The sequence below is a fragment of the Aotus nancymaae genome, unplaced genomic scaffold (genome assembly GCF_030222135.1).
Source record: "Aotus nancymaae isolate 86718 unplaced genomic scaffold, 86718_ANA_hifiasm-v0.15.2.pri h1tg000004l, whole genome shotgun sequence".
Taxonomy (NCBI): Eukaryota; Metazoa; Chordata; class Mammalia; order Primates; family Aotidae; genus Aotus; species Aotus nancymaae.
In genome coordinates this window covers 41,296,763-41,368,851 of record NW_026988415.1, presented here as the reverse complement: position 1 = coordinate 41,368,851, position 72,089 = coordinate 41,296,763, and positions in this window count along the sequence as shown.

Below are 72,089 nucleotides of genomic sequence, written 5' to 3'. Positions count from 1 at the left end.
ATCCTTTTGTGCTTGTTAAGGTGGTGACCTGGGTCCATGGAATGAGTGGACATGGAATATATGCAGCAAAACAGAAGTGGGCTTACCATCAACGTATTCTATTTGCACCTTCTGAGGCATCAAATCCCAGAAAGAGCTATCAGTGTGCCATCTAGGAATACAAAGACTGCAGATAATCATGAGGTAGATTCCTTTGGGTGGGGGGCTTACAGGGAAGATTTCCACATAAATGCCACATTAACTATATCAGACTACTACCAGTAGTCCCTGGGGACTGTAAATACGTCCTCATAGAAAGAAATACTTACTGTGGACTAGGCTTTGCATACTTGATGGTAAATATAAATTCTGAAAATACTATAAAGGATTGGAACAGAAGATACTGTACCAATTTAGAGCACCAAGTTACAATTCTTCAGACCAATAATCATACTGTGACTTGATTGAGAATTGGAATGACAAATTAAAACATTTGTTGAGTATAGTGAGTGGAGATAAAGTATGAAAGGCAAATTTACAAACTTTCATGAGTGTGTGCTTGCTTTCAACATGAGAAGTAGGGGACAAAGGATATGCCCATACTAGGTAGATTTCTCTGTTTTTCTGGGGATTTGGGAAAGAGGCAATAAGGGAGGATGCTAGTGCAACTACATAATGCATCTGCACACAAACCCGCCTGTTGTGTTCCTAGTTGTTTCAGTGGTCCCAAGATTAGGGCTGCAACTATAGGTGTCAGAGGTACAGATGATCCCAAAAGCAAAACACTGTAACTATACCTTTACACGCTTATGTCAGTGATTATAAGGCCCTGAAAGAATAATTTATGCCTTTATGTCATCTGGCAAAATTGAGGTTGGCAGTGAATGCAGCTGTATTGCCTATACGATCCAGAAAGCCTACTGGTTGTATCCTTACGTAACCCTACCCTATTTGAATGGAAAATGACTTGAGTTTCTCCTCACATAGGCACTTTTGAAAACTGTTGCGGGTAGGCACTTATAGAGTGGTATTGGTACCAATGATTTGAACCAAATCAATGGTAAATCTTAACATCCCTTTGAAAGATAGAAAACTTTTGGTAACTCTCAATGACAAATAGAAAGAAGGAGCAATAGTAGTTGAGGGTAAGGGAATGAATAAATGATCTATGGAATAAAAAATATTTAATATTACATTGGTGACCTAAAGAACCTCAGAGTAAGAAAATGCTATTTTCTTTTAGCAATTCTACCCTGCTGCTCAAAAGAGTGAAGTCATGTATTTGCCAATACCACACCTACTTTTTGAACCAGACAAGGTCAAAGCCTGCAAATCTGAGTTGCATTGTTATGGGAGACATTTTGGTGACACAATATGATGAACTGGTCCTATGACTAATGACTAAGTGGAACTGTAGAGATGTGCCAGTATATTTTGACTCATTTTTCAGGTCATATCTACTGCAAAGTATATCACTTACCAAGAAACTTCTAGGAACAACTCCCTATCAGGACATTGCTCCATGTAGTGTTACAGCTCCTGGCAGACTAATTACTGTGCAACCATAAACCTTGATAATAAAATCATCAAAACCCTTGATAATAAAATCATGAGAAAGTTTCCTGGTTATAATGACTGAAAAGTAGCAGTAGCATGCCCAATATGCCATAGTGTGCTGTGTGCTAATATTTATTATTGTTGTTTTTGTGGATGAAAAGCTATTGAACAAAATGGAAAAAGAAACATGGATTTCTGATGGGAATAAAGCAGTGGCATCAAATGAAAAGTTTGAGTTCTTCCATGGAATGGCCCCAACATGAACAAATAACATTAGATCGAGGGGAGAAAGAAGTCATTGAATTAGCATAAATATAGAAAAGTGTATGTTTTATTTATAGGATACATTGCTTGTTTCATTAGATATAGCCCTTTCTGATACTGTCTCTTCTAACTGTTAGACATATTCATACTAGTGCTATTGCTTTATCTATTGTACAAATGCTATGCTAAATGTAGATGCACAAGAAAATGTGATAATTTTGCTGTAAGATATCCTAGGCCAAAGGCCAGGGGAGCCAACTGGGCAGGAAGGTGTTACGTCCACTTACCTGGTTTCCTCAAACACAAGACATTCTAAAGAAAGCACTATTTTCAAAACTAGTCCTTGACATACTCCTTGGAGATAATGTCTGTACATTGGAAAATTCTACCTCAAAAAGGGTTTGTTTTGTTTAGGTTTTTCTTTAGTTTTTTTTTTTTTTTTTTTTTTGTATTCCTGAAGCCTTGGGTCTTGGTGTACCACTTAGACAAGATACATTTTTCATGCATGGCGAGTGCCTGTTTTTGCCTCTAAGAGTGAACAAGAGGCTGGGTCTAAATTGGTGAGGTCATATAAGCCTTGCATATCTATGTGACAGATCACCCCAAAAAACTGGATGTCAACTCTCAGAGGAGCTTTCTAAGTTGGTAACATGTCATCTGTGTTGCCATATGTTGTTGCTTGGGGATTTAAGTGTGTCCCTGGGAAAATTCTCTGGGTGGGGACCCCTGGAAGCTAGAGCCTGGTTCCTCTTAGACTTCACCTCTTCACCTGACTTAACTTTTCCCATTGCATATTTAAAGCTATCTGAACCGAAATTTCACTGTAATAAACTGTAACTGAGATCATAAGAGCTTTTTAAGTTCCATGAGTACTTAGAGAAAATCGGTGAGCCAGAGGGGGATTTTAGGCACCCCTGACATGCATTGTGTATTTAAACATACACCACGTGCTAGAAGATCAAGATCAATATATTTGGTTATTTGTGAAAGTGCCAAAACTCTGAGAAATAAGAGATAATTTACCATAGATGGGTGTTGTTCATTATCATGTACTAATGGTCAAATAAAACACTTTGCTGAGGGGGGAGTGGGAGAAAGAGAGGTAGCAGGAAAAGGGAACAGGGTAAAACCCAGGAAGAAAGAGAGAGAAAGAGAAGAGTGAGATTTCTGAGGGTACAGAAAATGAAATTTCCAAAAGTTTGCGTGCAACCTGGAAATAGAGGATATATTGAGAAGGGGCCACTGAATGGTGTCAAAGAACATTTCAACATTTTTATGTAAGGATTTTTTCTATTACTTAAAAGAAAAATGTATCTTTATGTAAAAGGAACTGAAATTGATACTTTTAGAGACCTCAAAATGTATGCCATCAGCGTGATTTTATGATCTACGACATACAGAAATACAAACAATAAAGTATTTTGAAATCTGGTATAATTATTTTTTAATAAAGACTCTTTAGTCATGGGGAGTGTTATAAAAAACGGTATCTGTGATTGCAACTTAAGTATTGTCCAGAAGAAAGACTCTTTCCTCATACGTTCCCTTGACTCTGTGTTCTGAATAAAGTCATCACAATTTCAGCTTCTAACACGTCATCCACTTCATTCACGTCGTAATAACAATGTGAGTCAAAAGTGAGCCTTTTCAATCCTGTTGGACGTTGATATTTTCATGATAAATTTAATGTGTCATGGAAAATATTTCTTCATCTTTGACTCAAAAGTTCCACGGGAGTTTCTCTGTTGTCTGGTGCTACAATGACTTATGGCTAAAAGTAGGGATGATTCATCAGTGTGGGCAATGGACTGTACCATCTGTGCATCAGTGTCTGCTATGAGGAACTACCTTGACAGACACGGTGTTAGTAGAATTGGGTATGGGTCATTGTTGGCCAACAGAGGCAAACGTCAGAGCCTCCTTCACACAGAAAGTGTCCTGAGACACTTAGCGAAGAGCTACTGACACAGATTTCTGATGCCTTCTCCGCATCCTTGAGTTTGTGGATCAGCTGTGGGCACTCAGTATGGGAGGTGTTTTTTTTTTTTTTGGCGGGGGGGTTGTGGGATTTGGCATCCCTTCACAACCAAGCATGCCGTATGTCTGTTCCAAACAAATCCCTACAGTGAATCTGAGGAGGAATCTGACCCTATTAACAACCCAAAGCTTCCTCCATTATCTATGGCTTGAGAAGCTTGAGCCAGGTAATACCTAGTACTTAAATGTAGTCATAGTCAGCATGTTCTTTATGTTGTTTGTTCACTTATTGCTCAGACTAGTATAGTTTGGAGTGACTGACAGCTCAAGTATCAATCCAACTCTGAGAATAAATGCACATATTTTACTCCCTACGATACTAGTCGCATGCAGGAAACATAACATTTTCTTTTCTTTTATGACAACTGTCTATCTTACGGTGTCCTAGGAGGTAGATCAGGTATTATTACAAGCAGGAAAGGTTAGGTTCTGAATCAACTGTATTCTTATGCAAAGCCCATCATGACGGTGTTTTTGTGTGCGTTTGTGTTTGTGTGGGGGCTGAGGCATTTATTGGAGAAAGAGGATGTTTGATCTTTCCTTCTGTGTGGGAGGTGCTGGCAGCTCTTGCTGAGTGTAATCTGATGAGGATGACTCACCAGTCAGTGTTTTCCCTTTTTTGGTTCTGTGAGCTAAGATGATAGGACTCCTGTGCTAGATGGGCTTCATGATATCTGTTTTCATTAAACAGAGTTCTCTGAACTTTTCTGCGCAAGCATCCTTGTTTAAGAAAGATTGTTTCCTAGAACGTTAAAGATGTATCATAAATCATTAAATATCTCCACGGAATAGCCATCACTGTAGTACTTTAGGGAACGAACACACACACACACACACACACACACACACACACACTTGAAATTATAAAATAGGAGTTGGCAATTTTTTTTTCAGTGAAGCCACAGGTATTAGAAGTCTTGGACTTTGAGGGCCATAAGATGTTTGTTGGAATTACTCAACGCTGCCATTATATCATGAAAGCAGCTGCAGATACCAAGATAAAAAAAAAATTAGGGTAATTATGGTCCAATAAGATGTATCTAAGAAAAAAAAAAAAAGATGCATCAGGCCAGATGCAGCCCTCAGGCTGTAGTGTGCTGACCCGTGACATAAAACATTGGATGTTTAAATGTTTGGAAAAATGTCATGCTCTCTTTCTGGGTCCCAATACGTCATCATTTGTTGATGGCTGGTGTAGCTGAGTAGCTGAACATCCCTTTGGAAACCTGCTCTCTAAAAGTAAAGTTGTGTCTTTCTATGGCGTTTCCTGTACTTGTGACAGAAACTAGTAAACGCTTTTTATGTCTGTTTGGGTGCCTGATAGTAAATATTGTTGATGATGGGGCTGGTAACTCATTCTATCTATCAATAATGCTTTGGAAGAGATGTACAGTCTCTTGGGAACTTATTGCTGACTTCCTCCTATGAAATACGCCTTAAGAAGCAGCAGATGGTAGATCAGGGATATCTGAATGTCTCGCTTCAACATTTCTTAGAGTGTGCATCGATGCCCTTGCCACATCCCTGGCAACATCGTTTGTCCTTGATCACCCAGCTCCCTACTGGGTCTGGTCACTTGGACCTTTGGGCATTATCAGCTTTGATAAGGCTACCTGGAAACAGGAGTTCTAGGAGAGAAGGAAGCACATTGCAACTCCCTTTGTGCCTCCTCTTTCGAGCATTGCTACCCTAAGGAATGCCCTTCACACAGCAGTGCCATGCAGTTTCCTTTCAGAGAAGGAAGAAAGAGATTCCATTTTCTTCTAACTTTAGGGACATTGGACAACAAGCCCACTCAGGTCGCTCAACGGACTACCCTGCTGGCGACCTCTCTCTGCTCAAATCTGAGTCCCAGCTCTGAGGAAGCCTCCACTAAGGTCTTAATGCTCAGCACTTGCCAAACAGCTACCCTTTCTCAGATGTAAGTGCATGGGTTTGTGGGGTGATTCCTCTTTGCCCCGTTAAAATGCACCCTGATCTGAGGTACCCTCTTTGCTAAGCATCTGGTTCCCAGCAATTTCATTCCCTCCTGCCTCATTATGAGTTCCCACAACCTTCAGACCTTCCTTTGTTTTGCCCTACTCTGGGGATGGGAATTCCTTCCAGCACTCCCAATCTCTGTACCATGTCTCTTCTCCTTATGGCTGTGTACATATCCCAAGCCTGTTTAACCAATTCCCTCCAGGCAATCCATATTTTTGAAAACCTGGTGTTTTCTCTAGACTGAATCCTGCCTTTGACCTTCCTGGTGTACATGCCTTTCTGACTGGATCCTGCCTTTGCTTTTTGCACCTACTTCTTGTATCTGATGTTGGTCTCTCCCGTATTTTCTTTTCCAGTATCACTTCTCCAATCTGTCTCCTTAGCCTCCTAGAAATCTAACAGTTACAGATCTCTTTGAAGTTTCATTGTGTCTGGTCTTTTCTGTATTTTTTCTATTATTTCACCTATACAGGCATTTTATTACTTCTTCTTTCACTGTGTCTAATGTCAATGTATTCTTGATTTCAGCAATTGGTATGGACTCTCTAGAGTTACCCCTTTGATGTGATAAAATTTCTTTGTTGTTCTTTCAGAAATGTTTTCTCAGTGAATACACATTTGAATCCATCTGAAATACCTCTGCAAGTTGTTTCCAAAGCTTCCCCTAGAATTTTAATTTGACTACTATTATTATAGCTCTACTTGTATTTTTTGCCTTCATTTAGGCCCAATATATCTTTTTATGTCTTCTTTTGGTTTCAGGATGTTTAGGTGCATTTGTAAAATAGCTGCCCACACATCTTCTGAAACATTACAGTGTACTGGAATAGTAAAGTTGAATGTCGTCACTCATTACTGGCCATGATCGTGTTGTGGTGGTGCTTTTTGTTTGCTTGTATGTTTTCTGTTTCCACATGAATTCCACTTCATCGGCTTTGGTAATGGCACTTAGAACAGTCCCCACCACGTTCCCCTGCAAAATGTTTACATATCTTTCTGTTCCAAGTAAAAAGAAGTACATAAAATTGTGTTCCAAGTTGAGTGGAGTTTCACATAAGTTAGCCAATACTGTATTGAGTATATGGTCTGAAAGCTGATATTGTTCCCCAATATTTTCTTTCTATGTTAATACTTTTCATTCTACCTTGTTATTTCTTAATAGCATTTAACTAAACTAGAAATAAGATGCAATATTCCTTAACCTGACAAGGAACATCTAAGGAAAACCTGCAGTTAGCATTAGACTTAGTGAAGACAGACTGAAACATTTTGTCTAACATCAAGAACAAGACAAGAGTATGGACTCAACACTTTAAAGTCAGTTGTTGATCATAGAAAAACTACTTTAACCATTTCAAATAATAATTTGAGTTACTGATGTTAGTCTCCATAGAACAAAATATATGTGCATTACAAAGAATATAGATCATTTAAGTTGGAATAGACAGGAAACTCTGGTGGTGTTGTCAGTTTTCCTCAAGTGAATTTCTCTGTCCCTTATCGACTGGAAAAGTAGATTAATCAAAGAAAGAGGTTTACCTATATAGCTAAAGATCATTTCTGGAGGACCCACTAGCCAATGATCAGCATTCCACTGAAAGCACCCCAGCTTATCTCTTGTTCCTATTGCCAATTCTTTGATATGTTTTGTAGACATGCTCATTTTAACACTTGCCATTATCTAATAAAACTCCTGACCTAGAGTTCTTTTTTTTCCTCCATGTAGAATTGTTTAAAGTCACCACTTAGCAAAGGGGTTATTTGTATGTAACTTTTAAATTAATTTATTGATAAAACATGGAACTCACCTGACTGTAAACCTAATTTATTTTATAAGCATTTCATTTTTTATCCAAAGAGCAATGTGGCACAATTCAGTGTCATAATGATATCTTAGAAAATATAAAGTATTTATTTGGGAAGATCATTGCTTGATCATCATTAATAGACTGTGAATTTAGAATGTGGATAATTCCCAGTAGTAATAGTTACTCTTTGTTAACTGGATTGTGAATTCCAAACTTGCAGGTTTAGATTTATTTTTCAAGGATAAATTGAAGTATTGGATAATGGTGTAAACCCAAGTTTCTCTGAGAAATCAATATTGATCAAAACTAGTTGGGTGATGTCCAGTATCCAAAAATCATCAGATTATTCTAAAGGTAAATATGAATCTAGCAATAGAGGACATATTGGGAAGGAGCCAAAGAATAAAGTGACAGGGAAGCTTAATGGCTTTTGTTGAAGATATTTTCTTATTATTTATCTAAATAATATATTCCTTTCTTTATAACAACAACTCCAATTATTTTTAGGAGGTTGTTAAAACATGCCCTATCAATGTGATTCATGCTCAAATGTAGACAGTGAGAATTCTGAGAGCTGGGGAAACTGTGCTACTAACTTGTTTTAGAAGGTTATTCATGGGATTTGCTTGCAAGATGGACCAATAGGAACAGCTAAGACATGTGATCTCTGTTTCCAAATGAGGCACCTGATTCACCTCACTGAGACTGGTTAGACAGTGGGTGAAGCCCAAGGAGGGCAAGCCAAAGCAGGGTGGGATGTTGCCTCACCTGGGCAGCACAAGGGGCTGGAGAACTCCCTCTCCTAACTAAGGGAAGCCATCATGGACTTTTCTCAGCACTCTGGCACACTGGCTCAGATGCTGTGCTTTTTCCAGTCTTCACAACTGGCAGACTAGGAGCTTCCCTCCAGTGCCTACAACATCAGCGCCCTGGGGTTCCAGCACAAAACTGGGCAGCTGTTTGGGAAGACATCAAACTAGCTGTAGCAGTTATTTTTTTTTCATAACCCAGTGGCTCCTAGAAAGCCAGTGAGACAGAACATCTTATTCTCCTGAAAAAGGGGGCCCAGCCAGGGAGTCAAGTGATCAGGCTTGACAGGTCCCACTCCCATGAAGACCAACAAGCTAAGATCCACTGGCTTGAAATTCTCGCAGCCAGCACAGAATCTGACCTCGACCTGGGACGTTTGAGCTCCATGCAGGGAGGGGAGTCCACTATTGCTGAGGCTTGGGTAGGTGGTTTTAACCTTGCCTATGTAAACAAAGTCACTGAGAAGTTTACACATCAACTGGATGGTGCCCATGGCAGCTCAGCAAGGCTACTGAAGGCAAACTGTGTCCCTAGACTTCCTCCTTGCTAGGCAGGGCATCTCTGAAAAAAGGTGGCAGCCCATCAGGGACTTATAAATAAAGCCCCTACCTTCCTGGGACAGAGCACCTGGGAAAAGGGGCAGTTGTGGGTACAGCTTCAGCAGACTTAAACATCCCTGCCCGGCAGCTCTGAAGGGAGCAATGGATCTACAAGCACAGCGCTTGAGTTCTGATAAAGGACAGACTGCCTCCTCCAGCGGCTGCCTGATCCCCATGTATCCTGACTGGGAGACACCTCCCAGCAAGGGCTGACAGACACCTCATACATAAGAGCTCTGGCTGGCATCTTAAAGGTACCCTTCTGGGACAAAGCTACCAGAGGAAGGAACAAGCAGCAATCTTTGCTGTTCTGCAGCCTCCACTGGTGATTTCCAGGCAAGCAGGATCTGGAGCAGACCTCCAGCAAACTCCAGCAGACCTGCAGCAGAGGGACCTGCTTGTTAGAAGGAAAACTAACAAATAGAAATAGTTTCAACATCAACAGAAAGGACATCCTCTCAGAGACCCCATCCTAAGGTCACCAGCTTCAAAGATCAAAGTAGATAAATCCATGAAGCTAGGGAAAAAAAAGTGCAAAAAGGCCAAAAACTCCAAAAACCAGAATGCCTCTTCTCCTCCAAAGGATCACAACTCCTCACCAGCAAGGGAACAAAACTGAATGGAGAATGAGTTTGATGAATTGACAGAGGCAGGTTTCAGAAGATGTGTAATAATAAACTTCTCCGAGCTAAAGGAGCATGTTCTAACCCAATGCAAGGAAACTAAGAACCTTGAAAAAAGGTTAAATGAAATGCTAATGAGAATTAACAGCATAGAGAAGAAAATAAATGACTTGATAGAGTTGACAAACACAGCATGAGAACTTCATGAAGCATATACAAGTTTCAATAGCTGAATTGATCAAGTGGAAGAAAGGATTTCAGAGATTGAAGATCAACTCAATGAAATAAAGTGAGAAGGCAAGATTAGAGACAAAAGAGTGAAAAGAAATTAACAAAGCCTCCAAGAAATACGGGATTATGTGAAAAGACCAAATCTACATTTGATCGGTGTAACTGAGAGTGACAGGGATAATGGAACCAAGTTGGAAAATACTCTTCAGGATATTTTCCAGAACTTCCCCAACCTAGCAAGGCAGGCCAACATTCAAATTCAGGAAATACAGAGAACACCACAAAGATACTCCTCGACAAAAGCAACCCCACGACCCATGATCATCATTCACCAGGGTTGAAATGAAGAAAATAATTCTAAGGGCAGCCAGAGAGAAAGGTCGAGTTACCCACAAAGGGAAGCCAAACAGCTTCATAGCAGATCTCTTGGTAGAAACCCTACAAGCCAGAAGATAGTGGGGGTCAATATTCAACATCCTTAAGGAAAAAATTTTCACCCAGGATTTCATATCCAGCCAAACTAAGCTGCATAAACAAAGGAGAAATAAAATCCTTTATGGAAAAGCAAATGCTGAGAGATTTTGTCACCACTAGGCCTGCCTTACAAGAGCTCCTGAAGGAAGCACTAAACATGGAAAGCAACAACTGGTACCAGACACTGCAAAAGCATTCCAAATTGTAAAGACCATCGACACTACAAAGAAACTGCATCAACTAATGGGCAAAACAGCCAGCTAGTATTAAAATGGCAGGATCAAATTCACACATAACAACATTAACCTTAAATGGAAAGGGGCTAAATACCCCAATTAAAAGACATAGACTGGCAGATTGGATAAAGAGTCAAGACCCATTGATGTGCTGTATTCAGGAGATCCATCTCACATACAAAGACACACATAGGCTCAAATCAAAGAGATGGAGGAAGATTTACCAAGCAAATAAAATGCAAAAAAAAGCAGGGGTCACAATCCTAGTCTCTGATAAAACAGACTTTAAACCAACAAAGATCAAAAGAGACAAAGAAGGGCATTACATATGGTAAAGGGATCAATGCAACAAGAAGAGCTAACTATCCTAAATATATATGCATCTAGTACTGGAGCACCCATATACCTAAAGCAAGTTCTTAATGACTGACAAAGAGACTTAGACTCCCACACAATAATAATGGGAGACTTTAACACCCCACTTTCAATATTAGACAGAACAGCAAGACAAAAAATTAACAAGGATATCCAGGACTTGAACTCAGATCTAGACCAAGCATGCCTAATAGACATCTACAGTACTCTCCATCCTAAATTCACAAAATATACATTCTTCTCAGCACCACATTGCACTTATTCTAAAGTTGACCACATAATTAGAAGTAAAACACTCCTCAGCAATGCAAAAGAACAGAAATCATGACAAAGAGTCTCTCGGACCACAGTGCAATCAAATCAGATCTCAGGATTAAGAAAATCATTCAAAACCACACAACTACATGGAAACTGAACAACCAGCTCCTGAATGCCTACTAGATAAATAATGAAATGAAGACAGAAATAAAGATGTTCTTTGAAACCAATGAGAACATAGACACAATGTACCAGAATCTCTGGGACACGTTTAAAGCAGTGTGTAGAGGGAAATTTATAGCACTAAATGCCCACAAGAGAAATGAGGAAATATCTAAAATTGACACCCTAACGTAATGATTAAAATAACTAGAGGACTAAGATCAAACAAATTCAAAGCTAACAGAAGGCCAGAACTAAAGGAGATAGAGACACAAAAATCCCTTCAAAAAGGTCAATGAATCCAGGAGATGGTTTTTTGAAATGATCAACAAAATAGATAGACTGCTAGCCAGACTAATAAAGAAGAAAAGAGAGAAGAATCAAACAAGTGTAACAAAAAATGATAAAGGCAATATCACCACCGATCCCACAGAAATACAAACTACCATCAGGAAGAGGAGCTGGTACCATACCTTCTGAAACTAACTCAAACAATAGAAAAAGAGAGAATCCTCCCTAACTTATTTTATGAGACCAACATCATCCTTATACCAAAACCTGACAGAGACCCAACTAAAAAGGAAAATTTCAGGCCAATATCCATGATGAACATTGATGCCAAAATCCTCAATAAAATACTGGCAAACCAAATCCAACAGCACATCAAAAAGCTTATCCATCATGATCAAGTCGGTTTCATCCCTGGATGCAAGGCTGGTTCAACATACACAAATCTATAAACATAATCCATCACATAAACATAACCAAAGATAAAAACCTCATGATTATTTCAATAGAAGGAGAGAAGACATTCAACAAAATGCAACAGCCCTTTTTGCTAAAAACCCTCAACAAACTAGGTATCAATGGAACATATCTCAAAATAATAAGAGCTATTTATTACAAACCCACAGCCAATATTATACTGAATGGGCAAAAACTGGAAGCATTCCCTTTGAAATCTGACACAAGACAAAGGTGCCCTCTCTCACCACTCATATTCAACATAGTATTGGAAGTTCTGGCCAGGAAAATCAGGCAAGAAAAAGAAATAAAAGGTATTCAATTAGGAAAAGAGGAAATCAAATTGTCTCTATTTGTAGATGGCATGATTGTATATTTAGAAGACCCCATTGTCTCAGCCCAAAATCTCTTTAAGATGATCAGCACTTCAGCGAAATCACAGGATACAAAAGTAGTGTGAAAAAAATCACAAGCAATCCTATACACCAATAAGAGACAGACAGCCAAATCATGAGAGAACTGCCATTCACAATTGCTACAAAGAGAATAAAATACCTAGGAATACAACTAACAAGGGATGTGAAGGACCTCTTCAAGGAGAACGACAAACCACTGCTCAAGGAAATAAGAGAGTACACAAACAGATGGAAAAACATTCTGTGCTCATGGTTAGGAAGAATCAATGTCATGAAAATGGCCATACTTCCCAAAGTAATTTATAGATTCAATGCTGTTTCCATCTAGCTACCATTGACTTTCTTCACAGAATTGGAAAAAAGACTACCTTCAAGTTTATACATGGAACCAAACAAGAGCCTGCATAGCCAAGACAATCCTCAACAACAACAACAACAAAAGCTGGAAGCATCATGCTACCTGATTTCAACCTATACCACAAGGCTACAGTAATCAAAACAGCATGGTACTGGTACTGAAACAGAGATATAGACCAATGGAACAGAACAGAGGCCTCAGAAATAATGCCACACATCTACAACTATTTGATCTTTAACCAGACAAAAAGAAGCAATGGGGAAAGCATTCCCTATTTAATAAATGGTGTCGAGTAAACTGGCTAGCCATATGCAGAAAGCTGAAACTGGATCCCTTCCTTATACCTTATACAGAAATTAACTCCAGATGGATTAAAAATTTTAACATAAGACCTGACACCATAAAAATTCTAGAAGAAAACCTAGGCAATACCATTCAGGACATAGGCATGGTCAAGGACTTCATGACTAAAACACCAAAAGCAATGGCAACAAAAGCCAAAATAGACAAATGGGACCTAAGTAAACTTAAGAGCTTCTGCACAGCAAAAGAAACTATTATTAGAGTGAACCAGCAACCAACAGAGTGGGAAAAAATTTTTGCAATCTACCCATCAGAAAAAGGTCTAATTTCCAGAATCTACAAGGAATTTAAACAAATTTACAAGAAAAAAAAAACCCCATTAAAAAGTGAGCAAAGGATATGAACAGACACTTCTCAAAAGAAGACATTTATGCAGCCAACAAACATGAAAAAAAGCTCATAATCACTGGTCATTAGAGAAATGCAAATCAAAATCTCATTGAGATACCATCTCACACCAGTTAGAATGGTGATCATTAAAAAATCTGGAGACAACAGATGCTGGAGAGGATGTGGAGAAATAGGAACGCTTTTACACTGTTGCTGGGAGTGTAAATTAATCCAACCATTGTGGAAGACAGTGTGGTCATTCCTCAAGGTTCTAAAACCAGAAATACCATTTGACCCAGCAATCCCATTACTGGGTATATGCCCAAAGGATTCTAAATCACTCTATTATAAGGACACATGCACACGTATGTTTACTGTAGCACTGTTCACAATAGCAAAGTCTTGGAACCAAGCCAAATGCTCATGAATGATAGACTGGATAAAGAAAATGTGGCACATATACACCACGGAATATTATGCAGCCACAAAAAACAATGAGTTCATGTCCTTTGCAGGAACTTGGATGAAGCTAAAAACCATCATTCTCAGCAAACTGACACAAGAACAGAAAATGAAACACCACATGTTCTCACTCATAAGTGGGTTTTGAACAATGAGAACACATGAACACAGGAAGGGGAACATGACACACTGGGGCCTGTTGGGGTGGGCGGCTAGGGGAGGAATAACAGGGGGTTGGGGGATAGGGGAGGGGTAGTATTAGGAAAAATACCTAATGCAGATGAGGGAGTGATGGATGCAGCACATCACCATGGCATGGGTATACTTATGTAAGAAATCGGCACACTCTGCACATGTACCACAGAACTTTTAAAGTATAATAATAATGCTAAAAATGGTTATTTATATGATTCATAAAGTATATGTATAGGCAGAATAAAAAACTAGAAAACTAGACGTGCATATTCACACTGAACCTTTAAACCAATTCTTAGAATTTTCAAGGAGGATTCCTATGATATGGAGAAAGAAGAGATGAAAACAGTATTGTCCTTGTGTAACACAGCACACTCTTTTGAGGTGAACACATGCAGACATACAAGCTAGCCTTTTCATTTGCTGATGATGGACTCTCCGTGGGCTGTACAGTCTTGCCTGTGAATTTTGTTGCTGGTGGCCTACGTGTCGTTGGTATGCTTTCCTGTCAGTGCCACTGTGCAGAACACAAGCTCTGGTCAGCCAGTGGCATTCATCTATAGTCCTGTGACTCCTCAGAAGGAATGTTTTGAAAAGGATGCTTGTGATACAGCATGGACACAAAACAGACATACATAGATTCATCTATGCAATGGGATGATTGAGATAGAATGCTATGTAATGGTATGGAATGATGTTAAGTTGCATAAGAAAAGTACATTCAAGAGTGGTATGCATTGAAGGACATAATGTCTGGGAAAAGTGAGGGATACAGTAGACTAGAGGTCCACCTTCTGAATTTTTGTCACCTGACAATGCAGACTGCATTTCTCATGCTGACCCATTACTGTGTTATGCTTTTTGGACAGAAACGGTGCAGGAAAGAGTTGAAGATTTGGAAGTCAGTTCATGAGACTGTATGAAGCCAACTTAAGACCTGAATTCTACAAGAATAGTTGTTCTTAAATGTTTTGTTGGGAAGACCCTCAAAAGCTTTTGTTTATGTAACTTATTTATGCTGACATTTGAAAATTAGAAAATAATACTATGCCATTTTAAATATATTTATTCATTAAAATAACAATGTTCAACCTATTTCATACTTAAATTTAAAAATACTTGCTTTATGAAAAATAACCATATTTTCTAAAACAAAATATTCCATTTTCTTTTGTGATATTACTGTTTTCCTTGACCTAAATGCAGACTATAGGACAGAGAGGTTTAGCAGCACGTTGAGAGTTACAGAGCTGGTGAATGTCAGAGCTAAGACTCAAACCTGCATCTGTCTTCCTGAAAGTGTCCCTGAATTAAAAGGATTGACCATAAAAACATCCCACAATTTGTGTTTCTTGAGAAATTCGATAGGTTAGATTGCGGATTTTCTTGGCCCTAAGAACCTGTGGAATCATTCCTTTCAGGTATTTTGCACACAGATATATAATCCAACCTGGTCTTTTTCTTGCAGTATCCATACAGAGTGGGATGACTTTGTTTTGCTCTAGTTCTCAGGTCCGGTGATGTTCTGGAGCTGGCTCAGACCAGTACATGAGAGCTGATTCTCTGCATCACTTGTCAACTTTGTGTTCAGTGACATTATCTTGATGGTTAAAAATAATAGGCCACAGTTGGAGTTCTTAAACCAGGGAAACCAAGAAACAGTGGAAATCAGAACTGCATGCCTCCCTAACTGAGGACCTGTTTTCTGCATGTTACTGGCCAAGACTGGGAACACAGTCACAGCCTCTAGGCGAATTTTAGGAGAAAGTGACACATCATAGTGCAGCTCTGCCTCCTCAATGTGAATGGTTGTGCATGACAGAACCTGTGTATACTTGAATGTCCTGATGATGACTTTGTGTGGTCCTCACCAACCTGACTGAATTTTTAAAAATCTTAACATGGTTGTAAGGGAACTACCTCAAAGCATATTATCCACTAACAGTGTGGTTTCAGCATTACTTGGACAGAACAAAATTTCAAATATGAGATACTCAGCTTTATCTTCCTGTTGCCCTAGGGCACGGGATGCTTTTTGGAAGTTGTTTCCCTTCTCAGTAACCATTTTGTCCTTGCAACAGTTCGAATACACAGTTGTCAAAATGTAGGCTCAGCTTCTTTTTGCCCTAATAAAACCTGAGTTTCTGGTTTGCCTTCCACTGACATCTGGATGCTTTGTCTTGATATATTTTCTCCTTCATAGGTTATTTTAGAGACCAAGAATCGACATGCTACCTCCTGCACTAATATACCCAGCCCCTACAAATGTACCTAGCCTTTTGTATTCTGGAAGGCTGAAAGGCGATGTGCAACAGGAATTGGAACTTGAGTCTGTCTCTAACAGGAGAACCAAGCTTCTTAATCCCCTTTTACTTCTTCCCTAATCCCTTGTATAAAAACCTCCCTTTCTCCAAATGCCTATTTCATGAAAAACTTTGGGTATTATTGCTGATATTTCATTCATTCATTTATTCATTGGATTGGCCATGGGGAATAACTGAGCTCAGTATCAGTGCTCTACTTCTGATGATGTAGGTGTATTTTCTGGTTTCCTGAGAAAGCTAACGTCAAGGAAAATGCTTTGCTGACATTCTGGTTTCCATGACAACTGGGATATGCCATTTTATCCTGTAGGCAGAAACATTTAACAAGGGCATTTATATGCTGGAAGGATGGACTACCAGAAAAAAAGACATGGCCTAGTAGGTGTCTCCTATCACTGTGTGTGTGTGTGTGTGTGTGTGTGTGTGTGTGTGTATTTTGGGAGATTGAGGTTTTCCTTTAGCTATTAGGGGCAATAAGCCCTTTTGTTCTATTGAAGTCTCAAAGTTCCTACCGAAGGGAGTCTGAGGTTAAGAGTCACCTGTCATCCTTTCTGTGTTTCTGTGTCCTAAGATGACAGTGTGTGAGAGCATTATCATCTGAGTTCTTTAAAGCAGAAGTCTCCAAGTATTTCTGGTCTGACACCTCAGCTTAACAAAGGTTGTAGCTTGTACACCAGTTAAGATGTTCTTTATTCATATTATATCTACTTATAGCAAAAGAAATTATGTGTATATTATAGGAGAGAAAATTTGACATCAGCATATCATGAGACAAAATGAGTAGGATTGGGCACTTAAATGTGAATTTGTGGAACGTTAGGGTTCCACATCTTGAGTAACTGACACTCTAATTAAGACAGGCTTTCTCTTTGAAAGACAAATTTCCTGTCATCCTGTGACTAATTAAAATCTCCCCATTTATCATATAAATATAAGGTACAAGCTCATTACAAAAGTCAAGTTCTGATTTTTGTTTCACATTTTAGGAAGTAGATGTTGCTAATGTTATACTTATTTCTGTATTATGTTTCAAGAGAAATGTACTGCATCTAAAATACTTACTGTTGCATTCTTTGTTGGTATATGTGCTTTCAAAGAAGCGGGTGCTAGGTAAAGGATATATAAGTCTCTAGGCTCCAAATCCTATACTGTGCTCTATGATGCTGGGACTTTATGATCCCCATTTTGCTTTTACCAACCTGCTCCCTGTTGGGATCTACTATTTGGGCTCACCAGAGGGAGAGAGAAAGTGGGCAGGAAGAAGAAGCAGGATGTACATTCCTCTCTGTTCTTGTTTCTCTCAGTGTCATCCCAGTGAAGGCTCTAGACAAAAAAAAAGGCCATGTGATCTCAGTGGTGGCAGGTCATTCATAATATAGATTTTACCCAAACTCCAAGGACTCTCTACATATGACCCTCTCAGAGAGACCAGCACTAGCACACTGGCAAACTTTCTCTCCTCCGAGTTCTGGGTCTCAGCCTTGAGGGTGGCCTCATCCAAGATCTTGATGCTCTGGCGTGAGCAGAGATCAGGTCACCATTATCATGGGTAAGTGTCCCATGTTTTAGGGGTCTCTTCTGTGACCTTTAGAAACTACTAGCTAGGCAGCCTCCATTCCTCAGAAACCTGTGCCCCAGCTCTGTGAATCTCCTCATCCAAGATTATTGGTTTTAAAAATTAGAATATCTTCTCTAGGTTTCGTCCAGACCTAAAAGTGCTTGCTCCTTTCTACCATTGTCTTCTTTTTGTTACCTCATTGCTCCCTATTTGCCTCTTTCAGCCTCCAAATAATACCACCAAGTTCTTTCTGATTTAAAGAATGAGGACCCTGACTGTTAAACATGTTTGTTTTTCTCTCTTCTCTTTTAGAGTTTCCCTTTGACTTTAGTCCCTAGGAGTTTTACTATAGTGAGAGTAGGTGTGTGTATGTGTTGGAGTGTGTGTTTTGTGAACACAAAAAAGCAAGTATAGTAAAATGGTACCATAAAGAAGAGCATGTAAAAAATATATTTGAAAAGATCTTACACTGATATTTTATACTGATTGAAGAAAATATTCATTACAAAATTGTCTCTCTGTGTATGAGTGTTATACTTGGGGGAATTTTTAGCACATCTTGAATATTGTATTTGATATTTTTCATTATTTTATTCCTTTCATTATGTTACTCTTCAGTCTGTCTCCCGCGACTACAATTGCATATCTCTTATGTGGCTAGGTATATAAACTTTAATAATGATTATTTTCTTTGATCAATATAAAATATCAGTCTAAGAACTTTCAAAAGTATTTTCCTTACAATCTCTTCTTTACGGAACCATTTTGCTATGGTCGTTTTGTTCACTTACATCAAACATTTCATGTCATATCTCTTTAGAGTCTCTATAAAGTAATACTTAGGTGTACATGTATGTGTAAATGCAGGCTTTGTGCATTTTTATTATATCTTTTACAATATGATGGGGAAAATCAAGCACATGTTCACTATCCACTTCCATCCTTGTTCCACTCATGTTTCATGTGTATCCATGTCATCAGATTTCTGTTTATTGTTCAAGACATTGTCTCATTTTTATCTTAAGTTAAGCATCAGAGCATTATGCTCCATGTGTATGCATGTTTTACATAACCTGCGTAATTTTTACTGCATTAGTCTCTAATCTGATTATTTTAACCTAATTATTTTCCTATGTCAGTGCATTTAGATCTGCATCGCCCTTTGTAATAGATAAAGAACACATAATTGTTGGCTTAGACAAGAGATTTTCAGTTTGTCTCATGGACAATTTAATTGTTGTCTGTTATGATTAACTACCATGTTATGACTTATTTTGTGAACACAGGCAACTCGTTATTTTTGTCAGGGCAATCAGTAGGTCCTGAAAGACACACATTGTTAGCTTATCTGGATGTTAGTTATTACAGAGGTCTGCCTTCAGAAAAGGAAGTTACTCTTGACCTTTTAACTCAAAACACTATGTGTGATATTATTACAGTTACAGGTGATATCGCGCATCTCTTCTGTGGTAGGATAACAGAGACTGAAGGGTTAAAAGAGTACCTTTAAAAGAAAGTTGGCCTCCTGGATTGGAGAAACAATCTGAGTTTGTACAGGAATGGGCTTTAAAAGGGAAAATATTCACTTTCATCTTAAAATCTTACCTAAAGATAAACCATGTTTTACAGTTCTTTTTCTGAAGTATTCATGTTTTTCCTTTTCTAAGTACGAGATTGTCCTCAAAGATTTACCTGAGGAATAGGTTCTGTAACTGGATGTTTAGAGAAATATTGGGACTCAGGGCTTCAACACTGAAAATCTGGTAAATTTGGTGTGTGTATGTATATTATGGTCCCAGGATATAATTTGGAAAGTGAGAAGTCTGATTTTTTATTCCTAAGTAAAAAAAACTGAGGACAATTTCATGAGTTATCAGTTTGTAATAGTTGCCATTTAAATATTACGTACAAAAGCAATTTTCCTCTAATTAGGTGTAACTCCTCTGAAGAAATATATGAAACCAGAGAACAACAAAAGAGAAAAAAATTAAAAGATATAAGTTCTTACCCAATTGTTTTAAAAATTCACCGTCAATTCCCATTTTTAGACTGCATTCTAGCCTGGGCAATAAAGCAATACTCCCGTTCTCTCTCCCTCTTTCTCTTCCTTTTTCTTCTTCTTCTTCATTCTTTTTTCTTTCTCTCTTTCTTTCTTCCTTTTTTCTTTTCAAAAAAAAAAATTCACCGTTAACCCAATGAAATTCTTAAAGCCTCTTTATAAAGTATGTGTGAAAATTTATGTTAAAATTAACGTGGAGATGAAAAGGTGCAATAATAGGTGAGAATGTATTCTCTTTTTAAAAACAATTTTATAGTTGTGTTTTTTTTATAGTGAAGGGAACTTCCAACACATATTTTATGAAAATACCTTTTTGGATGCTTTAAAATCAAAAGGCTGGAGCTTACAAGAACCTATACTAAATAGATAGTGATTGTAGGGAAGGGGTATTGGAATAAAAATGAGAGAAAATGAATTACTGCCTCTGGGTAATAGTGTGGTGGGGTTTATATCAAGAAAAGTACCCTAATTTTGGAAGGATTTCTTGCCTAGAATTGTGCTCTTTTTCCACCAGAAGTGATTTAAACCCTCACTTGGGAAAGAAGTTAACAAAATAGAGCTTCCAAAATAATTCCTCCAAAATACAGGGCTCTTTACTAGGCAAACAAAATTTATTTCCAACTAATTATCTTCCATTAAAAAGCAAATGTCATAGAACATAAGTTAAATGGGGAATTCAAAAATTGAACTACTCAATTTGAAATATTTATTTCTTGACCATCTAAAATTGACTACAATATGAATTTCAGAGTTGCCAATTATGGTATGTCCCTTTTATTTTAATATTATTCTTTTGACACTTTTTAGAAGTGCATTGTTCAATTTTAAACCAAGATATTGGATACACTTTTATACCAATGGCCTTCTGAAAAGTTGAGTTTATTTTAAAAGTTAGCATGGTGTTGTTGAACGTTCTATTAGTATGGCATTAGTACTGGTGCACAAAAGAGGATGGATATTTATATATCTTTATTTCTCACTGTATCTGTGTGTCCATATCTGTTTATCTGTCTCTCTAGAGGAAGAGAAGAGAGGTATTTCTCCTAGTACAAAATATAAAAAGAAAAGTATCTGCAAGATTATATATAAGAAACAAAAGCACATAGAGTGGGAACAGCTTAACATTTTTATTTAACATACTTTCCTTCTGTTTCTCTCATGTTTGTATTGGTTTTGTAATTTTAAAAAAACACCTTAATTGATATTTTGGTTACATATTGAGAATACTCTGGTAAAGGATTTCACACATAAAAAAAGATGCAAGCAAATGTGAATATGAACAAATACAAATGTACAATTTAAAATGCCTTTTGGATGTCTTGTATAACATATGTACAGCTAAATAAAAATTCTGGAGTATGTGAACTCACATCTTTATAATAGACATTCGTGGGTGATTGGAATACTTGTGCTTAATATATTTCTTTGGTTTGAATTTTAAACACTTCACATTTCCCAGAGGTTTTAGGTAACGACTAATAGTGAAGCTGAAAATAATGTTAATACTGGAAACAGAAACATTTACAGATATGTGTACAGGCAGTGATCATGGGATATATGCATCAATATCAGGACTCTTGTGAATGTGGTATGTGTATGTGTGTTAGAGTGCAGGGGGGGAGGTAATTGTTTGGGCGATGATAAATCTGGTTTTGCAGGAAAGGCTTACAAATCATGCTGAGGAAAGAGTGAAGTGACTGAGTCACCAGTTAAGTGTTATTATTAAATAACAAGGTAGAGTGAAAGGCATTAATATAGAAAGAAAATATTAGAGGGAAATATCAGGTTTCAGACCAATACACTCAATACAGTATTATCCAACTTATGTGAAACTCCTGTCAACTGGGAACACCATTTTATGTAGTTTTTCCTTGGAACAGAAAGACACGTGAACATTAGGAAAAAAGAAATCTGTCCTAAGTGCCATTTCTAAGCCAATGAAATGGAATTCATGTGAAAACAGAAAGAAAGAAAAAAAACTAAAGCAAGATCATAGCCAGTAATGAGTGATTACTTTCAACTTTACTATTCCAATGCACTGCAATGTTTCAAAAGATGTGTGGGCAGCTATTTTACAAATGCAAACTAAACAAAGCATCCTAAAATACAAGGAATCATCAAAAGATATATTGAGCTTAAAGAAGGCAAAAAATACAAATGGAGCTATAATAATAGCAGGCAAATTAAATTCGAAGGAAAGCTTTGGAAACAACTTGCAGAGATATTTCATATGGATCCAAATTTGTATTCACTGAAAAAAAACATTTCTGAAAGAACAGCAAAGAGATTTTATCACATCAAAGGGGTAATTCTAGAAACCCCATCCCAATTGCTAAAATCAAGAATCTATTGACATTAGACACAGTTAAAGAAGAAATAAAAAAATAATAGAGATAATGCAGAAAATAACACAGGACACATTGTCATATCAACTAGATATGTAACCGTTAGATTTCTAGGAGGCTAAGGAGACAAATTGGAAAGGAGTGACATTTGAAGAGAAAATGTGGGCGATATCAACAGTAGACGAAAGAAGTAGTCACTGAAAGCAAAGGCAGGATTGACAAGGTTTGGCTCTGTGTCCCCACCCAAATGTAATCTTGTAGCTCCCATAATTTCCACCTGTTGTGGGAGGGTCCGGGTGGGAAATGACTGATTATGGGGAGGGTCCTTTCCCATGCTGTTCTCCTGATAGTGAATGTGTCTCACGAGGTCTGGTGGTTTTAAAAACGGGAGTTTCTCTGCACAAGCTCTCTCTTTGCCTGCTGCCATCCACATATGATGGGACTTGCTTCTCCTTGCCTTTCATTAGGATTGTGAGACCTCCCTAACCCTGTGGAAGTGTAAGTTCAATGAACTTCTTTCTTTTGTAAATTATCCAGTATCAGGCATGTATTTATCAGCAGCTTAAAAACAGACTAATATAAGAATCCAGTCAGAAAGGCATGTACACCAGGAAGGTCAAAGGCAGGATTCAGTCTAGAGAAAACACCAGGTTTTCAAAAATATGGATTGCCTGGAGGGAATTGGTTAAACAGGCTTGGGATATGTACACAGCCATAAGGAGAAGAGACATGGTACAGAGATTGGGAGTGCTGGAAGGAATTCCCATCCCCAGAGTAGGGCAAAACAAAGGAAGGTCTGAAGGTTGTGGGAACTCATAATGAGGTAGGAGGGAATGAAATTGCTGGGAACCAGATGCTTGGCAAAGAGGGTACCTCAGATCAGGGTGCATTTTAACGGGGCAAAGAGGAATCACCCCACAAACCCATGCACTTACATCTGAGAAAGGGTAGCTGTTTGGCAAGTGCTGAGCATTAAGACCTTAGTGGAGGCTTCCTCAGAGCTGGGACTCAGATTTGAGCAGAGAGAGGTCGCCAGCAGGGTAGTCCGTTGAGCGACCTGAGTGGGCTTGTTGTCCAATGTCCCTAAAGTTAGAAGAAAATGGAATCTCTTTCTTCCTTCTCTGAAAGGAAACTGCATGGCACTGCTGTGTGAAGGGCATTCCTTAGGGTAGCAATGCTCGAAAGAGGAGGCACAAAGGGAGTTGCAATGTGCTTCCTTCTCTCCTAGAACTCCTGTTTCCAGGTAGCCTTATCAAAGCTGATAATGCCCAAAGGTCCAAGTGACCAGACCCAGTAGGGAGCTGGGTGATCAAGGACAAACGATGTTGCCAGGGATGTGGCAAGGGCATCGATGCACACTCTAAGAAATGTTGAAGCGAGACATTCAGATATCCCTGATCTACCATCTGCTGCTTCTTAAGGCGTATTTCATAGGAGGAAGTCAGCAATAAGTTCCCAAGAGACTGTACATCTCTTCCAAAGCATTATTGATAGATAGAATGAGTTACCAGCCCCATCATCAACAATATTTACTATCAGGCACCCAAACAGACATAAAAAGCGTTTACTAGTTTCTGTCACAAGTACAGGAAACGCCATAGAAAGACACAACTTTACTTTTAGAGAGCAGGTTTCCAAAGGGATGTTCAGCTACTCAGCTACACCAGCCATCAACAAATGATGACGTATTGGGACCCAGAAAGAGAGCATGACATTTTTCCAAACATTTAAACATCCAATGTTTTATGTCACGGGTCAGCACACTACAGCCTGAGGGCTGCATCTGGCCTGATGCATCTTTTTTTTTTTTTCTTAGATACATCTTATTGGACCATAATTACCCTAATTTTTTTTTTATCTTGGTATCTGCAGCTGCTTTCATGATATAATGGCAGCGTTGAGTAATTCCAACAAACATTTTATGGCCCTCAAAGTCCAAGACTTCTAATACCTGTGGCTTCACTGAAAAAAAATTGCCAACTCCTATTTTATAATTTCAAGTGTGTGTGTGTGTGTGTGTGTGTGTGTGTGTGTGTGTGTGTTCGTTCCCTAAAGTACTACAGTGATGGCTATTCCGTGGAGATATTTAATGATTTATGATACATCTTTAAAGTTCTAGGAAACAATCTTTCTTAAACAAGGATGCTTGCGCAGAAAAGTTCAGAGAACTCTGTTTAATGAAAACAGATATCATGAAGCCCATCTAGCACAGGAGTCCTATCATCTTAGCTCACAGAACCAAAAACGGGAAAACACTGACTGGTGAGTCATCCTCATCAGATTACACTCAGCAAGAGCTGCCAGCACCTCCCACACAGAAGGAAAGATCAAACATCCTCTTTCTCCAATAAATGCCTCAGCCCCCACACAAACACAAATGCACACAAAAACACCGTCATGATGGGCTTTGCATAAGAATACAGTTGATTCAGAACCTAACCTTTCCTGCTTGTAATAATACCTGATCTACCTCCTAGGACACCATAAGATAGACAGTTGTCATAAAAGAAAAGAAAATGTTATGTTTCCTGCATGCGACTAGTATCGTAGGGAGTAAAATATGTGCATTTATTCTCAGAGTTGGATTGATACTTGAGCTGTCAGTCACTCCAAACTATACTAGTCTGAGCAATAAGTGAACAAACAACATAAAGAACATGCTGACTATGACTACATTTAAGTACTAGGTATTACCTGACTCAAGCTTCTCAAGCCATAGATAATGGAGGAAGCTTTGGGTTGTTAATAGGGTCAGATTCCTCCTCAGATTCACTGTAGGGATTTGTTTGGAACAGACATACGGCATGCTTGGTTGTGAAGGGATGCCAAATCCCACAACCCCCCCGCCAAAAAAAAAAAAACACCTCCAATACTGAGTGCCCACAGCTGATCCACAAACTCAAGGATGCGGAGAAGGCATCAGAAATCTGTGTCAGTAGCTCTTCGCTAAGTGTCTCAGGACACTTTCTGTGTGAAGGAGGCTCTGACGTTTGCCTCTGTTGGCCAACAGTGACCCATACCCAATTCTACTAACACTGTGTCTGTCAAGGTAGTTCCTCATAGCAGACACTGATGCACAGATGGTACAGTCCATTGCCCACACTGATGAATCATCCCTACTTTTAGCCATAAGTCATTGTAGCACCAGACAACAGAGAAACTCCCGTGGAACTTTTGAGTCAAAGATGAAGAAATATTTTCCATGACACATTAAATTTATCATGAAAATATCAACGTCCAACAGGATTGAAAAGGCTCACTTTTGACTCACATTGTTATTACGAAGTGAATGAAGTGGATGACGTGTTAGAAGCTGAAATTGTGATGACTTTATTCAGAACACAGAGTCAAGGGAACGTATGAGGAAAGAGTCTTTCTTCTGGACAATACTTAAGTTGCAATCACAGATACCGTTTTTTATAACACTCCCCATGACTATTATAAGTTGGTTGATGTGGCTGAAATGACCACAAACTCTCAGGTTATTGTGAAGAAACATCATGACATGAGGAAGTAGAGATGTCAATCTCTCCAGGCACAGAGGAAGGCAAGCCACACATTGAGTTGCTGCCTGGGCCAAAGCACAGTAGTCAATATTTGGAACACTGTATATGAAGATAATAAGAGAAGATAAACAGTCCTGGCATGAGAATGAACTCTCACAGAGAGCCCTGTGTTTGGTAGTGACTGGCAAATGAAGGTGTACCTACGACATTTTGGCATTTGCTTCTCTCAGGCAATGCTGCAATCCACATACTGCCAATGAATAAAGATGTTCAGTTGTATAGCTATTACAGATATGATATACTATGACGGTTAGAAAGAAATTTAATGAAAGTTGGCCAGGAGCATACACGTTTATCACTGTATAGAAATATACACAGTTTCTGTCACACATAGGTATTAGGCTTAGAGCTACACAACTGCTCTATGATGCAGTTCTTCTCAAATATCAAGAGCAAAGGGAAAGAAATCCTTTGTTGTTCATTTTGTGCACTCTCATTTGAAAAGCAATCCTGTTCTTCCTAGGATAAATAGAAGCAAGGTCAGACTTGGACAAGAATCATGCCTGCGTATAATGTCAAGGATAGTTTTCTGCAGTTTCTTGGTGAGGAGAAAAGCAAGATAGATATCTTGACGCATATTTGAGCTGTCATAGTTTCACACAGATGTAAAATACTGTGATGATTTTGTGGGTTAGTTTTCCAATGAGAGCATAATTCAGAAACGTAGATGAGGTTTTGGTGCAGCTTTGCTACAGAAAGTGGTGTGCAGCATTAAAATTGTCCTTACCTGCTTTGTTTTCTAGTCTCCTTTTCTGAAGAAATAGACAAAATATCCACATCTCTTCAATATGAGGGTTGATAGGAGGACACCAAGGTAACCACACAAAATCCATGGGAACATTGGATTTTAGTCTAGAAATTCTGGCCTTCAGCGTTCAGAATTGAAATTCCCAGTAAATAAATATTTAGGTATTTATCTTCACTTTTTCACACACTGCATGGTGAAGAGAAATGAGACTTACTGTGCACCCTCAATTCTATAATAAGAAAGCAAAAAAAGGAAGAATGGACAGTAATCATGTGAAGATATACCTTCATAAGTAATAAAGAACATGAATGTGGAAGACATTCTATGTTTTAATGTATTCCAATCATCAAAACAAAAGAACGCAAACACAGGATTGGCCTGTGTGTGAGGACGGCGTCACTGGGAAGAAACTTATTGCTGTCCAAGGAAACATAAGTGGGAAGTGGAAAAGTCAGGTTGCCACTGAGGTTTGTCAACTATCAAAACAGGCTATATGTCTCTCTTCCCAGCCTTCATCAGCATAGCAAAACTTGCTGAAATTGTTAAAAATTAAATAAATAAATAAATAAAACTGGGAAATATTTTTGTTGTCAGAGTTTGAATTTATAGTTGCAGAGTTTATTTTGATTTTCTCTTTTTATTTCTACAGCTAATAGAAAAGCTTTCATTTAAAAAAAAAATCATACCAGATTTCAACATACTTTATTGTTTGTATTTCTACATATTTCATAGATAATAAAATCACACTGAGGGCATACATTTTTAGATTCTCTCAAAATACCGATTTCAGTTCTTTTTACACAAAAATGCATGCTTCTCTTAAGTAATAGAAAAAATTCCCTACATAAAGATGTTGAAATGTCTTTTGACACCATTCAGCAGCCTCTTCTCCATATACCATCTGTTTCTTACGCTGCATGCAAACGTTTGGAAATCTAATTTTCTGTACCCACAGAAATCTTACTCTTCTCTTTCTCTTTCTTTCTTCCTGCCTTTTACCCTGTTCCTTTTTCCTGCTACCTCTCTTTCTCTTACTCCCCCTCTCATCACAGTGTTCTCATTGACCATTAGTACATGATACAGAAAAATACCCATCTATGGTAAATTATTCTTTAATTCTCAGAGTTTTGGCACTTTCTCAAATAACCGAATATACTGATCTTGATCTGTTAACACATGGTGTATGTTTAAAAACACAACGTATGTCAGGCATGCCTAACACTCCCCTCTAGCTCACTGATTTGTTCTAAGGACTCATGGAACTTAAAAACCTCTTATGATAGCAGTTACAGTTTATTACAGTGAAATTTCAGTTCAGATAGCTTTGAATATGCAACAGGAAAAGTTAAGTCAGGAGAAGTCTAGGAGGAACCAGGCTTTAGCTTCCAGGGGTCCCAACCCAATGAACTTTCCCAGGGACACATTTAAATCCCCAAGCAACTTCATGATTAAAACACCAAAAGCAATGGCCACAAAAGCCAAAATAGACAAATGGGATCTAATTAAACTTAAGAGCTTCTGCACAGCAAAAGAAACTATCGGTAGAGTGAACCAGCAACCAACAGAATGGGAAAAAGTTTTACAATCTACCCGTCTGACAAAGGGCTATTATCCAGAATCTACAGAGAACTTAAAACAAATTTACATGAGAAAAAACAAACAACTCCATCAAAAAGTGGGCAAAGGATATGAACAGACACTTTTCAAAAGAAAATATTTATGCAGCCAACAAACAAATGAAAAAAAATTTCATCATCACTGGTCATTAGAGAAATGCAAATCAAAACCACATTGAGATACCACCTCATGCCAATTAGAATGGCAATCATTAAAAAATCTGGAGACAACAGATCCTGGAGAGGATGTAGAGAAACAGGAACACTTTTAGACGGTTGCTGGGAGTGTAAATCAATCCAACCACTGTGGAAGACAGTGTGGCAATTCCTCAAGGATCTAGAACTAGAAATACCATTTGACCCAGCAATCCCATTACTGGGTTTATACCCAAAGGATTATAAATCATTCTATTATAAAGACACATGCACACGTTTGTTCATTGTGGCACTGTTTACAATAGCAAAGACCTGGAACCAACCTAAATGTCCATCAATGATAGACTAGACACGGAAAATGTGGCACACATACACCATGGAATACTATGCAGCCATAAAAAACAATGAGTTCATGTTCTTTGTAGGGACACGGATGAATCTGGAAACCATCATTCACAGCAAACTGACACAAGAACAGAAAATCAAACACCACATGTTCTCACTCACAAGCAGGTATTGAACAACGAGAACACATGGACACAGGGAGGGGAGCATCACACACTGGAGTCTGTTGCAGGGGGCTGGGGAGGAACAGCCAGGGGTTGGGAGGTTGGGGAGGGGTAACATGGGGATAAATGCCAGATGTAGGTGACAGGGGGATGGAGGCAGCAAACCACATTGCCATGTATGTACCTATGCAACTATCCTGCATGATCTGCACATGTACCCCAGAACCTAAGGTACAATTTAAAAAAAAAAGATGAGTTCATGTCCTTTGCAGGGACATGGAGAAAACTGGAAGCCATAATTCTCAGCAAACTGACACAAAAACAGAAAACCAAACACCACATGTTCTCACTCATAAGTGGGTGCTGAACAATGAGAACACATGGACACAGGGAGGGGAATATCACACACTGGGGCCTGGTGGGTAGGGGGGTAGGGGAAGGATAGCAGGGGGTGGGGGGATTGGGGAAGGATAGCATTGAGAGGAATACCTAATGTGGATGACGGGGCAATGGATGCAGCAAACCACCATGGCATGTGTATACCTATGTAACAAACCTGCACAATCTGCACATGTCCTCCAGAACTTAAAGTATAATAAGTAATGTCTTAAAAAAAATTCCCCAAGCAACAATATGTGGTGACACAGATAACATGTTACCGACTTAAGAAGCTCCTCTGAGAGTTGACATCCATAGTTTTTTTGGGTGATCTGTAACATAGACATGCAAGGTTTGTATGACCTCACCAATTTAGACCCCAGCTCCCTTCCACTCTTTGAGCCAGAAACAGGCACTCACCATGCATGATAAAAGTATCTTGTCTAACTGGTACAGCAAGACCCAAGGCTTTAGGAATACTGGGGGAAAAAAAAAACTAAATGAAAACTTAAACTAAATAAAACCTTTTTGAGGTAGAATATTCCAATGTACAGAAGTTATCTCCAAGGAGTGTGTCAAGGGCTAATTTTGAAAACAGTACTTTCTTTGGAATGTCTTGTGTTTGAGGAAACCAAGTAAGAGGACATAACTATTTCCTGCCAAGTTGGCTTCCCTGGCCTTTGACCAAGGCTATCTTACAGCAGAATTATCACATTTTCTTGTGAATCTACATTTAGCATAGCATCTATATAATAGATACAACAATAGCATTAGAATGACTATGCCTAGCAGTTAGAAGAGATAGTATAGGAAAGGACTATATCTAATGAAACAAACAATGTATCCTATAAAGGAAATGTATACTTTTCAATGTTTATGCTAATTCAATGACTTATTTCTCCCTTTGATCTAATGTTTTGTGTACTTTGTGAGGAACCTGTGCAGCACCATTTAACATAGAAGGTAGATGGCTAACTAAATCTAACTCTTCCTCAGGCCAGTCGTGTTAACGTTAGTTAACATGCTGAGCAGGCTTCAAGTCAATTTTCCAATACTTTTGATCATCAGTATCAGTATTTTCATATCACTTACCTACATAAGACAGTTGTTCAGGTTGGGGCCATTCCATGGAAGAACTCAAGCTTATCATTTGATACCACTGCTTTATCCCCATCAGAAATCCGTGTTTCTTTTTCCATTTTGTTCAATAGCTTTTCATCTGCAAAACAAGAACAATAAATATTTGTGCACAGCACACTATGGCATGTTGGGCATGCTATTGCTATTTTTCATTCGTTATAACCAGGAAATTTTCTCATGAATTTATCATCAAGGTTTATGGTTGCACAGTAATTAGTCTGCCAGGAGCCGTAACGTTACACGGAGCAATGTCCTGATAGGGAGTTGTTCCTAGAAGTTTCTTGGTAAGTGATATACTTTGCAGTAGATATAACCTGAAAAGTGAGTCAAAATATACTGGCACATTTCTACAGTTCCACTTAGTCATTAGCCATAGGACCAGTTCATCATATTGTGTCACCAAAATGTCTCCCAGAACAATGCAACTCAGGTTTGCAACCTTCTTTTTGACCTTGTCTGATTCAAAAATCAGGTGAGGTATTGGCAAACACATGACTTCACTCTTTTGAACATCAGGGTAAAATTGCTAAAAGAAAATAGCAGGTTCTTACTTTAGATTCTTTAGGTCACAAATGTAATGTTGATTTTTTTATTCCATAGACCATTTACTCATTCCTTTACCCTAAACTACTATTGCTCCTTGTTTCTATTTGTGATTGAGATTTACCAAACTTCTCTATCTTTGAAAGGGATGTTAGGTTTTACCATTGATTTGGTCTAAATCATTGACACCAATACCAGTCTAGTAAGTGCCTACCCTTCAACAGTTTTCAAAAGTGCCTATGTGAGGGGAAACTCAGTCCATTTCCATTCAAATAGGGTAGGGTTACATAAAGATACAACCAGTGGGCTTTCTGGACCATCTAGGCAATACAGCTGCATTCACTGCCAACCTCAATTTTGCCAGATGACATAAAGGCACAAGTCATCCTTTCAGGCCCTTATTATCACTGGCATATAGGTATAGTTACAGTGTTTTGCTTTAGGAATCATCTGTGCCTCTGACACCTACAGTTGAAGCCCCAATCCTGGGACCACTGAATCAACTAGGAACACAAAAGGTGGATTTGTGTGTGAATGTATTATGTAGTTGCATTTGCATCCTCCCTTATTGCCTCTTTCCCAAATCCCCAGAAAAACAGAGGAATCTGCCTAGTAGGGAGTATTCTTTGTCCCCGTTTCCCATGTTGAATGTGAGCACACACTCATGAAGGTGTGTAAGCTAGACTTTCATACCTTTATCTCAACTCAATATACTCAACAAATGTTTTAATTCATCATTCCAATTCTCTATCAAGTCACAATCTGATTGTTGGTCAGAAGAATTGTAACTTGGTGTTCTAAATTGTTGCAGTATCTTCTGTTACAATCCCTTGCCGTATTTTCAGAATTTGTATTTACCATCAAGTATGCAAAGCCTAGTCTACAGTAAGTATCTCTTTCTATCAGGACCTATTTATAGACCACAAGGGCTACTGGTAGTAGTCTGATATAGTTAATGTGGCATCTATGTGGGAACCTCCCCCCACCAAGACCCCCAAGACCCCCATCCAGGGGAATCAGCCTTATAATTATCTGCAGTCTTTGTCTTTCTGGCCAGCACACAGGTAGCTCTTGCTGGGATTTGGTGCCTCAGAAGGTGCCAGTAGGATATGATGATGGTAAGCCCACTTCTTCTTTGCTGCAGTTATTCCAGGTCCACTCATTCCATAGACCCAGGTCACCACCTCAGCAAGCACAAAAGGATTTCAATTTGCTGATCCCAATCACCTGATTGGAGAAGGAAATTCTTTGGATGGGCATTAACTTCTCATTCTTTAATGTGCTTCTTAAATTTCCATTGTGATTTCCATAGGGCTGTGACTCTTAGAGTACCCTTTTAGTAGTTTAATTTTCCCTTGCCCCTCTGCCTGACCATGTGGCCAGGCCATTTGCTCTCTCTTCATTCTACCTATTTCACCTTCTTCCATTTATGGGTCAAAATAAACCTAGAATTTTTTTACTTTATTATTGTTCAATTCTTCCATCACTACAAGGAAAACAGCACATAATTCAGCCCTTTATGCCGATTTATTCTTATGTTATTCAATCAGTTTTTTGACCTTGGAATTGCCATCCACAAATTAAGCAGCTATTTGCTTGTCGATTGAGAGCTGTGCATAGAGACCCACTGCCTACATGGCAATAAAATATGGCATCTCCTCAGGTGATTGCAAAGTTAGCCTAAGGGAAAAGAGAATACACCTAAGCATGAACACAGTGACTGCATCCTTGCATTCCTCCAGTGGCACGTTCCTGTATAAATTACTTTCATTTGATCATGGAGATTTCTGAACACTTCCTTCTTACCTTTCTTATTAGCCATTACTCAAGACATTATGAGCAATGGTTTCAAGAATATTTTATGTACCCAAGTCATAGGGCCAGTTTCAATAAATCCCCAGTAGGAAACAAATATTTGTCTCTCAAACAGAGTATAATACACTGCCATGTCTGAAAGCTTTCTGGTCCAATATTCCAGTCAGTTGTCACTGATGGGCAGCACTCATTGGATTTTGCCATAAGCTCCAGTTTTCCTAAACATAAGTTGCAGGCACTTCCAAATCACAACAGAGTGTGGATCCTAAAGGCCTAAAGCCATTGATTGAGGCGCCACTTTCTGCATTTTTGACGTAGCCTGCTGTTGTTCAGGCCCCATTCAAATGTGGCCTTCTTATAGGTCGTTTCATGGATTGAGGAATATGATGTATGCATCCTTCAAAATCCAAAAGACTCAACCAGGTGCTGTGCCTCTTGCTTTTTTACAGGGTAAGCCATGATGCCATTTTATTTTTAGTTGCCTGTGGGATGTCCCAGTGGCTTCTGCTCATGCTATTGCTAAGAATTTCACAATTTAGACCAGTCCTTGGATATTTGCTGTATTGATCAACTATCTTTGCTTAGTCTTGTGTGTCACTATTGCATTTAAGAAATTCTAGCTCATCCTTTGATTTCTGATGCTATCTTGAAATCCTCTATGTAGTTTATTTCTGTTCTTGATACATGCATCAAGTTCAAAACCTTCCTGACCAAATTATGACAATAAACTGTTGAATTCAAATAACTCTGTGGTAAAATAGTGAGTGTAAGTTGGGATCCTTCCTACATAAAGGAAAATTACAGTTGACCCTATTATAATTGGTATTTTTTTAAAAAAGCATTTTACAATTAACTACAGAGTAGTTGCCTTATTTAATCTGTATTTTTTTATGATGATGCTATATGTGACACTATATTATTCAATCATTGATTGCCTACTGTTAGTTTTCATGAACCATCTGCCTTTTCATAGGCTACAAAATGCTATTATACAACAATCCAGTTTCTAACATGTCATTAATTAAAGTGATAATCTGTTTTTTCTCCACCAGATGTTCTATACTGCTTCAAATTAACAACCTGAGTGTGCTCAGGAAATTCTGTAGGCTCCCACTTATTATGTCCAATTAATACCACCTAACGGATAAACGTGCATGCCATTTGTTTTACCATACTTGTTACAGAAAGCGTTTCCCAGTGGACATAATATCCATCTCAGTAATACATGCAGGAAAAAGAGACACAACCACTTCACATAGAGTCTGTTCAAACATTTCCATTTTTATCCAAACATTAACCTTTATTCCATCAACAATTGCATCCTTATATCCTCCTGACATTATTGTCAACCCTATAAATGCCTCTTTATTCATCACAGTCCTTAGTAATTACTTAAAATTTTTCACTTTGCTGGAGTGAGTCCCTTGACTCACTCCCTTTTCTTTCCCCATTCTCTTATGTATCATTATAATTTTCTTAGCATCTGAGAAACCCATAGGGGAAGCTGAGATGACAAATCTGATACAGCTTCTCAAATCATTGCTGGATTTCACAACAGCAAGATTTCATGGGGTGACCATGCAACAAGTTCCCCTAAATCACAGCATTTACCATGACCCAAGTAAGAGGTATAATAAGTGGATAAACACCCTGGTGTTTGCAAAGCCAATCCGGCATGGTTTGCATATGCTGCACATCTCACTGCTTCATCTTAAGAGTTTCACTTATATTTTAAAGGAAAGAAAAATCATTTCCATTTTCATGTTAAACAAGTGTTACCATGGCTTTTATTCAGTATACAAAGCTAGCGATCCCCTCAGGAAAACCCACTTGAGTGTTTGGATCATATACAGCCATGTATTCAATAATAAGTAGTGGATCCTGCATCAACCCAAACATACTCCTCCATTCTGCAGTATTCAAAACCAAGGACACTACTCCTAAGTTAATCACTATCACAATCTATTTTTACTCAATGTTCTTCAGGAAGCTGATGATGTGACTCCAGAAAAGGAGACAGCTATTTAACACCATACCCATTGGTTTCAGTAGTTTCTCAGATTTGCCTCCATCTGCCACCTGGAATACATTCTTGGTGACCAGAGGTCATGGAAGTGCCATCTGTTATTCCAGCACAATATTTTTTTTTGACAGCAGTTCTGAGAGTAGGAGTGTTAGCTCAGATTGGCTACAATTTGAGCTTTATGCAGTGCTAGGATCCACCCCAAAACTCTCCTTTACTTTCATTTGATCTATTACAGATAAAAAAAATAACTAAAGAGGTTGCCTATTTCCCTTTTTTCTCATTGTATTATTTTTTTATGTACCCTAGGAAGTCACCTCCTCAGGAATGTAAATTCCACTGTTATGTAACTTTTACCTCAAGTAACTGATCACATAACAGCTGTTTCTACAATGGGCGACTCAATAGCCATCCAGGCATCAAAGGTTTATCATCCACCACCACTTCATCCTTCCTTTCTTCAAAGAATGCATTCACCGTGTTTTGGTGAGTCAGATTGTTCTACCAAGTGTCCATCTCTGAAGCTAACTCTGTTGGGTATCATGACCATCCTCAGGCTCCATGATTTACCAAATTAATTCAGATGACTCAGAGAAACTTGTACTCACAGTTATCATTTATTACAATGAAAGGATACAGATTTCAGTTAGCAAAGGGAAAAAGGCACATGAGGCAAAGTGAAAGAAAAATTAGGTACCACCTTTTAAGTGTCCCTTCCCAGATAAGTAAGACATGGATACATCTAACTATACCAGAAATGATGTGTACCAACTATGAAAGATGATTTGAGCCCTGAAGTCCAGGCTCTTATTACTGGTCAGTCATGTAGTCATGTAGCACCTGCATGACTGACCACAGCTATGCAGATTCTAGTCCATCCCCCAAAGCAAAAATAGGCATTCACAATAATTCACATTGTTAAGATAAACTTAACTAGTCAGGCAGGTACAGCATGGCCCATGGACTGAGATATGCAAAACTAAACCCATTAGTAAGAATATTTTACGTACCCAGAGGTTATCTCTCAGGAGTGTTAAGAAGACAGGGCCTTGTTTGGACTATACATGCTGAGGCCTGCTGAGTTAACCCTTCACTGTCCACAATAAAATTAACATAAAGAATAACATTACTCTTGCCAAATCCATGCCCAATAAATTAAAAGTTTTGTAAGGTTAATCAAGAAATAAAATGTCCAAATGCAGAGTCTTTAATTTCCATGCTTCTAACAAAAATAATGATTAATTCTGTACCGTTTCTCTAAGGTTAAAAATAAAATCAGTAGACAAAAAATAGTTTTCAGTTATCCGATAAATAGAGATATCTTATAAAAATATTAATTTGGAAGCCATATTTTGATAATGCCCAACCCAGTTGTTAGTTAACATATACCTAAAGGGAATCTCAGGTGTGGCATTCTCTCCACATAAGAGTATTTTTCTTAAAATTACCCATGTGAACACGAACACCCATGGAATTTTTTTTTTTCTAAGAACAGAAATTTCAACCTTTTACCCTGGAGATTTTTGTATGATGTAGCCTGTATAAATGTAAAGGCACCTGAAATTTCTGAAAAATAATGAGTAAAGAAACTTCTTTATTACTATACAAGGACAGTCCATAATGGTTCTGAGCAATAAATGTGTTTTGGCTATTCTGGTTCCATACTGACACTACATAAGTATTACAATAGCTTTTTATAATTAAAAAGAAATTTTGAGAATTGATTGGATATTCAATATGTAGGACAATTTAGAGAGATTGTAGGTCTTCGCTAAAGTTTCAATTTTTTTCTAATAAGTAATACTGATTTTAGCAGGGAAATTTTTAATACATAATGTCAAAACTAGAAGTATTATAAACATTTATGAAAGCATAAAATTAACCTTAAATTTCTTGAAAGAATGGGAAACTTTAGCTTTCTTTCTGATCATTCAAACTTTATTCTATGTCTATCAACAAAATTCAATTGAAATTATCAAAGGCTAACTAGGTTCTCCCTGCACAGGTGTCAGACCATTTTAGGAAACAGAAACAAGAGAAGAGAAGTGAATGGATAACTGATGACTCAGCTACTTCCAGCTTCATTCATGAGGAGAGAAACATTTCTTCCAAGTAACAGAAGCCTCAGATACAGCCTCTTCCATAAAATACATCATCCTCCCATACACACACACGTACATAAACATATATATGTACACGGTCGCAGTTGTGGTAGAGCCCCAATAGGGCTGCTATGTTGGTAGGTGTGCCACCTTTCCTTCCTATTAATATCCCTAATAATTATTTCTATCTCCAGCTATTAAATAGCATTTTGCAGTTGCCATTAAACCAGAATATCAGCATAACAATCAGCTAGATGTTAGCTTTCTATGGAAACTGGGATACACAAATTCATCCTCAGAATCAATACTATCAATGAATAAATGAGTAAAATATTAGATAAAGGTCATACCAGCAATTCTCAAGCAATGGCCAATGGATTATATACTGACAGAGTGGGTTAAAGTAGACAAAAAGGATAATTAATCATTCTGGCATTCTTACCAGAAAAACCAAGCTTGTTTCAGTTACTGTTCAGGACCACCTTAGAATGTGGAAATCACAGACACTTGTGGTGAAAAGAATCTCAAATTTCATACAGCCCCAAACCCAGTGGAAACATTCAATAGCTCCAGATGACCTAATACACAAGATTACCACATTTTTCCATCAAACCTTAAATATATCATCAGGTTCATGGCCTTGTGCCACAGCTAAGTGGCTCATACATGACTCAAAATGCTAAAATTCAGTGAATTCATGAGTGAATGAATGAATGAACGAGATAGAAGAATATCTGTTAGAATCTACACACAGAGATGACTCTAATTAGGAAACAGAGTCTGAGAAATAGGTGAGAATGGCATTTTCCTTCCACCAAGGTCTCCAATTAATTCAGAATACTCTATCTAACATCAGCATAAAACACCATTAGCAGAGATCATTTAAACATATGTATCTAGGTTTAATTAATATAACATAACAATCACCTGTTTTAAGTGTGTAACATTCAATGATTTTGTATTAAAGTTATGCAGTTATGCAATCCTCGCCACAATCTATACACCCTATTCAATTTTAGAACATTTCTGATATCTCAAAAATATGTGCCCATTTTCAGTCCATCCCTGCTCCCAATCCCAGATGCAGACCTAGGCAACCACTAATATGCTTTCTGTCTCCATGGTTATACTTTTTCTGAATATCTCATGAAATCAAAACACACATTGCATGTTCTTTTATGACTAGCTTATTTCATTTAGCAGATGTCCAAATTTCATACATGTTGTAGCATTTATCAATACTTTCTTTTTATCATGGCTGAATAATATCTCACAAATATAACACATTTTCTTTATTCATCCATCTGTTGATGAATATTGAGTTGTTAAATTTATTCCTAAGTATTTTATTCATGTTATGTTACTGTATGCACAATGGATTTCTTGATTTCATTATTGTATTGATCATTCCTAATGCAAATAAACATAATTGATGTATGTATATATATATTTTACTTTAAAACATACAATTAAGTTATTTTTTTACTATAATTACCCTGTCGTGCTATCAAACAGTAAGTCTTGTTCATTCTTTCTAATTATTAATTTTACCTATTAACCATACCCACATCCCCATTAGCCCCCGACTATATGTCCATGAGTTCACTTATTTTGATTTTTAGATCCCACAGATAAGTGAGAGCATGTGATGTTTGTCTTTCTGAGCCTGGTTTATTTCACTTATTGCAAATGACTGTATCTCATCTTTTTATGGCTGAATGGTACTTCATTGGGCATATGTACCACAGTTTCTTTATCCATTTATCTGTTGATGGACACTTAGGTTGCTCCCCAATCTTAGCTATTGTAAACTGTATGGCAACAAACATCAGAGTGCAGGTATCTCTTCAATATACTGATTTCCTTTCTTTTGTGTATATACCCAGAAGTGAGACTGCTAGGTCATATGGTAGCTCTATTTTTAATTTTTTGATGAACCTCCAAACTATTCTCTATAGTGGCTTTACTAATTTATATTCCCACCAATAGTGTACAAAGGTTTATTTTTCTGCACATCCTCACCAGTATTTGCTATTGTCTGTCTTTTGAATGTAAGTGATTTTAACTGGGGTGAGACAATATCTCACTGTAGTTTGGATTTGCATTTCTCTGATGATCAGTAATGTTGAGCACCTTTTAATATTCTTGTTTGTCATTTGTATGTCTTCTTTTGAGAAATATATATTCAAATCATTTGTCTATTTTTATTAGATCAAATTATTAGATTTTTTATAGAGTTGTTTGAGCTCATTATATATTCTTGTTATTAACCCTTTGTCAGATGGGTAGTTTGCAAATATTTTATCCCATTGTGTTGGTTGTCTCTTCACATTGTTGATTATACCCTTCATTGTTCAGAAGCTTTTTAACTTAATGTGGTCCCTTTTATCCCATTTTGCTTTGGTTGTCTGTGTTTGTGGAGAATTGCTCAATAAATTTTTGGCCAGACCAATATCCTGCAGATTTTTCTCAATGTTTTCTTGTAGTAATTTCATAGTCTGAGGTCTCAGATTTAAAAAGTCAATCCATTTTGATTTGAATCTTGTATATGGTGAGAGATAAGGGTCTAGTTTCATTCTTCTGCATATGGATATCCTGTTTTCCCAGCACCATTTATTGAAGCATCTGTCTTTTCCTCAATGTATGTTCTTAGAATCTGTATTAAAAATGAGTTCACTGTACGTGTGTGGATTCATTTCTCAACTCTCTAGTCTGTTCCATTGGTTATGTGTCTGTTTTTATGCCAGTACCATGCTTTTTTGGTTACTATAGCTCTGTGGTATAATTTGAAGTCAGGTAGTGAAGTTTCTACAGTTTTGTTCTTTTTGCTCAGGATAGCTTTGGCTATCCTGGATCTTTGGTAGTTCATACAAATTTTAGGATTGTGTTTTTCTATTTCTTTTTTTTTTATTTTTTTTATTTTTTTTAATTTTTTATTTTAATTTTTCTTTTTTTTATTGCATTTTAGGTTTTGGGGTACATGTGAAAAACATGCAAGGTTGTTGCATAGGTGCATTCATGGCAGTGTGATTTGCTGCCTCCCTCCCCCTCACCCATATCTGGCATTTCTCCCCATGCTATCCCTCCCCAACTCTCCACCCCCTGCTGTCCCCCCACTCCCCCACAACAGACCCCTGTGTGTAGTGCTCCCCTCCCTGTGTCCATGTGTTCTCCTTGTTCAACACCCTCCTATGAGTGAGAACATGTGGTGTTTGGTTTTGTGTTCTTGTGTCAGTTTGCTGAGAATGATGGTTTCCAGGTTCATCCATGTCCCTACAAAGGATGCAAACTCATCGTTTTTGATGGCTGCATAATATTCCATGGTGTATATGTGCCACATTTTTCCTGTCCAGTCTATCATCGATGGGCCTTTGGGTTGGTTCCAGGTCTTTGCTATTGTAAACTGTGCTGCAATGAACATTCGTGTGCATGTGTCCTTATAGTAGAATGATTTATAATCCTTTGGATATATGCCCAGTAATGAGATTGCTGAGTCAAATGGAATTTCTATTTCTAGGTCCTTGAGAAATCGCCACACTGTCTTCCACAATGGTTGAACTAGTTTACACTCCCCCCAACAGTGTAAAAGTGTTCCTATTTCTCCACATCCTCTCCAGCATCTGTTGTCTCCAGAATTTTTTAATGATCGCCATTCTAACTGGCGTGAGATGGTATCTCAATGTAGTTTTGATTTGCATTTCTCTAATGACCAGTGATGATGAGCATTTTTTCATATGCTTGTTGGCCTCATGTATGTCTTCTTTTGTAATGTATCTGTTCATATCCTTTGCCCATTTTTGAATGGGCTTGCTTGTTTTTTTCTTGTAAATCTGTTTTAGCTCGTTGTAAATTCTGTATATCAGCCCTTTGTCAGACAGGTAGGCTGCAAAAATTTTTTCCCATTCTGTTGGTTGCCGATTCACTCTATTGACTGTTTCTTTTGCCATGCAGAAGCTGTGGAGTTTGATTAGGTCCCATTTGTCTATTTTGGCTTTTGTTGCCAATGCTTTTGGTGTTTTGGTCATAAAGTCCTTGCCTACGCCTATGTCCTGAATGGTTTTGCCTAGGTTTCCTTCTAGGGGTTTTATGGTGTTTTTCTATTTCTTTGAAAAAAAATGGCATTGGTATCTTGATAGAAATTGCATTGACTCTATAGATTGCTTTGGGTAGTATGGACATTTTTAGCAATATTGGTTCTTCCAATCCATGAACATGGAACATTTTTCCATTTTTTAGTGTCTTCTTCAATTTCTTTTGTCAGTGTTTTATATTTACATTACAGAGATCTTTTACTTCTTTGGCTAATTCCTAGGTATTTAATTTTATGTGTGGCTATTATAGATGGAATTACTTTTAATTTCTTTTTCACATTTTTCACTGTGGGCATATAGAAATGCTACTGATTTTTGTATGTTGATTTTGTATCCTGCAATTTCATTGAATTTATCAGCTCTAAAAGTTTCTTTGTGGTGTCTTCAGGTTTTTTCAAATATAAAATCATAACATCTACAAACAAGAATAATTTGACTTCTTCCTTTCCAATTCGAATGCCCTTTATGTCTTTCTCTTGTCTGATTCTCTAGCTAGGACTTCCAGTACTATGTTGAATAACAGTAGTGACAGTGAGCACCCTTGTAGTGTTCCAGATCTTAGAGGAAAGGCTTTCACTTTTTCCCCATTTAGTATGATACTATCAGGTTGGTGCAAAAGTAATTGCAGTTTTTCCATTGTTAAAATTTGCAATTTGATATTGGAATACATTCTTAAATAAATGTGATTATGTTATATATCATTTTAATGCACATTTCTCGCTTTACTTTTTTTTGCTAATGAGTTATTACTTGCTGTTTATTTTATATTTATTTTAGACTATGGAAATGATGTTAGATAAAAAGCAAATAATTCTAGTGATTTTCTTATTTGAATTTAAAATGGGTCCTAAAGCAGCAGAGACAACTCACAGTACCAGCAATGCATTTGTCTCAGAAACTGCTAATGAATGTACAATACAAGGGTGGTTCAAGAACTTTTGCAAAGGAGATGAGAGCTTTGAAGATGAGGAGCACAGTGGCTACCCATCAGAAGTTGACAACAATGAATTGAAAGCAATAATTGAAGCTGATTCTCTTACAACTACAGGAGAAGTTGCCAAATAACGAAATGCTGACCATTCTATGGTCATTAGGCATTTGAACCAAATTATAAAGGTGAAAAAGCTTGATAAATTGGTGCCTCATGAGCTGAACGAAAATTTTTAAAAATCGTCATTTTAAAGTATCCTTTTACTCTACTTAACAATGAATCATTTCTTGATTGGATTGTGACATGCGATAAAACGTGGATTAAAAGACAACAACTGGTGACAACCAACTCAGTGGTAGGACTGAGAAGAAACTCCAAAGCACTTTCTAAAGCCATGTTTGCACCAACAAAAAGGTCATGGTCGCTGTTTGTTGGTCTGCTGCCAGTCTGATCCACTACAGCTTTCTGAATCCCAACAAAATCATTACATTTGAGAAATATGTTCAGCAATTCGATAAGATGCACCAAAAACTGCAATGCCTGCAGCTGACATTGATCAACAGAAAGGTCCCAATTCTCCATGACAACACTCTACCACACATCAAACAACCCACACTTCAAAAGTTGAACGAATAGGGCTACAAGATTTTGCCACATCATCATATTCGTCTGACTCTCACAAACTGACTACCACTTCTTCAAGCATCTTGACAACATTTTGCAGGGAAAAGACTTCCACAAGCAGCATGCAGAAAATGCTTTCCATGAGTTCGTCAAATTCTGAAGCATGGATTTTTACATGACAGTAATAAACGAACTTATTTCTCATTGGTAAAATGTGTTTATTGTAATGGTTTCTATTTTGATGAATAAAGATGTGATTGAGCCTAGTTATAATGATTTAAAACCACAATTATTTTTGCACCAATCTTTTGCTGTGTGTCTGTCATATATGGCTTTTATTATGTTGAGGTATATTTCTTCCATCCCCAATTTTTTTAGGGTTTCCACCAGGAAGCAATGTTGAATGATTTTTATGTATTGACATTATATCCTACAACCACAATGGACTAATTTGTTAGTTATATATATATTTTTTTTCTGCAACAGGGTCTTATTCCGTCACCTAGGCTGGAGTGTAGTGGTGCCATCGAAGCTCGCTGCAGCCTCAACTTCCAGAGCTCAAGGGATTCGCCTATCTCACCCTACCAATAGCTGAGACTACAGGCACGCACCAACACACTCAGCTGATTAAAAGTATTTTTTGGTAGAGACAGGGTTTTGCCATGTTGCCCAGGTTGGTCTCAAACTCCTGAGTTCAAGTGCTCTTCCTGCCTCAGCCTCCCAAAGTATTGAGATTAGAGGTCACTGTGCCCAGTCAATTCTAATTTTTTAATGTGGATTATTTGGGGAATTCTATATATAAGATCATGCCTTCTGCAAATAGGAATTGAAGAGAATAGAACATTCAGAAAAAAAACTTAGATATAAAGAAAAAAATTATTCTTAACTACAGAACTAATATAATTCTATGGCAAAACAAAAATCTTTTTAACAAATATTGCTGGATAAACTAAATACAGTATGGAAATTAATGAATCTTGACCTCTACCTAAATCATGAAAAAAATTAATTCAAAATGAGTTTTAGACATAAAAGTAAAATATAAGCCAACACCTCTAGAAAGAAACAGAAAATAAATCGTTTGCAGCCATGGAATAGGCAAGGATCTCTGAGTGTGGTGACAAAAGGTATTGCATGAAAGAAAAATTGATTAATTGAACTTTTGAAGAATATTCTGCTTTTTAAATGACAATAAAAGGAAAATGAAAATAGAAATCACAATAAGGGGAATCTTGCACAATACACATATCTGACTAATGGAATATATAGAATATAATCTAGAATTTCACAATACGATAGTACAAAGGTTGTTTTGGTGTGTGTGGTTCTATCATCAGCTACTTATTTATCTAACAGCTTTATTGAAATAGCATTGATATAAATATTGTTTATATTTAACATGTACAAGTTGATATTTAGATATACGTATACATTGCGAAATAATCACCACATTCCATAACAAGAGGCTAGAAGTTGATACCGACACCTACAGCAAGTAAGATATATGAATGGCCGTTAATCACATGATAAATTACTCAGCATCATGACTCCTCAGGAAATGACAACAAAATCATAATGAGATAACATTTTATACCAAATCCAATGGCTAAATTTTATTTCTGATTTTTCATTATTTTATTTTCCTTTAGATTCAGAGGGTACATGTGCAAGTTTGTTACATGGATATCTTGCATAATCTTGAGGATGGGGCTTCTAGTGAACTCACCACAGAAATAGTGAACATTGTACCCAATAGGTGATTTTTCAACCCTTGCCCTCTTCCCACCCTCCCTACTTCAGGAGTCCCAGTGGCTATAATTTTATCCAAATTCTCAGAGGTTCTTGGGTGTTCTCTACCATCAAATATCTCAGTATTTTACTAAACCACTTTTTCCTGGCAGCTAAGTTAGAAAATACAATTCGTAACAACAAGGAAAAAATACAACTAGCAAAACCACTAAATAACATCACAGTCAGATTAGATTGATCAAGAAATTAAATTCCCACCAGCCTGGCCAACATGGTGAAACCCCATCTCTACTAAAAATACAAAAATTACCCTGGCATGGCATTGCACACTTGTAATCCCAGCTACTCAGGAGGCTGAGGCAGGAGAATCACTTGAACCTGGGTGGCAGAAGTTGCAGTGAGCCAAGATCTTACCATTGCACTCCATCCTAAGCAACAGATCGAGGCTCTGTCTCAAAAAATAAATAAATAAATAAATAAAAATAAATAAAATTCCCAAATAAAAGATTCAAATTTTCCTCTTTTAATACTGACTATTTATCTCCACTATATGATTAAATTTGTTGGTATCTGGTTAAAAAATGAAATGTCTAGGATAAAAGTTAGATTTCAGTTCTCAGAACTACAGAAATGCCATCTGAGTCAACATGCAGAAGGAGTTAGGTAATAATCTCTCTGACATTTGCCCCACTGTCAACTTTATGTCTTATCCTTTAAGCCTAAATGCATGCACAAACACACACACAGACACACACATACACACACACACAGAGACACCAATTCTAGGTGACAAATTCCTTTTATAAGGTTTTGGTTTTTTGAAGGCCTTCCCCATTTTGTGGTTTGTGGTTACTAATAAATAACATTTAAATGGCAAATAATAACTAAAGTACATAAAATACCTCATTTCAGAAAGAAAAATTTACACAAGGTTTTGACATTCAAAATAACCCTAGGTGCACAAATACATGCACAATTCATACCACCAAAATTTTCACAATTAAAGCTCCTATTTGCAAGCATTCCTAAAACAAACCATTTTCAAAATAATGTTTTGAGACACAAATCATCTTACTTTTAGAAGAACAAGTATGCTTGAAAGAAATCCCAGTATATTATTTCCGTTTTGTCTGCAACATATTACTTAAACTTTATAATGAATCCTCTGTTTCAATATACATTCTCTTTGCAAAATGCTAATTTCTACCACCAGTTCAGCAGGCCAACTTCCTATTAAAGATTCTAATTTATCTCCCCAGTTTCAATGACCCTGACATGGATGACAATTGCAAAATTCCTGTAACTGTAATTACTGAATGATCTTTTGAGATAAAAAGACAAGAATAATTTTATCCTGTGCCAAAGTTAAGACATTGATTATCACTTCTATGTGAGTGAGGTAGGTATGTAATTTTACCACTTATTCAGTCCTCACTGGTGGTCAAGACACAGAATGTCCCATGATCATAAAGAGATGTTTTCAAGGTTATTCACTGCATTATTTTCTGTAGTGAGAATAAAATATTCCTTCATCAGATGAAAGTGTTTATCAAAGTGTAAAAGAATAAAAATCTATGGTCCACCCAGAAAATGAAATATTATGTAATTAAAAAGAACGAGACTAAGGTAAATATAACAAATGGTAAGACAACTCAAGTAAAAATGAGATTGTAAATCAGGAAGTGCTAAATTATATCTTTTGTTTAAAACTCACAGATATGTATAAGAAAATATATAATTTTTTGTAGGGTACAAAGTCATGTTAATGCACATAACAAAGGTTTTGAATTATATCCAATAATGTGATATAATGTGAAGTCACGTTCGAGATTTTAGTATTCCTATAATATTTAAAATGTTTATAAGACAAATGTACTTATTGTTCAAATACACAAATATTATTTTACAAACATCTAAAGAGAAAGAAAATAGAGCATATGTGACTAATAACCAAATAAATATAGCAAAGTCTGTACAAGAAATAGTATAATTTATGGCAAATAGCTTTCCAAGGAACCTAGAGGGAAGTTTCATTCTAATTAAATAGCTAGTCATCATAAGCACTTAAGTACATGACAACATAATTTTGGAATCTATAAAACAAAGTAGGGTAGAAGTATATGGCAAATAAATTTAAATGGAAATTCCACAACTAAAAGGAACATTTCGTGAAATTAAGAAAGAGTTAGAGAAGTACTTCTGCGATAGTAGGGTAAGGACCTCCAAAAAGCAAAGAGAACATTGGAAACAAATCGTCAAAATCAACTTTTAAGAACTCTGGATATGAACCAAAGGGTTTCAATCATCCAAAAAGAAAATGTAAGAAAAATGGGCAAATATTACTATGAACAGCAAGCTTTATTGCATTTCAATTTGGCCTAATCTGACCTTTATCTGAGATCTGTGGTAGCCTTGAGAACCAACAGCTTTGCATTTATGTTACCTGAGAAACCTGTAGCCTGGCAACCAGTGAAAGGGCAAAACAGGTTTGGAGCTCCCTTACAATTTCATCCTCAGATAATTATTATTTGACCCATCTGGAAGCTCTCTGAAATGCTCCACTTACAGACATGACTTCATTTTATCTCATTGAAGCATCTATTTTGTGTAAATTGGTCTGCTTTTAGCACATTCGAAAAAAATATTCAGCAGCAATTGTTATTATATGACAGTAATAGCCCAAAGAAAGAAGGAGAAAATGCTAATAGTTACAAAAATTTTGTTTTCTATTGAAACTAAGCTGATTATTAATCCATCCTAGATTTTTTAAGCTAAAATGCCATGTAACTAAAGTACATAAAATATCTTATTTCAGAAAGAAAAATGTATACAAGGTTTTGACATTCAATATACATTCTATTTGCAAAATGCTAATTTCTAGCATTGGTTCAGCAGGCCAACTTCCTCTTAAAGATCCTAATTTATCTCCCCAGTTTCAATGACTTATTTCAGTAAGAATATAACTAAAAAATATAGTAAAACTGACACTAAGGCAATTAAAATAGTATAGTAAAAATATGTGTTTACAATAAAATAAGGAACTAATGAAATGGAGAAAAAAGGCATAAAACATATGGTAAAGAAATATCCAAATGTCACACCTAAATCCTATCTTATCAGTAATTGCATTTAATGTAAACAGACTAAGTCCTCTAATCAAAAGACAAATTTGTAGAATGTATTTTTAAAACCACAATCCAATTATTCTGTCTGCATGGGACACATCTCAGATTTCAAATAGATAGACCCTAAAAGGATGAAAAATATATACCATAGAAAGAGCAATCAAAGGTCAATTGGCTACAGTTTCATACAAAACAGAGCTTAAGATAGAGTTATTGAACAGAGATGAAAAAAGGCAGTTCATGATTAAACAGTCAATTCATAGGAATGAGATAACAATTATAAACATATGTACCTAAGAACAGAGTATCAAAATGCCTGAAACAAAAAGTGATACAGCTGAAGGAAAAAAATACACACAACTCAACAATAATAGCTGGATACTTCAAGTTTACTTTCACAAATGGATGGAAAAACTAGGCAGAAGATCAAACAGAAATTAGGATATTTGGACATCATTATGAACGAGTTAGAGCTACAGACCTCTAGAACCATCTACTCAACAGCATAATATAAATTCTTCTCAAATGGATATGGAATATTCTCCAGAATGACTTTATATTAGGCTATAAAACAAGCATCAGGGAGGCCGAGGCGGGTGGATCATGAGGTCAAGAGATCGAGACCAACCTGGTCAACATGGTGAAACCCTGTCTCTACTAAAAATACAAAGAATTAGCTGGGCATGGTGGCGCGTGCCTGTAATCCCAGCTACTCAGGAGGCTGAGGCAGGAGAATTGCCTGAACCCAGGAGGCGGAGATTGTGGTGAGCCAAGATTGCACCATTGCACTCCAGCCTGGGTAACAAGAGCAAAACTCCATCTCAAAAAAAAAAAAAAAACAAGCATCAATAAACTTAAAATGTTTTAAATCATACAAAGTAATTTCTTTGAAGGCAATGGAAGGAGAGTATGAATCAATAAAAGTAAGATGTGGAAAATTCATAGAAATTAAACAACATAATCCTAAACCTATGAATCAAAGAAGGACTTACATTAGAAATTAGAAAATAATTTTATATGAATGAAAGGAAAACATCAAAACTTATAAGATGCAAATATAACCCAAACTCAGCCCAAGGAATGGAATAATAAAGATAAGAGTACTAATATATAAAATAGATAATAGAAAAAAATATGGAGAATAAGTGTCAAAAAAAGTTTTGTTATTTAAAAAGTTCAGCAAAAGCTACAAATCTCTAGCTACATTGACCAAGGAAAAATTTGAGAAGAATTAAATTTAAAACATCAGAAATAAAAGAAGGAATGTAATTACTAATACTGCAAAATTAAAAATGATTACAAGGGAGTACTATGAAAAATTGTATACCAACAAATTATATCTCCTAAATGAAATGTGAAAATTACTTGGAAGACACAAAATACCAAAATCAACTAAAAAATAAATAGAAAATCTGAACAGACCTTATAACAGAGGCTTGCATTACTAATCAAAAAGTTTCCCACAGAGAAAACCCTAGGTCCAAATGGCTTCGCTAGTTAATTCTACTCTACATTTAAATAAAACTTAACATCAATCTTTTACAAACTCTTTCAAAAAATAGATAGGAAGAAACATTTCTTAACTCATACCATGAAGCCAATATTACGCTGATACCAAAGACAAAGATATAACATGAATAGACCTACAACTCAAAACCCCTTATGAATATAGTCACAAAAATCATGAGCAAAATATTATCAGTACTCATCCAGCAACATATGAAAATAATTATGCACTATAACTATGTGGAATTTATTTTAAGAATGCAACATCAGTTAACATAAGAAAATCAGTCAGTGTAATCATTGGGAAAGGCAGTCAATGCCCAGTCTGTCAACTCCCACTTGGCTGCATAAGAATGAGCTTTGGGCCTGGAACATTTCCTTAATGGGAGATGAAGAATCTTCACAACCTATGCTGGGCTTATCATCTTGTGAAGGGATATATTTCCCTCTTCTGGGCTTGATGTGTACTCTTTTTCTGCTTAAGTGTATGCCTCAATGGCCCTAAGGCATGTCCCCAGTTTTCTGAATTTCAGATCCCACAAGGGAGGGGACAGAGGTTCTTCCACTGCAGCATGAAATGGGGTACATGAAGTCATAGCGCTTGAGTTGGCTGCCTAACTGATCCACCAGCCATAGGAACTAACATATTAACAGGGACTGGAACTTTTGTATACCCCCTCACTCTTCTTGCTATAGGAAAAACTATACCACTTGAGCCTGATGTGAATGATACTACTCTCAGCAACCTCAAATAGTTCACTAGTTTCTTCCCTCGTTGGCATTTATCTACCATTTAATATTGGCCACATTCATGTTATATTCTATCCTTTGGCACAGTATAACAACCCAGTAAATAGTAAAACAGTAATGCACCATATTCATAGACTAAAGAACAAAAGTTGCATAATGATCTCAATATACACAGAAAGAAATATTGGACAAATGTCAAACCAGTTTTCATAATAAATACATTCAACAAAGTAAGAACAGAAGGGAAATTTCTTACTTGTTAAATAGCATCTGTGAAAATCCCACCCTTATCATACTTAATGGTAAAAGGCAGAAAGATTACCCCCTAAGTTCAACAACAGAAAATGATGTCTGCTCTTGCCACTTCTATTCAAAACTGTACTGGAGGTTTCAGCAAGCACAATTAAGCAGGAAACATAAATAAAAGATATGCAGAGACAGAGAGACAGATGTCAGCAAGATGGGAGAACAGGACATTATAGCACTTATCCCCCCTCAGAAACATCAACTTGCCTAACTTTCCATGCATGAAAATATCTTTACAAGAGCTAAGGAAAACAGGTGAGAGATTACAGCACATGGTTGTGGCACAGAAATAAGAAAAGATGCATTGAAGAGGATAGGAAAAATGGTTTTACATTACCCATATCACCCTTTCCCCTGACCCCAACAGCACGACATGGTGAGAGATAACCCCTACTTGGGGAAAGGAGAGGGAAGTGAACATTATACTTTGCCTCAGACCCCCACACTGAGCCCATCCAAATAAAACTCAGCATCAGACATATTGCTAATACCTCAGATTCCATGCTAGTACCCATGGACTGAGTCTCCAGGGCAATCTCAGCACCAGCCTACAGCCCATAGCCCCAGGCTCCAGACTTGCCTGGTTGACTCAGTCTTTGGGTCACTCCACCTCCAGTCCAACACCACCAGCAGCCCTAGGCTCTAGAAGAACTCCAGCAGCCCTGGGCTTTAGGCCCACCCCAGTGCTAGGCAAGTCCCCATAGATTCAGGTTCTAGTTTCCATCCCAGGGCCAGGCCAGTCCCAGCAACCCTGGGCTCTAGACCACAAGCATCAGAACAGCTTGCCCAAGCATCAGAACAGCCCCCACAGCCCTTGTTATCAGGCTAGCACCTATGGACTCAGCCTCCAGATCAGCGTCTGTGGATGCAGGCTGAAGGCCAACCTAGCACCAAGCCAGCCCCCTGCAACTCAGGCACCAGGTCTGCCCCAGCGTTCAGAATAGCCCAGAGCCAGGTTAACTCACACAGCCCCAGGCTCCAGGACCAACTCAGCATCAGGTAAGTACTATTGGCCTCAGCCTTAAGTACCATACTAGCCCCAAGGGACCCTGGATCCAGGATTGTCTCCATTACCCAAAGCTTCAGGCCAGCCTCTGTGACACCAAACAGACCAGCACTCTTGCTACCAGGCTCAGATCAATCCCCACAAACCCAGGCTTAACACTTGCCAAAGGACTAGGCTGGCCCCAGGCTCAAGGCCCCAGATGATTCAGAGTCCTGGCCTAATCCAGCAGACCTAAGGCCCAGGCCTATCCCAGTTGGCCCTATGGACCCAGGCTTTAGGCCAGCCACCAAAGTTACAGGCGCCAAGTCTGCCCATGAGGACTCAAGCTCCAAGCCCACCCCTACAAACCAAATAAACAGATCCATTCCTATGGATTCAGGCTCCTGGTCCAAACCAGTGGAACCAGACAACTGGCCCACCCACTTACTGATGGAGGTAGCAGGCCAGACTGCTTGCGGACCTCAGAAGCAAGCCTGCCCATGGACCACAACAGATGACCTGCCCAGAATCTCTGGATGGGCTGACTCATGTAGGGCTTTCCCAGAAAGTTAGCCTGCAAAAACTAGAATAAGTTCATACTTGTTTAAATGTGCAGACATCAACATAAGGCAACAAGAAACATGAATAAATAAGGAGACATAGCACCACCAAAAGAACACAGTAATCTCCCGGTAGATGACCCCAAAGAAATGAAAATGCCAACTTCATTTTCATTCCAATTATTTTGATGTCTTTCCTCTGAAAATTAGTATCTTCATTTCTTTGAGAAAGAAGATCCCAACTACCAGAGAAAAAATTCAAAATAATTGTTTTATGGAAGTTCAGCAAACCTCAGAAAAATACAGAAGAACAGTTTAATAAAATCAGGGAAATAATAAACAACCAAAATGAGAAATTTAATGGAGAGATTGAGATTTTTAAAAAAAATCTAACAAAAATTCCAGAGCTGAAAAATGCGATGGATAGAATGAAAAATGCAATAGAAGAGCATCAATGACAGAACTGAATATGCAGAAGGAAAAAAAACTGTAACTAAAGAAAATAATCTGTCTTTATATTATTTGAAAATATACAGTCAAAAGAGGAAAAATAGAATGCAAAAAAAAGTGGAGAAACTTTACAAAATTTGTGGCAGAACATCAAGAGAGCAAATCTTCAAGTTATAAGAGTTCAAGAAGGACAGAGAGGCAAAGGGAATAAAAAAGGTTATTTAAAGAAACAATAGCAGAAAACTTTCTGAATCCGGGGAAAGATAAAAATGTCCAGGTACAGAAAAGTCAAGGATTTCCAATAAGATTTGACTCAAACACTTATACACTGAGATATATTATACTGTAAATAATAATAATAATAAAGAGAAGATCCTGAAATCAGTAAGAAAAAATAAGCAAATAGTATATAAGGAAGTTTTATAAAGCTAGTAGCAGAAACCTAATAGGCCAGGAGAGAGTAGGATGTGTGTCTATTTCCCCTAACTCCTAGAGAGTGAACTTCTAAATGATCAGGATTTTGGAGGGTTTTATTTATCTCTGCTCCCAAAACACACTGATAAATATATGTTAAAATGAAGTTAACATAATCCATCCACACTCCTTTTTTGTCACCAATGTTGACATACTAAAATGTATTATCACGAAGCAATAGGCAGTATTCCTTATGATATGGCTGGAATCATAAAAAGCACAGGGTCTTTGGTTACCATCATTAAAAATGAAAGGACATTCCAAACTGGATTTTATCTATGTAGTGCCATTTGAAGGGCATCAGATTGGACCTGATTGGTTTGTGCTTAGCTGGCACTCTTTCTTCTAACATTTTTAAAAGTTCTTCATGGTCTTTCTAGGAATCGTATTGGAGTTCACTTCCATTAGACAAAAGTCACATCCACAATTCTCTTTGAGATAAACACTTTGGGTCTTGGGTTTTTGCTGAGACTGCTTAGGAACAACACCCTTAAATTTCTTAGAAGGCATATCTTTCACTTAAAGGATCTCTGAGGCACTACCCCAGATCTTTCTGAGGCTTAAACAAAGGGCTTTATAGTCACATCTTTGGCTTCATCTTTATACCTTTTATTTTTCTGGAAGCCTTCTAGATTTGCTCTTTGCCTAAAACCCTTTTCTTAATTTTGGCATCATTTGCCATCTAAGAAAGGCTAGGAATTTTCACATAGCAACAAGTGCTATCTCCTTTCCGTTTAAGCTAAAGTCTTTTATTTAGTTTAACTTTCTCCTCACACATTTTCCTAAAAACAAGCAGCAGCAGCCAGGGGCACCTTCAACACTGTGTTTAAAAATCTCCTTTGTTATGCCCATCAATGATAGACTGGACAAAGAAAATGCGGCACATATACACCATGGAATACTATGTAGCCATAAAAAACAGTGAGTTCATGTCCTTTGTAGAGACATGGATGAATCTAGAAATCATCATTCTCAGCAAACTGACACAAGAACAGAAAACCAAACACTGCATGTTCTCACTCATAGGTGAGTGACAAACAATGAGAACCCTTGGGCACAGAGAGGGGAGCATCACACACTGGGCTAGGTGGGGGGTGGAGGGAAGGGAAGGGGAGGGACAGCAGGGGGTGGGGAAGATGGGGAGGGATAACATTGGAAGAAATGCCTGAGGTAGGCAATTGATGGGGGTAGGATGGAGACAGCAAACCACCATGGCATTTATGTACCTATGCAACAATCCTGCAGGATGTAGGATGTGCACATGTACCCCAGAACCCAAAGTACAATAAAAAAAAGAAAAAAATCTCATTTGTTATATCACCCATTTCATTAGGTATAGAATTTCTGCTCCCCACATTACTGCAATACATGACAAGGCACCGTTTTCCTCCAGATTCCAATAACATTTTTCTCATTTCCATTTAAGCTCTCTGAGACAACTTTCACAAAGTCCATCAGGTTTTTGATAAAAGTCTGGTCCACCATCTTTGAGTTTCACTAATACTCCCCTCAAACTCTTCCCAGCTTCAGCCCTCTGTCTGGATTCCAAGCCATTCCCCCATTTTAGGTTTTAGTTACTGCAGCAACTTACTCTTAGTATCAACATGTGTATTAGTTATCTATTGCTAAATTAACACATACAAATTTTATGTCATATATGTCTCAGCTCTATTAAATGAGAGAGAACACTACACTAGGATGTGAACACCAGGAGGCAGGGATCACCAAAGCAACCTTGGAGGCTGGCTATCCCAGTGTGTATGCTGAACCAGTTATTAAATACATACTGCTCTGAGATCCAGGCTCAGTGGGGCTTTTCATTCACCTAATACTTCAGAGGCTCCACATCTGCCCTCTTTTAGCCTCACCTCTCTGCAAATGGCCAAGAGTCTAATTTATGGTGTTTAGGGGATGTGCACACTCAGAGCCCATGCCCCCTTCCCTTAAACATGCTCCAGGTGCCTGGGGCCCTGAATTTGCTGCCCAAGTGTTCCCAAGCCCCAAACCACAAGCTCCAGGCAGCCTATAGACTTCTATTTACTGTTTCTGTGCTTCTGAAGGTTGAGTGCACTGCATTTGCAGTGATGGCTGCAAATAAGGATGCTGCATAGAGCATTTCCAGGCTCTTATAGGTGATATATATATGATTATATTTTCTTATAATTTTCATGGAAAATAGTTTATTTGGTTTGATACCCTTATCCAGGTAAATTGGTGGTAGCTATTACACCCCCTGCTCCTTTACTTTTTCCTATAGTGAACCAATGTAAAGTTGGAATTTTCCTATTAATATTTTCTTTGCAAAAGTTTGCAATAAAACTGTTTCTTAATGAAGAGATAATCTCTAGATGCCAAGAAGCACATTTTGATGAGTTTCCAGGTTCTTTGTAGCTTCCTTGGTCTCCACTCTATAAAGAAACAAAATTACAAAAATAAAAACCCTTCTATAGCTTATCTCAGTCTGTACATAGCAGTGGAGAACAATCAAATAGGACGTTGACAGTTCAGACCTGAGCATTGTCAGAGAAGCAAAGTATCCTTAAGAAGGATTGTGTGCCTGATCCAGCTGATGGCAGATAGCCATTGGGTGGCTATTTGCATGAGGAAGAAGTAGTCTTGGGTAAGAGAATTTGTGCCTAGAATTTGGGGAGAAAGCACGACATGTGGGAAAGAAGGTGGATGCAGTTGAACATGGGTAGAAGGGCAGGATGGTTGGTGGTTATACTTTAGCTTTGCCCAGTGACTAGGTATATTGCTCCAAGCCCACAGAAAAAGGGGCTATGAGATCAAGCTGAAGAGGCCATTTCCAAACCAAGGGACAAACAAAAGTAACAAAGTGTGACAGGAAGAGAGGAATAGGAAGGAGCAAGAGACCAAATATTTACACTAGACCATCTGTAACTTCTGTAAGATTTTCAGGGTTCTGGGCAAGAGTTCATTTGGAGGCCTACATGCCATGTATAAAAATATGTGAAAGGTTTAAATCAACTAATAGACTGTTAAAGATATCTTTCCTACCATGACAGATATACCTTCTTATCAATCTGAAAGGCAGGATTAAATTTAGAATGCTTGGTATATTTTAAAGATCCGTTTTCTTATTTAGTTTACTGAAGAAATTTAGAAACATAGAGCTTTCAGTAACAGGTATATATCAGGAATGGTTGGGTGAGGTTCTAGACTGTGCATCTAGGTATCTGGAACCTCCAGGGATGCCCTCAGTTGGGCCTGGTGCATTGGCTGTTCATTGTGGCATAAAAATTTGTGTGTGTGTGTGTGTGTGTGTGTGTGTAAAATCTCATAATATAACAAGAGTGGCATCTCATCATCTTTGCCATATATTTTCTATTTCTATTTCTATTGCCATATATTTCCATATATTTTGTACTCATTTTTAGACTGGAGTCAGAGGCTCGGCCCAATACAAGCGGAGGGAATTATTCAAGACTGAATGCTAGAAGGTTGGGATTATTGGAGGTCAGTTTAGGGTCTGTCCTTGATACTTGAACTCATCAAAGTTCTGTTCCAATGAATAACTAGAGCAGACCCACACCCTCAGGTCCCTGTACTACATCCCGGGTCCCAGAACCCCCCCATGCCTCAGCACTTCTCTGCATACTCTGAGCTCCATTCCTCACCTCAAGGGGCTTCAGTATCCGTGTATATATACACGTGGATACTGAAGCCCACTTGTCCCCTGTTCCTTGCATATAGCCACCACCTCTTGGTCACCTCTCAGTGCTGAGAGAATACATTGACAGTACACTTAACCCTCAGAAGCACAGACTCAGTGAACAGGATCCTGCAGGCCTCTTGGGGTTTGGGGCCACTTGGGCAGCAAGGCATGTTTAGGGGTTGAAGGCACAGGTTCTGAGTGCATAGACTCCCATGACCTCAAACACTGAACTCTTGGCTGCTTGCGGAAAGGTGAGGCCAGAAAAAGGCAGGTGTGGAGCCTCTATAGTGTGGGGACCATGAAAAGCCCTGTCTAGACAGGGCTAGTGAAGATCTGTGGGATTGAGTTTACGGTTTATAAAAGAACACAGGCTTTTACTATGGAAAGATTTATTTGTATCTCTAAATGGTCTTACAAGAAACAAATGTTTAAACACATTCAATACTATCACCATAAATCAACTATGAGTACATATGTATGTAGTAAAAGTAATGCATGAATATGACGTATACATATGTAGGGTGCAGAAAGTCGTGTGTGAGAACAATAAACACTTTTTGTTTAGAATAGTAGCTGTGGCTTGTGAAGAGAGAAGAAGGAAAATTTAATTGGAGAGGGGTATGTGGGGGTGCTGCAAGTGTTACTGTAATGTAATATTGCTTTGGTTGAGTGGTGGGCACATAGATATAGTATTCTATGTTTTGTTGTCTAGGTTGGCAATTATTTCCTAATGAAAAAATAAACATTAAGAGAGGAAAGGGAGAAAATTGAACAAATAACTGGAATCTGTTTACAGAAAAAAGTGAAGTCCTAGGTGACCAGAGTACAGGATTAGGAAGGGAAAAGACAGGCCTCATTCTACTTTTACATAAGTTTGCTTCAGTGCTCTGTAGATAGCCTTAATACCTGATCTCATGTTTTTTGGGAACACATCCGTTTTGTATTATTTTATAAGATGGTCAGTCAGGTGTAGCCATAAAAGGAGACAGAGGAGAGACTCAGGAAACAAACAAAGTTTACTATACTATTATACTCACAGGTCCTGGAGACAAGAGGCATGCCATGCCACTCAGAGCCACGTGGGAAAGATACTAGGATGGTCAGGAGCCAGAAGACAGATAAAAGAAACCCTTAGGCCAAAGCTTTTTTTTTGGAGGTCTCTAAACTATAGGGGTGGTCTCTAGTTGCCTGGTATCTAGTCCTGGGATGATTAAGGCAGAGGAATCTTGCGTCCTGGGGTGAGAGGGCCAGACAGAGAAAGTATGGCTGTGGATTGGCTAGTTTGCATACAAAAGACGTGCTCTGGTTGAACCCTTTGTTATCTTCGAGAATTGGATAGCCCAGGGAGGCGTAGTCTCTCCCCGGCCAATGTTTTGCTCTTTTTTAGATGCCAAAACATCATAATACACAGGAAATTTTTTAACTGGAAATGTTTACAGTACAATTGGTCCTCTGATGTTTTGGCATCATATTAAAGAAACTTTGAGGTGATAATAGTGGAGACATTTAGAGAATAATGCATAAATTTATCCAAACAGCATAGAAAACATTTTATTATGAGAATAACAAGGAAGGAACACAAGTAGAAATACAAGGAGTCTCTGCAGGCTGCTCCATAACTAAGTTTTCAATTTATATGGCATTAGCCAAGTAAAGTAGATCCAAAATTTTGAGGTCTCTAACAATATCATAATGGAGTTGTGGTGTGTTAGAAATATGCTCAGGTCAAGATGACAGGTTATGTTGTTGGAGGGTATGAAATGGTAAGTCAGTAAAGTATGTGTAAATATTAGTGATATTTGTTTGTAGCCCAGGGGAAGAAGTCATTTTATTTGGAGACACAGGCAGGAGGTCATCCTGGAAACCTGGATGGAGTTTAGTAGTAGCAGGTAGTGGAGAGTCAGTGGTCCTCTCCCTAGAGGGATCATGAGGTTGACCAATAAGAAGCAAGTGCCTCCTGAGGAAAGCAATAATCTCCATTAATGTTTATAGGAGTACAAGAAGTACTAACTTCAACCATATTTCTCTTTGGGCACAGGAATTGTGAGGAAAGAGAATTTGTTTTTTTTCTTTGTTTTTGTTCTTTTTTGAGACAGGGTCTCATTCTGTTGTCCAGGCTGGAGTGAAGTGGCACAATCATTCCTAGGCTCAAGCAATCCTTCCATCTCACTCTCCCACTGAAGTGCTGAGATTACAGGCATGAGCCACCACACCTGGCTTGATTTCTTCTCTTACTCAGTACTAACTTCACGATTGAGGTACATATAACAAGAAACAGATTAACAAAAGAAAAGCCTACAAATTTACTTAATGTAAGTTTTACATGGCATGGGAGCCTTCACAAATGAAAACCCAAAGAAACAGGGAAACGTGTATTTTTATGCTTAGGCTTGATGAAGAGTGGACAGTGATGCAAACATATGATAGGACAAAGAGAGCATGTAATGATAATAACTGGAGGGAACTTAGCAAGGCCTATTTGTTCAAATTATTGGTGTCTCTGTGTATTTAAGGTTAAGGATGTTCCTTTCCTCTGGGTATTGGAAGGTGTTATGGTTTGGCTCTGTGTCCCCACCCAAATCTCATCTCAAATTGTAATCCCCACGTGTTGAGGGAGGGACGTGATTGGATCATGGGGGCGGTTTCCCTCATGCTGTTCTTCTGATAGTGAGTGAGATCTCACAAGAACTGATGGTTTTATGTGTTTAGAATTTCCACCTTCATTCTTCTCTCTCTCCTGCCACCGTGTGAAGAAGGCCCTTGCTTCTCCTTCACCTTCTGCTATGATTGTAAGTTTCCTGAAGCCTCCCAAGCCATGTGGAACGGTGAGTGAGTCAATAAAATTTAATTCCTTTATAAATTGCCCAGTCTCAGGGAAGTTCCTTTTTATAAATTGCCCAGTATTGGGGAAGTTTCTTTCTTTCTTTCTTTCTTTCTTTCTTTCTTTCTTTCTTTCTTTCTTTCTTTCTTTCTTTTGTTCTCTCTTCTTCTTTCTTTCTTTTTCTTTCTTTCTCCTTTCTTTCTTTCTTTCCTTCTTTTTCTTTCTTTCTTTCTCTTCACAGAGTCTTGCTCTGTCACCCAGGCTGGAGTGCAGTGGTGCGATCTTGGCTCACTGGAACCTCCGCCTCCTGGGTTCAAGAGATTCTCCTGCCTCAGCCACCTGAATAGCTGGGATTACAGGTGCAAGCCACCATACCTGTATTTGTGTGTATATATATATACACACACACATACATGTATGTAGTTTGTTTTTTTTTTTCGGTAGGAACGGGCTTTTGCCATATTCACCTAGCTAGTCTCGATCTCTTGACCTTAAGTGATCCTCCTGCCTTGGGCTCCCAAAGTTCTGGGATTACAGACATGAGCCACCGCACCTAGCCCAGGAAGTTCTTTATAGCAATGAAAATGGACTAATACAGGAGGGTACTTCTGGAATAAAAGTTTTATGACCTGCTTCAGGGGAAAAGTGCAAGTGGAATGTGAGAGCGACCTTCCTGCCTCTGCTATTTCTCAAATGCCAGGTGTCATATTTTGGGGTAGCATGTCTTGATTTCCATCAGAGTGTAGGTGTGTACATTTGCAGAGCAAGGAGTATATCAAGCTCATAGGCTAAACAGACCGGGAGCTCAGAAACATAATAGAATCCTTAACATCAAATGAAGAAAAGCAAACATGTAGGGCCTTAGGAAAGACTGTCAATGGGTGTCACTGAGCAAAGAGTTTAGTGTCTAAGGTGAAGTCATTTCCAATATCAGGGGCGGGGTGTTGAAGTTATCTCCCACAGTGAGGATTTGGCCCAGGGTGATATCTTCTGAGATGTAGAACTAGGGTGTTCTTTGTGAGTTGGTACACTCTCGAGTTCATGTGGGCCTCAGCATCTGCCATGTTCGATTGAAACAATCTCTTACTTGGAGGGTTTGGGCTCCCAGATTGTAAACAAGTGAAAGCACCCAAACCAACAGTAAGATCAATAGGTGGCCAGGTGTGGTGGCTCACACCTTTAATTCCAGCACTTTGGGAGGCCAAGATGGGTGGATTGCTTGAGCCCAGGAGTTCAAGATCAACCTGGGCAAATGGAGAAACACTGTCTCTACTAAAAATAGAAAAATTAGTTGGGCATGGTGGTGCAGGCCTGTAGTCTCAGCTACTCGGGAGCCTGATGGGGGAGGATCACCCAAGACAAGGATGTGGAGGTTGCAGTGAGCCGATATCGTGCCACTGCACTCCAGCCTGGGTGACAGAGCAAGACCCTGTCTCAAAAAAAAAAAAAAAAAAAGATCAATAGTCAACAGAATGGTGTGCAGCTTCACCTGACAGGGATTTTTTAATTTTTGTGTTTTTGGTTGAATTTTAGGTTCAAATTTTGCTATATTAGATGAGCAGCTGCATGTTTTGTGGAACAATCTACAGTTAATGAGTCCCCAGAGAGTTTGCCCCTCAAATATGGCCTGCAGTTTTTAGGGGATGGTGGTAAGACTAGAAATGTATAAAAAATAGATTAAGTCCTGGGACAAGATGGAGAACTTTAAGAATTTATCTGTTGGACTGAAATATTAAAACCGTCATTTTAGGAGAACATTAGGTCTCGGTTAAACTGGTTATATGGGGTCTATCACCAACATGGAAGTTCTATTTAATGTATATTTCAAAAGCCAGCAGTGTGTATTCTAAGAAATGAATATATGCATGTGTCTTGGTTACAACCAGTAATGTCTATAACTCTCAAGAGAGTGCAAACCGAAAGGTATCTGAGAGTCTCCATTTCTAGAAGAGCCCAGTAGGTAGCCAGTCATTTGTTGTTTTAATGATGTATTGCCTGAGGCTGAGGGAAGCAATTTCTTGCATCAGAAGCCCTTCGGCAACTAATGGCTATCATAAGTGGTCCAGAGTCTCCAGGAGGCATGAGAAAAGGATGCCACACTCTCTACAGTGAAGGAGTTTTTCAGTGCCCTAACAGGAGTGTTTGTTAACTTTCATTTGAAAGTAAAATTTAAGTAAAATTTGTAAATGTGGAATATGTTGTTACCAAAACCCAGAGAGTACTAAAAGATGTTGGACTTATGTGTTCTTAACAACGGCATCAAATACATCCCCTTGGAAGAGGATGCCATTAATGTGATGTCATACCTGTGTTCCTGGAGAAACATAGATGTAGATAAGATCTTGCCTGCAAAGACTGCTTGTAAACAAGGCTGTTGTGGTACCCCATGGGTAGTTTATAGTGGTGTCTTATGTCCCTTTAGAGGAAGAGGTAAACTGTAGTTGAAAGGATGTTAAAATAGTCACTGAGTATACCAGGTGAGACAAATACATAAGAGTAAAATATTTACTGATTGTCGACTAAATAAAGGAGTGGATATTGGGTATGGGGGGCCTTGATGGACGGGAACACAGAATTAAGGTTGTAGTAATCTACCATAAGGCATCCTTTACTTTTTCCTGATTTAGGAACGAGCAAAATTGGGCTGTCAAATGGAGAAACAGTGGGGACAACCATTCCATTATTAATTGGTTTTATATAATAAATTTTAATCCTTGAAGGTATTGTTTTAGTTATATTGGGCCATACTATTTTAACTATGGATTCATGGGATCCCATTTCATCAAGCCAATTTATAAATGTTGTTAAAGTGAATTAAAGTTAAGACCAGGTCTGAAGAATCCCTGAGCAGATGAAGTGACTTTAACCTTTCTTGATTTGCAAACATAAAACTTAACTTGAGCTGTTTCTTGTAAGTGCCTATATTAAAGAAAAATAGAACTTATGCTCAACCAACCAGAAAAAACTAACAAACTTATGTAACTAGAGATATAGCAGCTAAAAAACTTATATAACTAGAGATATATATGCTGACAAAAGAGTCAGCATATAAGATATTTATTCTGAGCCAGATATGAGTGACCAATGACCTATGACACAGCCCTTAGGAGATCTTGAGAACATATGCCCGAGGTGGTCAGGCCACAATTTGGTTTTATGCATTTCAGGGAGATATAAGGCATCAATCAATATATATATATATGATGCACATTGGTTCAGTCTGGAAAGGTGAGACAACCGGAAGCAGAGGCTTCCAGGTCATAGGCAGATTCAAAGTTTTTCTGACTGATAATTGGTTAAAAGAGTTAAGTTATTATCTAAAGACTTGGAATAAATAGAAAGAAATGTCTGCATTAGGATAAGGGGTTGTGGAGACCAACACTTTATCATTCAAATGAAGTTCCAGGTAATAAGCTTCAGAGAGAATAGATAGTAAATCTTTCTCATCAGACTTGAAGAGTCTGTTCTATCAGTAACTCAAAAAGGGAGGGGTTATAATGAGGTATGTCTGGTTCCCCCTTCCCATCATGGCCTGAACTAGTTTTTCAGGTTAACTTTGGAGTGCCCTTGCTGAAAGGAGGTGTCCATTCAGATGGTTGAGAGGCTTAATTTTTATTGTTGGTTTATATTCTCCCCCTTCTGGTCAAGATGTGCCAGAGGCAACATCAATGGCCATGAAACTTTTATTTTGTCCCATAGCATTGCCAAGGCAGCATGGCTGCCTGCCCTGGGTCCATCCTGTCTCTTAGTGGGAACCCTTATGACCAAGGGGCTGAGAGTCAAAAGACTTATAGCCAATTAAGTGTTCCAGGAAAAACGGGAATAGATGTGAACAGACATTCATTACTCCTTAAAATTTTTAAAGTAATTTAAAAACCAACAAGCAAAAAGCCAAAGTTGAGGCTACAAATTGACTTTATCTATCTTCAACTTAAATGTGTTGAGCTACTATAATCTTGTTTTTAGTTACAGGCTTACAGCAATTGAATATACCAAACATAAGCATTGCTAAAACCTTTTAAGCTAAGGAGTTTACAGACTTTTGATGTGCTGCAATGCTTTTTCTGGTCTTTCAGTAATTTGTCCTAAGATGGCTGATACAATTTTTAAAAATATATTCATATCCATAAATCTCATAACTAGCCGTATTATACCAAGAAGGCTTTTGTCACAAGGTGTCTTTGTATCCTCTCCATAATAATTTCTTTTAACTCTACAAGAAGCAACAAATTCTTCATGATGGTGACAAATGAAAAGATACCACGGAATATCTCAGAAGGCAAAATCTCTTGTTTTACCAGATGTTTAAGCATCTATGTACACATGCTTATTTTGGATGGTGGGAACTAATTCTATCCCTCAAAACCAGCCCTTTTAATCTCATGTGCCCACCTCTTCTGTGATAGCCCCAGGGCTGAGAGGGAGTATGCCTATATTGTTTTAGCAGCAGGGCATTTGCAGTGAAAAGCAGAGCAGCTCCAGTGGGATTTCAAATGAGGGAGAGTCACAGGATTTGTCAAATCATCTCTAGGCTTTGGAATACCATATTATGGTTTTCTCAGAAGAAGTAAAACAACAAGCAATAAATAATAAATAATAATTTGACACTTAAAAGAGAATGTGTGTGACAGAACAGAAAAATAAATCTACTCTATTAGGATGCCAACAAAAAACATGAAGCAAATTACAATCTGGTACTCTTTAGAGGATTATTGTAGCCAATAAATAATTTATGATTCAATCTGCATTCAAAAACAAAAGTCAGGGCTGGAATCTAGTAATAAGTGTTACAGTTTTCCTTTGAAATAATTTCTCTCTCTCTCTAGCCCTCCTCTTATACTTAAGAGAAATTATATTAAGACCAATTCCTGTATAAAATAAGTTTTAAGCGTATTATACATGGCTTGATTATTTGCAAAACGTGCAGCAAGAACTGAGTGGCCATATAGCCTCTTTTTAAGGTGGCTTTTCTGGAACTTTGCATTAAAAATATTATTTTAGTCAAAGCCTTGGTAAAATAACCAAGTATCTCCAATTGTCTTGTTTAAATAGGAAAGACTCTTACTAAACTTATGCAAGTAATTATATTGTTATAAAATCACAGTTTCCAAATTTTGGAGAAAGAGCTCAGATTGAGAGAAAGGTAAATTTACCCAAAACAACATATTTTACCCAATTCTTCTAAACTATAAATAACAAAAAGAAAAATATTTCCTTGATTCTTCTTTAACCAGAGTAGCAGGCGTCCAAATAAGATGTCATTTGTTTACCTTGGAAGTCTCATTCACAAGCCAAGCAACTCTTGTCAGATGAGAGTTGTTTATTAGGTGCTGTAGAATCTAGCAGCTCTTCAAATAGTTAGAGTCAGCCCTAAGGAAAAAGAAGATCTCTGCTCAAGAGTATCTCCTCCTCTCATCCCCAGATAACAAGATCCTATATAAACTATTTTTATTTTATCATTGAATTATTTGGGCACCATTATTTTCATTAGCATAGAGGTGGCTTCAGTTAATATTCTATAGCAAGGCAGTAAATGCCCCTCAAGTGAAAATTCTCTAGTCCAAACTCCAGGTATTGTCAGTAGGAAGTGCTCACAGGCTTTTGCCATAAGTCCCAAGAAATGCTCCACAAAGGGATATGAAGGAGAAAATTTGTCCCCACCGGCACTCCAGCTTCTAGCCTATATTCTGTGGGCTTAGGAAAATCTTATGAGTTCCAATTTAGCGTGTCCAGTTGATGTTTCTCAAAGGGAAGATTTACATGCCTTCAGTTTTATTGTACTACATAGGGAAAACATCCCCCAGTCAGATATAAAACCCATTTTCATAAGACATTTATTTAGGTAAAGAGGTTAGAACTATCTTACATAAAGGTAAGGTTTAAACATCTCAAATTTTGTAATCATATCTTTTAAAATGGTTGACAGTGTGGAGATTCCTCAAGGACCTAGAAATAGAAATTCCATTTGACCCAGCAATCCCATTACTGGGTATATACCCAAAGGATTATAAATCGTTCTATTGTAAAGACACATGCACATGTATGTTCATTGTGGTACTGTTTACAATGGCAAAGACCTGGAGCCAACCCAAATATTCCATCAATGATAGACTGGACAAAGAAAATGTGGCACATATACACCATGGAATACTATGCAGCCAGAAAAAATGATGAGTTCGTGTCCTTTGTAGGGACATGAATGAATCTGGAAACGATGATTCTCAGCAAACTGATACAAGAACAGAAAATCAAACACCTCATGTTCTCACTCACAGGCAGGTGTTGAACAATGAGTACACAAGGGCACAGGGAGGGGAACATCACACACTGGGATCTGTTGGGGGGTGGAGGGCTAAGGGAGGGACAGCAGGGGATGGGGAGGTTGGAGAGGGATAAAATTGGGAGAGATGCCTGATGTAGGTGATGGGGGGAGATGGAGACAGCAAACCACCATGGCATGTATATACCTATGCAACAATCCTGCAAGATCTGCACATGTACCCCCAGAACTTAAAGTACAATAAAAACAAAAAGGTTGATATTTCATAATTTCAACCTTTACATTCTTATATTCTGGTCCCAGGAACTTTTATTCTCTACTCCCAGACCATTTTACCTTTTCTGGTGAAAGAAAATTTGGGTTCCCATCAGGGAGTTGAGCCAAGGGACTCAGGCCCTTTTGTCAATGTTTATTTTAATTTGCCTCAACATTGAGCCAGGCAATGTCAGGTTTCTCATTATATTTGCCTTTTGATTTTTCTTAAATTTCTCCACTCTAGGGCAAATGCAGAAAACTGTTGTAGGGCCCTTTAGTGTTGGGGGACCAGCAGCAGTTCCCTTTGGTCCACCCAACTTTCGATACTGTTGCAAAGACCTTTGTTTTAACCTCATCAATTTTAAATTTATTTATTTCATTTCTTAATAACCATCTAAAGATTTTCACCACTCTTATAGGGTGAGTTTTTTGATTCCCTTTTGCTTTTCCATTTTTTTTGTTGTTAATTACCCTAATGTTTTATTAAGCATCTATAAGATCCATGAGGGACAGCAAATTTGATAAGGCTTATCACAGAGTTGTATGACTCTTCAGGGGTAATGTTGTCTGGGGTACCCATGTAAAAGGGGCTCCTTTAACCGCAACATTTACCATGACCTTGGTAATAGGTATATTCAGGGGGATAATAACCCAGTCATCATAAAGCCAGTCCCACATGGCTTGCATATGAAGCACATCACTTGCTTCATCTGGGGTGTTCCACTTTGCATTTTATAGGGAGAATTGGACAGTCCCCTTCTCAGGGTAAACAGACTTTACAATGGCATTTATCCAGTCCACTAGGTTGGTTGTTCTCTCAGGAGTAGTGACCTGTGTCTGGATCACATGTACTCATCAGCGAATGTTTAATAGTGAGCTGTGGGCCCTACATAAACCCAAACATGTCTATTATTCTGTAATACTTAAAATTAAAGATACTATTCTTAAAGTAGTTATTTTTACAATCTATTATAGTAAAAGTTTCTCAGAAAGCTGATAATGCCAATCTACAAAATAGAATAATTTCTTTACATTATATGCCCTGGTTTTAATAGTTACTTGGTTTTGCCCTTCCCTCACATTAACTATCTTCTTGGTAACCACAGGTCTCAGAGGTAACTTTTGTTGCCTTGGCTTAATTTTTCCTTTTATAGGTAGCTTTGATGCTAGTGGCCTGAGCTGAGACAGACCTACATCTGAGTTTGGTCCAGCATTAACGCCAAATCCAGCACTCTTATTTTCATTTTAGCTGTCAGCAATAACAATAGCCAAGAGATTGAATATTTTGCTTTTTTTCTTATTCGTTTGCATTTCTTTATGCATCCAGTGAACCAACTCCCTGGGAGTATAATTCATCTCTAAATTTCACTGGTAATGTTTGCCTTTAGTAACTAAATGCAGCTCAACTGCAGCTCTTTAATATGGGTGACCACGTGGCCACCCAGGAGTCAAAGCTTTCTCATTCCCCACCTTTTATTTTTCTCCTTATCCGTTTAGTTTTATCTGTGTAGTTTTTTCCTTTATTTTAAGGTAACTCTTTAATAACCTCTAAATGAGAAAAAAATACATTCTCTTTAGCAAAAACCACATCCTTGTGTTTTTTATAAACTTCACCTTAAAGAATTTTTAGTCTCTTACTATTTTAACTCTTAGTAACCCAAATTTCCAGTGAAAAAACTGAGGTTACCTAAATTAACATAACATGACTTTAGGATTTTAAACTACTGAAGAGAATTTTTAGATTAAATTTACCAAATGAATTTTACCAAATATCACTGAAGTCCTGTGAACTAAATGGCATTAGAACTAGCTTTTATTTGTCTGATTCTTTAAGCCAATTGATTAGAGCTGTTTCATATAGTTTGGTAGTCAAATATTACTTCCACATGACACATATACACGTATAGACAAACAAAGGCAGATCCAAAAGATTTTTTCACTTGCCTGTATTCAAAAATTATCTCCCTTACTTTAAACTCCTAAATAATAATAATAAAAAAAGTTACATATGTCAACAAAAGGTGAAAGAGAGAGTTGCTATTTCAGACCTTCTCAAAAGAAAGCAAGCTAAAGCAGCAGGGCACAGCAGAAGTTAAACTTCTGAGATACCAATCTGAAGAATTTCAAAAAGAAACAGATTGTAGAATTTAAAAATTTCTTGCATTGAATCATAATATTTTTCAATTAAATCTTGTTCTAATCAATTCTTTAGTTTTGTTAGTGTATTTTTAATATCAAAATCCAATTTCTAGAAAGACTATTGTAATTTTCTTATAATTATAGCCAACTTAATTATATAACATTTTTTCCTATACATTCCTTTTTTACTTACCTGATTACAACTTGCACAGACTACTCACCATATGCTTGGACTTTCTGGTTTGTCCTAAATATCTCCCTTTATTAAACAACCAGTGTATTTATTCTAGAACACAAATTTACCATACTAGATTCTCTTGCAAACAAAAAGTCATTTCTGTTTTAACATTTCTTTTTAACATTTCAAAAATACCTCTTTACACCCATAACTTTCTTTACATCTCTGTTAGTTTCTGGTCCCTTTTACCTTGTTTTGTACATAACCTTTGATTAGACAGAAGTTATTTACCTTTTAATATAAACACATTTTAAAATGTTTTCCTATCATTTTAAATTGAAAATTACCTAGATATTTAATAAACAGCTATTATTTAATCTAACTTTAGATTCCAAGTTATATGACAAGATTGTTTACAGGCATTTATTCCATTACATTTACTGGATTCGTGCATTTAATATTTTATCTAGATTATTTATGAAAACTGTGATAGTCATCATTTAGAGTTATTTCCCTGTTAACAATTTTCATAGCCTCTGAATTTCAGGTGTTTACCTAAGTAAGAAACTTAAGGCTAGGCATATGGGTATTCTACCGACAACCCAGGATTTAGCTGTTTTCATTAAACCAACAATATTAAATGTCTTATCAAAAATGACACAAGCATAGATCATTCTGTTTCGGGTTGAGTTTATAGTTTTATAGCTCTTATGGCAGATTTTGACACCTTATAATATTCTGCAAGGATAAGTATGAAACTGTTTGATCAATAAATGCAAACAAAAATTCTGACAATTTTAAAGACATCTCTAATATTTTTACCAATAATTTTAAAGCTGGTTTATTTATTTAAAAATTTATTTAAGTCGTGAACTTGAAAAGCATTTCAGCTCATTATTTAATTTATGAGTACTCTTTAAGCCAATTTGGTAACTTGTGGCCAAAACACATAACAAAATATGTGTATGTACACATAAGCACATACATACATACTCATAAAAACCAACAAAGATCCTATAGCTTTCACTTCAGAACTCTAGTCATGAGATATTAATACAAACTCACCAGTTTGCAAAAACAAAACAAAACAAAATGCGTGGATCCAATAAGTGTTTCTTATCTCAGTAGAAAAGTGACACCAGATTTAAAGCAGGCAGGAAAGAAAATAGAGAAATAGAGAATTTAGGAACTCTACAGTTGCAGGTCAACCTTTGGGCTCTGAATTATTCCTTAAAATAATTTGCCCATCAGTTTAAAATGTGCACAAAAAAGACCATAATAAGTAACCAGCTGGAGTACTAGAAAAACTGGCATGGTCTCAAACTTTTCCATTTTACACAAACACAAGTAGAGGCACCATAAAACTAAAGGGGTACTCCAAAGGAGGTTGTTCCCCTTGTCTTTCCTCATTCTTAGATTATTTGTGTGAACCCAAAGTATCTGAAACAGGTCTCAATCAATATAAAAAGTTTATTTTGCCAAGGTTAAGGACATGTGCCCAGGAGGCAGGTCTGCGCTTTTCTTTAAAGATGATTTTGAGCGTTTCAATATTTAAAGGAGATAAAGTGGATGTTGGAGAGAGGAAGAAATTTTAAAAAGGTGTGGATAGATAAGAGAGGAACATCTCATCCTTTTGAGTCTTTGATCAGCCTTTCACTGAATACACAATTTACATGAGAGATAGGGGTAGAGGGATATTTACTTATGCCTTAGTCTGGTTCAGTGAATATGCATTTTTGCATAAACAATAGGGCAGAGGAAACAATCAGATATGCACTTGTCTCAGGTGAGCAGAGTGATGACTTTGAGTTCTGTCCTTAGTCCTGTACCTGTGAAGATAAGCTATCAATTACACTTCCATGGTGAGATTCAACAGAATTGTTTTAGGGTAAAGATCTTGAGGCCCACAAGGAATTTCCATGTGAGCATATTTTGAGGGAGGTATGTAGCATCTTTTCATCTTTGCAGCTGTCTTATTCAGGAATAAAATGGGAGGCAGGTTTGCCTGAGGCAGTTCCCAGCTTGACTTTTCCCTTTGGCTCAGTGATTTAAGGGGTCCCAAAATTTATTTGCCTTTCATATTTGTTTCCCACTTTTTTCTTCTTAAAATAAGAAACTGAACTGTGGCCTAGGGTTTTGTGTGTGGTCGATTCATGTGCGCTGATTGTGGGTAGGACTCCATAGTGTTTCAGCACTGAGTCTTTTCTGCTCTCTTACATGTCTGTTTCTCTCTCTGGAGGTCTATCACCTCCAAGAGGGCTCAGAACATGGAGTAATCAGCTCTTATATGCATATCCTGGATGAAGCTTTTTAAACTAATTTTGTTGAGGGTTGTCTGTAGGGGTACTGCATGTCATGAAGGGTCAATACCCCAGACACTGCCACTCAGCCCAAGGGCATTTTTCAGCTGGAAGAAGTAAAATGCCCTGTCTCTTCAGAGCTGAGAAAGCGCAGTCTCTCATTTATCTACGAAAACAACATTTCAGTTCCTCGTGGAAATGCACAGACAAGCCAACTGAACTTAATTTGGGGGGCAAAAAAAGCAGTAGAGAATACCTTTTAGAATATACCTCTGAACTAGAAACCAGACAGGGTGACTGAAAGGGGGTCATTCTCCTTGTCTTTAGAGAAAGGAAATGGAGAAGATCCTTTAGAATGTACTTCTGAACTAGAATTAGGATTCTAAACAAGCACATCCTAGGAGAAAAATAAAACAGCTCAGAATAAATCAAGGACCATCAACCAAAGGAACGTTCAGGCCTCAGGAGGACTTACTAGTTCCACCAGAGGAGGAGCTCGAAGTCAGAGACTATTTCAGTGGGCCCCTGCTGACACCTTAGCTTTGATTTCGGGCAACTCCTTCAGGGTCCTGAATCTTCCCTGAGGCCCCACACTGGACATCAAATTATTGTTGACAAATGTAGTAAAACTAAAATCTTTGAGGATATTTATTCTGAGCCAAATATGACTGACCAGTGGCCCGTAACACAGCTTTCAGGAGATCCTGAGAACATGTGCCCAAGGTAGTCAGCCCACAGCTTGGTTTTATGCACTTTAGGGAGATGTAAGGCATCAATCAAAACATGTGTGATGTAGATTGGTCCGGTCCAGAAAGGCAGGACAACTGGAAGCAGGGGCTTCAAGGTCATAGGCCGATTCAAAGATTTTCTGATATGTTGAAAGAAATATTATCAATAGAAAGGAGTGTCCAGGTTATTATAAGGGGTTGTAGAGACCAAGGTTATATTGTGCAGATGAAGCCTCCAGGTAGCAGGCTTCAGAAAAAATAGACAGTAAATGTTTCTTATCAGACTTAAAGAGTCTGTTCTGTCAGTAATTCCAAAAGTGAGGGGGTATAAAGAGGCATGTCTGGCTTCTCCTTCCCATCATGTACTGAACTAGTTTTTCAGATTAACTCTGGAATGTCCTTGCCAAAAGGGCATTCAGATGGTTGGGAGATGTAAAATTTTATTTTTGGTTTACATTTATATCCTTGTATTGTAACTTATATAGCAGGATAGACCAAATAAGGCAACTTTATAACTGTAACCAATCAAATAATTTCTTTGTATGACTTCTGGATTCACTCTGTAGAAGCTTGTCCCTTATACTGCTCAGTGGAGTCCCAAACCACTGGTTTGGAGCTGCCCTATTCATGAATCAATATCTGCTCAAATAAACTCTTTAAAATTTTATTGTGCCTCAGTTTATTCTTTTAACAGTATTAAAGACTTACTTTAATTTTAATTCATTATTTATTGTGTCAGAGCTTCTATGCCAAATTAGCACAACGGGTATTGTGACTGTGGGAAACACAGACAAGGTTACACTTAAAGTGAGGCATACTCATTTTCCCCCTATGTTGTACTTAGTTACTTTTTAAGATTATAGGGGATATAATGTTTCAACTTAATGAGCTCCTCCAGTATAACTATAAATTGAGCCCCAATATTGGTTAAGTTCATGAAGTTTTGTCAATTGGATGCATTTCAGCAAATGTTAAGTTAGACTTTATGTTGTACCAGCACAAAAGTCAATCAGTG